Here is a 63678-nt window from a genome sequence, read left to right on the forward strand (position 1 = left end):
AGACGCAGGGAGTGATGGAGGAGCCGATTCCCACAAGGTCTTGGGGAGAGCCTGTACTGATCCAGGGTCTCGTGCATCCCAGTGTGGATTCCCTGGGCTGCACGAACCAGGCCGGCTCGCGTCCCCCGCGCCCCGAGCCATGACTAAAGGGCACGATCCCCCCGGGGCTCCGCGCCTGTGCCCGTGCCCGGTGCGGGGAGCGCCGCTCCGCGCCGCGGCGGTGTGGCTGCCGCTCGCCGCAGCCCTGCCCCCGGCCCGGCGGGAGGCGGGGGGATTTCCAAGCGCCGCCGGCCGCGCCGCTTCCTTTCCTTGTTTTGCTTTCGATCTGGACCGTTCTCCGCCGGGGCGGGGGCTGGTAACTTTTAGTTTTGCTCCCGCGATTATTCAGCGCCTGTTTCCATTTCCATTCCGCGTCCCCTGGCAACGGCGGTAACCTTGAGGAATTGCATAAGGGCCGCGGGAACCGGACGGCAAGGTAGATTTGTATTTTTTTTTCCTATTTTTACATTTTTTTTTTTTTCATTTCTAATTTCTGTCTTCCTCCCCCCACCCCCGGGCTGCTGTGCGGGCCGGGCAGATGCGCATCGGTATAATAACAAAAGGTCGGGCTGGAGCTGCCGGGGCCCAGCGGGGCTCCGCCGCTTCGGGAAGGGGCGGTGGGATGGGGGGGGCACCGGCCGCCCCACCGGTGCGGAACCCCGGGCACAGACAAAGGCAGTGGATCAGCAGGCCCGGGGCGCGGCGCGGGCCGGAGGAGGGGGGCTGGGGGGCAGCACTTGTTGCGGGACTCGGAGGCCGCCGGTAGCCCCCGTGCGGGGGGAGCGGCCGCGGGGGGGGGGGGGGGGGCACAGCCCCCGCGGGTACCGGGAGCGCGCGGGGCGGGGGGGGCGGGGCCTCGGGGGCGGCCTCGCGCCCGCTCCCCCCTCACCCCCCCCGCCGTGCGGCTGGGTCGTTGCACAAGGGAGGGGCGGGGCCTGAGCGCCTCTCCCGCCGCAGGCCACGCCCCTCCACCACGCCTTCCTACCGAGGCCACGCCCCCTCAGTCGCGCCTTCGCCCCTCCACAAAACGCCCCAAATAAGACCACGCCCCCTATCGCCGCTGCCCACGCCCTATCCACCGCAGACCGCGCCCCTCCGTAGAGCCTCTCTGGGGCCCTGCCCCCTCCGAAGCGCCTCTCGCTGCGGGCCACGGTCCCAGCTTCTGACCTCGCTGAGGCCACGCTCCGTCCACCGCAGGCCACGCCCCGTCCGCAACACCGCATTAGAACACGCCCCTTCTCGCAACGGGCCACGCCCCTCCCGCGGACCACGCCCCCTCCCGGACCCGATACCACGCCCCTCAACCACGCCCTTCCGACCACGCCCCCTCGACATGAGCCACGAGCCCTCCGCAGCACCACCCCTAGGCTACGCCCCCCCGCCGCGGGTCGGAGCCCCCAGCGGCCCCGGCGGCGCGGGGGGGTGGTGCCGCGGGCGGGTTCCTGGGCGCAGCGGAAGCAGGAAGCGGCGCGGGCGCGGCCCGGGCAGGCCCCGGCGGGCGGGGCTTCTCCCGTGCGCAGGCGTTCCCGTCCGGATCGTTAAGTAAACAGCGCGCTGGGAAGCGCCTTTTTCCCCCTACTCGTGTGTGGTCTTCCTATGAGAAGTAGTTACTATTGCAGAAAAGTGGAGTAATGGCTGTAAACTGCAGAGGGGCAGATTGAGACTGGACATGAGGAGGAATTTCTTCACTATGAGAGTGGTGAGGCACAGGTTGCCCAGGGAAGCTGTGGCTGCCCCATCCCTGGAGGTGTTCAGGCCAGGTTGGATGGGGCCTCGGGCAGCCTGATCTAGTGGGAGGTGTCCCTGCCCATGTCAGGGGGTTGGAACTGGATGATCTTTAAGTTCCCTTCCGAACCAAATCATTCTATGATTCTCTGATTTTTGATTTAAGCTAAAGTAGCTTCTAAGCAATTGTGTTCTTTGAAAGTGAGACGGAATGTCCCTCTGACAGCGTGTTTTCTTTTGGTGCTTTTTGTTGACACTGTTCATTCTTTGGAGGTGGTAATGCCTTGTGTGCAGTGTGATGTGTGTCTGTTTCTGTAATCACCTCTGTTTGGATACAAGGTCAGGCAGAGAGCTGGAGCCAGCTCCAAATCAGCAAGAGACTTGACTGTTGTGAAGTTTTTAATAACGTTAAAATTAGTCTTTGGAAAGTAACGGAATGCATAACGTTTCTGGGAAAGTTTATACGTATGCATGCAAGTGGGAAATAAATTTTTTTTCCCAGTTCTTGTCTCGCTGCATATGATGGATGGAGATCACTCCGTCTTGTTGTCCAGGTCTGATAAAGGATGCGTACTTTCTCAAACGATTCTTGGAGAGTTTATTTGCTGGCATTTTTAGTGTCAGTCTCAACAAGTCCGGCATTAGCAAATGCATCATTTGAACATTTAACAGCCTTGAATTGTGCTCTCTGTTCTGGGTTTTTTGTTTTTTTTTTTTCAGGAATAGGCTTTTTGCATGCAAGTGCAGATGGTGAATGCTGTGATGTCGCAGCTCTTTCAGCCCAGGTTCCTAGCGATATTTAAGTTTTTAATTCTTACTTTGATTAGTGTGAGTACCTAAAAGCAGAGTGAGGCTTGCTCATTTAGACACAGAGCTTGGATAAAGGAATTTCAGAGTGTAGAACTTTGCTCCTGGCTAGTGTATGGTTAAATTTTATAGCCTAGCTTACAGTGCTAAGATGTTGCAGACAGCGGTGTCTTGAACTTAAGAGCAGTTTTAAACTACAGCCTCAGTTTCTGGAGATGAAATACATCATGTATGATTTTGTACTTAAATAAGTTTTAACAGGTTCACATGTAATATACCTTTGCAGAATGCCTGTGTTAGTACCATAAAAAGAGAGCTGAGTGAAGCAACAGCATTTAAATTCACCCTTATATGTGAAAATGGTGATATAATTACACAAATAGCAGAATTGACTTCTCAGGCAGATGGTTTCCATCTGAATTGCAATCTTTCTGTTCCACCAGCCCCTTTCGGGACATCAGTTTCCGCTGGCCTCTTGTGTGCGGCCATTCCTTTTCACTAGTAAATGGTGGTGGAAGGTCTGAGAGCGCTGACTCCTTTGGCACAGTATTGCTGTTGCTTTCTTGTGGTTTTGTGCCATGCTATATAGTTCTTCAGCTAGGTCCAGGCATGGCAAGGTGACAGACTACTGACGGCAGTCATATTCCTCTAAGGCTGGGGATCCCAGCTGGTTGGCAGAGGTATTTAGAGGGGTCAGCCATTCTCTTTGACATACATATCTTTGTGGTGACATCTGGTTACTTGCTGCCTACAAAACTGGCAGATTTCAGATGTCAAGTCGGTCTCTTGAGCTGTTCCGCACAGGCTGCGTTACGTGGGAAGGAGTAGCAATGAGGTATGAGAAGTAACATCCAGGCTGTTAGGAAGGGGAGTTAAAGACTGCAGTCTCCATTGCATGTAGTTTTTTGATATGTGGGACCAGGTGCAATCGGAGAGTCCTAACACACAAATGAGAAAATGTTGCAGGAAAAAAAAAAGGAGCTAAGATTAAAGGAGAAATTGAAATCTTCTTTGAATAAAAAGAGTTTACTAGAAGAATGGTCTCTATGTAAATAAATTTGCAGCTAGGCTGAAACATTTTAAATAACATATATACGCTATGTATATTAATAAGTTTAAAAAACAATGGGGAGGAAAAATAGGCAGGTGAAGGACATAAAGTTTGCCATGACGTGTCCTCTTTTTGAAGAGGAGCATCACTGATATGGTATTAAAACTTTTATTAAAACAACTCCATGATATGCTATTTGGAGTATGAGAAGCTTTGTGGAAGCTCAGATATTGTAGAAACAGACTGCAGATGACATAGAGAGGACGAAGTAGCTTGCACATGCATGAAGTGGGATACTCTTTTTGTTAAAGAGGAAATAATTGTTTCGGGAAGTAACACAGAATCTCTTGAAATTATGTTCTAGGCCTGTATATGAAGAGAGGAGATGGGGGCAATGTGACTGTCTGCCCAACCAAGATGTTGACAGTGACTGTCATATATTAAGGGAGAGTAAAGAAGCTACAAAAGTGGGAAATATGATGGTAATGGGAAGCTTCAGTGGCCGCTGTGTAGATTATGTCATGCTCCAGTATGGAATTTGCCCAGGTACTAACTTTTTAGATGCTGAAACCCCCTACTTGCTAATTGTACCCTGTAAGGGTACTCTGTGGGTAGCAACTGCGGGCAAGATCCTGGCCGGCAAGAATTGTGTTTAAAAAAGCCAGCCAGCTATGACATAACAGTGATTGTAATGTACTTATACTCAGTGTTGCTTTGGGAGCTGTAGAGCCAAGGGTTGTTGCGGCAGTATTTCATTTTCCTGCGTACATCTTCACAAAGCAAGATCAAAAATGAATAAAATGGTGAGAGGCAGCCAAAAGTGTAAAATACTTGCAGGTGGCATGTAATTCTTCAAGACAGTATAATAAAGGCTTAAAGCAATTGCATGGCATCTGTCAGAAATGCCAAAAAAGCTGAGCCGGGTAACACACAAAGTAAAGGAGCTCAGAAGAAGTAAGAAGGCATATTTCAGAAGTTAAAACTTTGTCTCCAAACGGGAAAGGTAAAAAAAGAACATGAAATAGCATTAAACACAATAAGGTAAGCCAGAAAGAGTAATGGAACAAACTGCTAAAGGCATGAAAGAAATTAAATCCTCTTTGAAGTATCTCAAAAGCAGGAAGCCTGTTTGATAAGTGATCGGTGTGTAGAAGGAGTGCCCAAGAAAGATAAAGTCATAGCAGAAGAGTGAAACAAATTCTTTGAGCCTTGCTTCACTGGGGAAGAGTTTAAGGAGATTCACTTGCAGGAGGTTTTTGGTTTTTTTTAAGAAGGGAGTGTGTTGGAGGGTTTCTGCCAAATTGGAGCGTCTGTTAGAGAGGGTATCAGAGTGAACCATTGAGAGGAACAAAGCAGATGGCAGGAGGTGATACTTGTTGAAGAGTTGAAGGAACTTAAAATATGAAATTGGTGGTACATTGTCTGTTGTGTGTAACTTGTTGCATAGGCCTGCCTTGTGCTCTAGGAATAGAAAGTGATAAGTGCACTGTCAGTTTTTTAAGGTTTCTGGGGAGACTGAGAACACCGGTCAGTTTTATTTGCTTCTTTGTTTGCCAGGGATCTGTGAGTGGGATTAGTGAACAGGGGCATAAATGTGATACACTGACAAAGACCAGCCCTGACTTTTCTTGAGGAGGAGTTGTACGTCTCAAGTCTTCTGGAGTTCTCTGAGGGCATTGCTGAGCTGTAGTTGACGTCCAGTTGACACAGTCCTTAGTAAAGCAGGGCCGGTTTCATAGCGTGATCAGGCTGCTCCAGGTGGTGTGGCCAGGTCATTTTGCTTAATGAAAGGAGGTTGCTGCTTGTCATTGTTCTGCTCCTCCTCCCATGCCAGTTTGCCAAAGGTCTTCCATTCAGTGGCTAGGGAAAGGGATAGGTGGTGATGCGAGAATTTGCTGATTGTGTTAACTCATTCAGAACATGAAAGTCCTGAAGGCTGAACCAAAAAGACTACAGAACGATCTCGTATCGAAAATGTAGATGTAACTTTGCAGATGAAACTCGATACAGGCCTATGTGAGTATAATGCATATGGAAGGGAATGCAATGTTAACTTTCTGTACGTAAGGACAAAGTTCAAACTGACTTTTTATTTGGGAAAAGATTGCACAACGCAGATAATCCTGTGAAAAAATAAGTGCTGTGGCCAGAAGTGGCTAAGGAATGAGAGGGCAGGTTAGGAATGATTAGGAAGGAATAAAAAAAAAATAGAAAACACCATCATGCTACTATAAATCCATGTTGCTTGCCTCTCCTGAATAGCTTAACAATTTTTGTTTCCCCATTTCAAAAAGGATGTAGTGAAAGTTGACGAGCTAAGGAGAAGAGCATCAAAAAGGGATCAAAGGCATGAAAGAGCTTTTGTGAAGGAATGAGTAGCTTGAGAGGAAGTGACTGGAAAGGATGTGGGGAAATTCTTTAAAATCATTAGTGTGATGAAGAAACTGTAATTATAATAGTACAGATAAGACATCTGCGACCCAAGTAAATCAACTGAGAAGCAGCTTCAAAACATGTGTTTGTCCTGTAATATATAAATTATGGTGCTTCTGGCCACTGCGTGTATATCGAGAGCTTCCATGGTATCATGAGCAATTAGGCGGCCTGTGGGAGAGAAGCTGGCTGTACAGTTTACCAGTCAGAACAGTTCAGTATCAGATTTTGGGCACTGACTGCCCACAAAGAATTAGTGTGGATGCTTATCAAGAACTATTGCTGAAAACTGCAAATAGAAGCCTTCTCCACTGAGAAGCATAAGCTACAGTTCATTTGCAGATAACATAGAGAAGCAAGATCATGTATTGCCCATTGTTACATGAATCTTGTGGCATAAGGTGTTAAGAAACTTAGAGGAAAAATATGTTTCTATGACAGTCATGTTTAATCTGAACTTGTAACCCCTAGACTTGTTAACCTGACACAAGTTATAGTCAGGCTGTTTCCTGACTGCATTAATATTGCAGAGGAGTGGCAGCCCAGCAAAATTCCTCTGGTATTTGCAGGATTAGAACCTCAGCATCTGCTTTGTTTTTCTTATATTGAAACTCATGGTCCATTTGTAGGTAAAGAAGTAAAACTAATCACGTGTTACTTGTACTTATCTCTGTGACTTGCTGGTAGATTGCCTTTTTGAAATTTGATTCTTCAAAGGCCTACAGTGGTTGTGATATTGAGGGCATAAACTGTAAGGTAGTGTTTACAGAAGTTTTATTATAGTTCATGGTGCTATAAACTGTGATTAAAACATTTTCTGGTCTGTCCTTTGAGATCAGAGGTGCAAAACAACAAATAAGCAAGCCAAAAAGATACTGAATACAGTGAATGAGAAGGACAGATTTATTAAGTTGCGTATTCCTCAAGTATGAATAACGTTATAGAAAAAAATAATTCAGTGTAATTAAATAATTTCCCCTTGTTTTTTTCAGACACTTTGTTGGACCTGTATGAAGGTTCTTCCTTGTACTAGCTGTGTGAACTCTTGTGTTGAAATTAAAATAGATTAAAATAGCCAGTAAGAAAAACTGAGTCACCAATGAACAGTTATTAATGGTTAGTGGAAGGGAAAGCGTGTTGACAATAAAGAGTTTAATGCCTACATAGGTATGTATACATATACACACATCCATATCTACATATACGTAAAATATAAAATTAGATATTTTATTTGTAGTATGAATAATATATTGTATGGCACACATTTCTTATAGATTATAAAACAGCTTTAAAACTTGCTTTCCCAGTTAGATGGATATGTCTTCAATTTCTGGAGAGTTGATGAAAAATTACTGGGTTTTTTTGAGTGACCTAGGCAGAAAAGATAATAGTGGTAAGCAGTAGAGTAATGTTTGGTTTCTTTGAGTGTAATGTACTGTAAGCCTGGCTTGTGTATATTGGAAATGTTCTGACCCCTTTATTTGCTTGAGGGCAGATTGCAACAAATGTACAGCATTCTTTAGTACAAGGCAGACCTTTTATGTGTTTGCAGCTCAGACGTAGGCATCCAGGAGCAAATCCACATGCGTGCGCATGTTGTTTCACCAATTTTTAAATTAAAATTAATGGGTTACTAGCTTTCAGGATGAGCTTGGAAGTAATAATTTCCATACTCTTGAGCCTTAAAGAGTAGAGCAGGTTACGGTTTGATAGTCAGTCAGCTAACCTTTACAGGCTTGGTTTGCAGCTCCCAGCATAGCTGGTGTTAGGAATGTAGTAAAGGTATAAAAAAGCAAAAGTATTTAGATTTGTCCTTTATTTTGGACTGCGCGTGACAGTGGATGTTGTCTAACCATTTTGCCTTTGCTATAAAATTATGTTTAGTACTTTTAAAGACTTGCATGCTTAATGTTGATCTAGCACAAAAGAAGGAAGGATTGCTTGTGGGTTTTGTTAAGTCTGAAGTTTTTGATATGTATGGAGAGCTAAGTGTTACTTGAAGGGCTTGATGACTGCACAGAAGACACATCTGTACTGTGACATTCCTGTTGATAGTGGACATTTCTTGATAGTGCAGCATTACAGGCAAACCCCTTACAGCTTTATCTAAGCAAGATAATGCCTTATATTTTTAATAAATTGAAGTAGCAGGACGTTTAGGTCTTAAGATGTATTTCATATAACATACATTTGTTGCCTTATGTCAGCTTTTGTGCATTTAATGCACTGGGTGCTCTTTTAAGGTGTTTTGTTGAATCATGTAAATGTACTTTATATGCAACTGAGAGATGAATCAGTGGAAAATACCAAACTACTGAATTTAATTGGAGGTGGTGTATAAATTTGTAAAATCAAAATTAAACACCCTCCACCTGCAAATGCATTCCAAAATTGTGATGGCATCTTAACAAGTTTATCTTAAATAAAAATAATTCCATGGTAGGAAAAAATACGAGATATAGGAGACTAATGCTTTTAAATTACTGAAAGCTTTCCTGCAGGATCTGAAATCCCAACAGTGCCACATAAAAAAGATGAAAGCAAAACTTGAGGATAAAATTGAAACCAAATTTAAACAAAAGTGAAACCAACTCCATTGCTTTTTTATTTCCCGGTTGGCAAAAATGAAAGAATAAACACAGAGCAAAGACACATGAGAGCTGAACTTGAAAAATTAATTAAGTTTTATTATTTATTTCATCTGTCAGTAAATTTGAGTTCTTCATGACAGCACTCCTTTAGCAGACTACACACTAGGGAGTAGAAATTGTTCTCCGTGGTTTATTTGGGTGCCACTGTTCCCAACGAGTGATCTGGGCAACGGCCCGGCCTTCTGTATGGGAAGCAGCGTCTTTGTCATTCACAGTAGTAACATTTTGAAATGCTGTGGCAAATGAATACAGAGAGTGATGGCATCCAGCGTGATGAAAGGGAGTCATTCAGCTGGTAGGCGCATGTGAATTTAATTCATGTGGAGATCCGAGTTAAGAGGATCAGATATAAAATGTGTGGTGGCCCTTTTTTTTTTTCCTCACCACCTTTGGGATTGTCCACTTAGATCTGGGTCAGATCAGCAGTAACCAAAAGATGTTATCTGATATCAGCTTTGCTGATGACGTGGAATGACCGTGAACGGTGTCACTCATTTCCACAGATCAGTCAACAACTAGAAGGTCTTTTTCGGCCTTGAGAATTAGCTGATGAATTGATCAAAACATGACCAAACATTGGGTGGCTATGGAATCTTGAGTAAATATCCTTCTTGTGTGTAGAGATGCATGCTCCTGCGCTATATCTACAAAACTGTTGAGTGTTCAGGAGCAGCTTGGACAATCGCTGCTCTGCTGAAGCTGTACTAGGGCGAAATGAAAGACTTTATTTCCAGGGGTTTAATTCTCACACATTTGCACACATCGCATTTGAGCATATAAAACCTGAATTCTTTGGATGCCAAAACTGTTCTGGAGATTTGAGATTGATGAGGGAAGCTGATGAAGACTAGCTTTGAGTTTAATAATAACTATCTGTCTTAGGTGTGGGAAATGAAGATGAGTTCAGTGGTCTCACTCTAGCTCAGTAGTGTTTTAGGAAACTTCTAAGATAGAAATAGTTGCAGATCAGAAATTGGGGCTGCCTCATTGCTGTTGCTTTGCAGTCAACACAAAAACTTTAAGAGCACGTTTTGTAACTGATACAATTAACTATTCATATCTCAACATGAAATCAGTTAAGAATTTCCTGTGTGTCCTGTAATAGTGGAAAGAGTAGCATTTTTATGAAAAGGAGAATTACATCATACTGTTTCCACAAGTGTCGTTATTAAGGATTTAAAACTTAGCACTCTTTGAGTGCAAGCCTTTCAAGTATATGTACAAAAGAAGGTTATTCTCTCTTACATTCTCCAGTGTCAAGCAATATCTCTGTAATATCTCTGTATAAAAAATAAACTCAATTTATTTTTTATGCGCAACACATCTGCTTCTTTCATGGTGCTATTTTTGTAACCGTAAATAAGTGCATGTGACAGACATGTTTCCAGCTCGCAGTGGGGATGATTCACAGGATCCCAACCCCCAAGTCTGTGCCTGCTGCAGTCTATCTGTAAAGAAAGCATCTTAAGTAAGCAGGGGAGTGCTTTTTACAAATGTGAAATAGTGTATACTTTTCTTGAATACCTTCTTCTGGAAGTAAAGTATAAAGTGCTTTCTTGAAAAGGCTAGTTTTGGTGCTCAATGTGAGGTTAAGCAGAGGTAGTTTGTCTTTTGCTCTTGTTCTGGGTGCTGCACTAGTGATAAGAAGTTTGGGTAGCAAAAGTGTAGGTGTTGGTTAGCTATTAACTTCAGTGGTAGAAACTGCCCTTGCCCAGACAATGAAATGAAAGCTTTAAGCAAATATTAAATCGCGCTTTGGTGTAGTGTGCAAATAGTTTTTGCAGCGTGTTGCAGAACAGTATGTTATACAAACAAAGGTAGCTGTGAGAAACAAGCCCAGTCGGAGCAAGGTGGATTACGTCAGGTGCAGGTCATGGCCGGTGAATGTGAAAGCTTTTCCTTGAACACATTTCTCAGTGTTAGCTATCTGGAATAATTTTTCTGCCTCTTTGAGTGCTTCTAAAATGTCATTATCTTCTCTGCAGTCTTGCCTGTGCCTCACAAGCCATCAGCGTGGGAACACTGCGATTAAGAACTCTTGTTTTATGATGTCTGTTTTTCTTAATATATAGCACCCTATAAAGCACTGACTCTGTACTTAAGCAAAAGAATGCTAGACAGGACACAGAAATGAAGTCTGCCCAGGCTTTAAAAGCTGTTGTTACAATTTAAGTTCCTGATTTTGCAGATACTTGTGTGTGGGATTTTTCCACTACTTTCAGAGGGACATATGTAAGAAACATGTTATGCTTTTTAGAAGTTTTAGGGACGTCTCTCGCAGAGCACAAAAGAGTGCGTTGCTCTGACAGAGCTTTGGAAGGACTTAAAGAAATTCTGTTGAGTTGCGTTAATATAGAAGAGATGATGCTTGATAATTGTTTGAGCCTCAGTAGCCTTCTGGTTTTCACCAGGCTGGAAGAGTCTTTATGAATCAGGTGTCGAATGCTGAGCTTTCCTGACAGCTTTCAAGAACTCACAGGGATTGGGTTCTGTGGATTCTCACTGACACAGCTTAGCAGCAGCAGCTATTACGTGTGAATTTTCAGCAGCAGAGTCATGTGTGAGCACTTAATTCTGGAATAAAAATTATTTATTGGGAGACAACTGCTTCCCAATACAAGGAATTAATTATTCCCTGACAACCATGCCAACGGTTTTCTTGTAAACAAGCCCTTCCCAAACTTGTCTGAGTGAAGTACAGCTCTGTTACCCAACAGTTGCCAACATCTCTCTTCTAGGCAGCTTTTGGGAGAAAAATAGTTAGACATTCCAGATACTGAAGACTTGAAACAAAGCTCAAGAAGGGATTAAATCAGGTAAAATGTATGGCTGCATTTGAGGCTTGTGGGGGAGATGGCAGGGGAAGAGTTTTCTGTAACCACACACTGTCGACTGTTGAATTATCTTGATGCTACCCAAATCTTGCATCTCCATCTTCACTACAGGCAAGACCTGGGAAATGAAAGAAACCTGCAGGAAACAAAGTATTCCTTTAAAGCTGAAAGTAAAGCAATCATTTTGTATTGTCACCAGGCTTGCAGGCATTCATGTCCATGGGTTATGCTTTAAGGGAGCGCAAGGCAAGGGGTACTTAGTGATAAGCAGATGATTGTCCTGGTAGGGATGCTGTGGAGGTAAACTTTAGCAGCCTATTTGTTAGAAACTTGGGCCAAGTTCCCAGCTGATGTAAGTCACCATGATGCCAGAGAAGGGAAGGAGCTCAGCCACAGACATAGTGTTGTTCAAGTGTCATGATGATCTCCAGCATAAGAGCTAGTGCAAGGGAAACTTTGTTGTAGGCATTGAGAGTTGAAGCATTATTTCATGATGGCTAAGTCCAAAAGCAAAAAGGCAGCCTTCTGTCTGTTGTGTTAAAATAGGATGACTTTTTCTTCAGTGCAGTACTGCAAATCCAAGGGCCAATTCATATGATGCCCGAGATCACTGCAAAATAACAACTTGTGTCTTTGCTGCTGAGGGAGAATAAACTTTGCATGGAAACCAAAGGAAAGAGTCTGTTTTGATGTGTAATGTCTGAATTCCAGCCAGGGCTTGTTAACACCCTTTGGGTGGAACAGAAATGCTATAGGGCTGATGAAACATGTTCTATATAGAGTATGAGTTCCCATTGTGTGTTTTGCTGGGCATGTTTCTCATGCAGCCTGTAATGCTGATTTCAATACACATTTGAGGTATTTGCTGTTTTTGTTTTGTTTGGATTTTTTTATTCCCAGGGAGTGTTGGTTTGTTTGGGATGGTTTTTGCCCTCCATCTCTTGAGGACACAAGGGTTTTTCTTCCTTGCACCTTTCTGGTTTTCTTCATGGCTACAGCACCATGAGAGGAGGACATGCTGAATGCTTCCTTCCTCTGCCCCTGCTGCCAGAGGTGGGCACAACCTGGCCCCTACGAAGCAGAGGCTTTGGAAGTTGGGTAGCTGTTGCTAGCTTGATCCTGTGGTGCAGCACCCTGGGTTCCCTGGTGTTTCACCACCTCACAGAGCTTTCCCTTTACCAGCCATGGTCCTGTTGTAGCCCTGCCGTGTTTGGTTTGGGAGCTTAGGGAAGCAGGTGAAGTGTTGCTTGTTGGTTGCTCTTACAGGTTTTTTATAATGGCCAGGCTGTGCTTTGCACCAGTCTGCCAAGGTCCTGCACTCTCCCACTGTGCCTGCTCTTCTAATTCTTGGCTTTCATAACTGTTTTGATGGAGTCTTCTCCTTCCTGCAGGCACCTGAGCAAATAAGATACCACCTTTCCTGCCTGTGGTGAATTATTTTTCTTGGTGATGAACAGGAAGTATGTAGCATGCTCCTGGTGTCTTTGCTGCTGCCACCAAAATGTTAGAAAAGAGCAGGAAAAATATTGCTATAGCTACAATGTGGATCAGGAGTATTACCAACACAGGAGCTGGGTCTGTGAAGCAGCTGGCCATGGATTATGCTTTAAGGGAGTGCAAGGCAAGGGGTACTTAGTGGTAAGCAAATCTGAGTAAAGCGCAGTTCAGTTGTCTATGCTTCAGTGTCAGTCTTGCATTTCTGAGGCTGAGCAGGTGAAGCTAGCACGTTTTCTTAGCCAGGAAAAGTCTCTATCACTCTGACTGGCTTGACTTTCAAGTGGGGCTTTGCTCAGTCTGTGTGGTTAACCGTGTACTTTGAAATAGGCATCCACAGTGGAATAGTTGAAAAAGGTGGTCCTATTTGCACAATCCTATATGAAGGCAGTATCTGAGCTGAGACCAAAGGAGAGGATTTTTTTCTCGAAGTACTGTTCTTAAAGTAAGATCATGTTTCCTTGTATCCTGGAACAGTCTTGGCATAGGCACAAATTCAGAACCCAGTTCTCTGAATCCTAAAATTAGCGTATGGTCTCATTTCACCCTATCTGTTTGGTCATACAGAGTGATTGATGCTTCTCTGAACTAGCAAACAAAGGGAATACTTCAAAAGTTTATCAGCAAAACACAAGTACAAGATAACTTTTTCAAAAAGAAAGTAGTTCTGTATTTGCAGAGAAAAGAGAATTAGAAACGATTCATTATTCTGCACAAATCCTCAGGGGAACAGATGTTTTTTCACAGCTCTGGAGAAAGGCTATGACCTACTTAAAAAATGCGCCTCAAACTATCTCATCCCACCTTACCTTCTACAACCATTGATAACGTTTCCATACACTGGCAAATCTTTTAACTGGGCACTTTGTGGTGGAGAAAGAAGAATTACTTTTTCAGATTGTTTTTTTTTTTTCCTTCCATAGAAATATATTTTTAACAAAATATCTGTAGGCAAAGAGCAGCTTGTGCTTTTGAGATAACCTTTGTGCCTTTTCAGTTACACAGATTCTGCCAGAGAGAGGGAAACAGAAGGGAAGAGAACATCTTATACTGTTCACGTTTAATGCCTGCCATGCTGTCGCTTTCACTTTCTGTCTACAGCTGCTGTAATTCTAGTGAAGAGCTCTTCATTCTCGAAGGTTGCGCTTTATGGCAGGAGCGTTATGTACCGTTTGGGGGGAAAAAACAAAGTCAAAATTACTAGAAAGTTTTATCAGAGAGTAGGAAGGACTAGAAGCTCTTTATTGAACATCATGGAGTGAAAATTATTTGTGTGTATAAGTAGATTGTAACCCAACCATCACTTGTATGTTTTCTAATGTCTCTTTAAAGATTAATTGCTCTTGAAAATAACTAATATTTTTCTAATGTCTCTTTAAAAGTAATTAAGTGTTGTGAGTTTCCTTCTGAAGAGTCTTGCATAAAGAATCTTAGAAAAATGCATCTTGTGAAGTATTAAGATGAAATTCAGTATCATTTATTGTGTCTTAAGGTGAAGCTACCTGCTCAATGCCCTTTCTGTGACTACTTGTGAATACGTTGCTATAACTAGTGCTTCCCTTTCTTATGCTGTTGTGACTCTCTTTTAGCCATGTCTCTCTTAGGAAGCTGGCTTGCACACTTCACCCTAGGCTGTTGGTGTGATTTCTCAGTAGAAAGCTCATTTTCAACTGCATCATGCAGTAGCAGGATTGGTGTTATTGATTGGCTTCCTCCTGGTCTCTGTGTTTCTAACAGGGTTATGCTGGCCCAGCTTCAGCAGATCCTGTTCTGTCTGCCCTCCACAGCACTCTTGAGTCACGTCTGCAGGATTAAGACAGTTTATAGCTTGTCAGGGGTAACCTCCACCATGTTTTTGCGGTGTCTAGTTGCGAAAGGAAGGCTGAACTGACTGCAGAACTGGCACAAATAGTACAGTAAATCAAGGTCTCATCTGGTTCATTGAAGAAGGTCAAAATAATCTCTCCATAAACTGTGGAGTCAGTGCATCTGTGGGCTGTACTTCTTGCATGGATCATGGCTCCTTGCTGGCTCCTGGTGGCCTCCTCCTCCAGGCAAATGCTTTTGAGTTGGGGTTAGTGTCTTGCATGCTCGGCACTTGTTTAGAAATAATTTTATGATATGTTAGTGTCCACTGGTGTATTCAAGCTCCCATCACCAAAAAGGCAACTGCCCCTGTCCATGGCCCCCTTTAAGAGGGAAGCGGGTTATTAAAATGGAGTGAGAAAAGGAAAATTCACAGAGCTACCAGCTTTAATACATGTGTAGGGGGTACAGTTTGAAGTTGTGGTTCTTGAAGACTGGCTGTATTGTTAACATGGCAAACATTCATAAAATGAACTCCTGCCAGGTAGCCCTGCTTTGATGTCAAAAGCGATCTCCCTTGTTCTTAAGGGGTAGAAAAATGCTTTCTTAGGTCCCATTTGCATTAGCAGTTGATTGTATTTCTTGGCAATTATTCTTCCCTTCGCCTACCATGGGACAGTGATAAACCAGAAGGAAAAAACCAAATTATTTTCAATGTAACGCCAGGAAGTTTTACTCCAACATGGGTCTCTGAGAGTGTTAAGCATTTTCCCGTGGTCCCTGAAGAGATGCTGGCGGTCAGTGGAGTCTAAGTTTGAACCTGTGGTTTAAAAGTAAAGGGGCTTCATTAGCAGTTTTGGATTAAGGGGTTCCTCTCTGTCCTCCCCAGCTGCTCCTTCCTGCTCAGATGTCAGAGTGCCCTCCTTTCTCGGTTGCACTTTCACATGGGTCTTTGAGCTAGATGAGACACATGGGTTCAAACAGATAAAAAAAGCCTTACAGAAAGAGATGTTGCTTTTAAGCCTGCAGAACTCTGTGGTCTTACTCACAAAGCTGCCTATGCGAAGAATAGCATTAGTGTGATTAAAAATTGGGGTGGGAGGAGAGTGGAGTGAGAGATGCTCCTTTACTGCTGGTGGAGCTGGAGCTGTTTCTTCCCCCCCTGCTCTGCTCCTCTCCCCTGGCAGCCCAGCCATCTCTGGCTATGATCTCTCTGAGGCTGAAGATGATCCCAAGTGAACCCAAATCAGGCACTAAGACATTTTTCTCCTGGTTAACTTGAGTCTGAAGGTTCAGGCTGGCAAAGGTAGCTGAGCTCCTCAAGGGGTTTGCTTAGGCCAGCAGTTGGGTACGCGTGGCTCAGGAGGTGATGGTGAAGCCAATGGGAACTGAATGCTTTGGTATCTCTGAAAATGCTGATAGGAAGCCACTTGTCCCAATACAAAAAATGCAGTCACCTGCAGGTAGCTTCTGCTCTGTAGGTGCAGATCTGCAAGGAGAGTGCAGTTTTAATGTTGACCAGGAATGGGAAATAGGTGCAAAGGTGCACCCGGTTTTACAGCCTGCTTCAGACTGTAAATGTTGATGTTTAATTCTCCTTACAGTGATTGACTGTTTCTGCTTTTTCCTTTCTGCTGGGTAAACACTGGAGGGAGGCTGGAGCGAGTGTACTTGGCATGCCTAGTGTTTTGAATGGCTTACCTTAGTTTCTGGCTTTGTAGGTTTGCTTTATAATGAATGTATTCTGATGGAAGGTGAAGCTGGCTTGATGTTAGGTGATAGCCCCTGAAACCTTACATACCTTTGCTGCCTATTTTTTAGAATTTCAAAGATACTTGCTCAGCTCTTAATGCTAGAAGGTGATCATCTCACTACTCACTGATGGATGGAATTCAGGTTCTCCCACCCGGAGCCATCAAAATTAGAGTCTCAAGTGCACCCATTAACCCTGCTTAGGGGCAAGCAAAGGCAACTTCTAAGGCACTGCAGAAGCTGATGTTTCTTTCTGTACAAAAACCCCATGTGTTTGACAACTCTAGAGTAGAGATGTAGCACCTTAATTTCCCACGGGCAATTACTTAGTATAGTTGACTTGTTTTTTCATCACAAGGATGTTGTTAATGTGTAACTGCCAAAACCTCCACTACATTTTGGCACCTTTCTGGTCAGTGCTGTCCTGAGGTAGAAGGGTTTGGAGGCATCTTGTGAAGATGTCAGGCTTTATTTTCTGCCATGTCTGCTCTTAGAGGCACGTGACGTGTATTTTGATGAGCAGAAGCATGCTGTGCTTGTCCCTTTGTGAAAGATGTTCCCCCAGAAGATGCCATACCATTCTCTCCATCTGGACATTGTTGCAGGTTATTTTTAGCTGAATTTGGTTTTACTTTCAGATAAACAGAACTTGGGAGCTGCTCCTCCCTTCTTACAAGGCAAACCTTGTTTCTGATTACCTTGGGTTAATTTACCTTGGTGGGAGTGGTGGATATGAAGGTGTGTGTTGACAGCTACAGGTACTAATCCCAGAGGAGTCCCAGGGTGCTGAAAAAGAGATGAGCTTCAAACAGGAGATGAGCACCACAGCATCTACAGAGGAGCAGCTGGGGAAGCCCCTGAAGACAGATGTGGGAGGGAAGAGATGAGTGGCTCAATCATGCCGTTTTGGGCAAGACTGGCTTCCTTGTAGTAGCAGTGTTGGCAGCTTTCTTACCTCCTGAAATGCATTGCTTTTGCACAAAGGCAGCTTCTGTTTCTTCCACCTTGCCTGTCCCAAAAGGAATTTGTTGTTTCTGTCTTCAAGATGACTTTTCTGTCTTCTGTCTAATTTGTGCATTCAGATGGGCTTGGAATTTGTCCTAGAAGCTCATTACCAGGAAGACAAGTTCCACTGCTAAATGGGAGCACTCATATATTGAATGTTGAAGATGATGCACAGCATTTCCAGGAATTGTTTCAAAGTGCATGCGTACTTAAAGATGTCTTACAATGAAATGCATCTAAGATGATTGTTGGATCTATCTGTTTCTTCCTTGACTATAGAATAGAAATTTGCTTGCATTTTTAGTACATTGCCATTTGCATTTTTCAGCTTTGACCTAGTGTGTAGTAGGGGGAGATGATACAGATATCCTGTACACATGCTGCAACCTGGATGGGAATTGTTGGTGCCAAACAGGGGGGGCTCCAGTGGTGCGGCCAACTGCCACCATCCTGGGAGCCAAGGAAGCTGTGCCTGCATTACTCTTGCCCAGAAAACAGCTCCCTTCTGGCACAGAGGGATTTGCACAAGGGCTTGGCTGCTGTTGGATTCTGAGGTTGGCTGTTTTTTCGTGTCTGACATGAACCTGAAAGTGAGCTGAGCAGTTGCAACCGTTTTCTGAGCTATTTTAGAAATCTGTAGTCACTGGAAAAGGCTGCTGCTGAAGCACAAGTGACCAGCTCCGCACAGTAGTAAATGAAATGCCAATATGTTTGCTAAGAGATTAGCGTGAGTGATTAGTGTGAGCATGGCTGCTGGTAAATTCTCTGAACACATCAAAGAGCCTTATTGTTGCACTCGAGTTTTAATTCCTTATTAGTTTCAGGAAATACATGTCCTCAGAGCAATAAGAGGAAACTTCGAACGTTTTTCTTCCTCTTGTGCTGGGTGTGGGCTTAGTACTGCTTAATTGTTAGTGTGGCTGATGCCTGTACTCCCATATGAAGCAACAACAAACCCATTTACATCTGTATCATTGCTGTGTGCTTTCAAATACGTGGCCTACTCATTTTTCTTTCTTTCTTATTTTTTCCCTTAAGATCAAAAGTGACAAGAATAGCAGAGCAAAGAAGTTAAGAATGATGCAGAGATCACAGATGTGAAGAACAAAGGAGAGAGGAAGGAGCTGAGCCCAGTACAGAGGGGGAGAAGAGAAGAAGCAGTCTAAATGCAAGTACTTGAGCTTGGAAATGATGGGATGCAGGCTGCTTAATAGGAGTTTAGTGCGATACTTTAATCTGCATCTAGTGCCAGGTGGCATTTTCAGAGTGGTGCCTGAAATAGGTTAATGTTTTTACAATCTTGTGCCTCGAGTTTAAAACTTTGGACTCTTAGGTCGATAATTTACAGCTCTAAACAGGAAAGTGGCATCAGGGTCACGTGTGTGTGTGTGTGTGTGAGAGAGAGAGAGAGAGAGAAAAGAAGAAGTCAGTTTGAGTCTTAACAGAACAACACAGTGTGGCGTGGTGCAGCTGAGTGGCCTGTAAAGCCCTTGCTTCCTAGCTAAGCAGTATTGAAATATAAAATAACAGCTAAAATATCATTGACTGAGTTGATAAGAGAAAGCTGGAGGGAGGGGATCAAACCACTCAGCCAGAACCAAAGTGATAAATGGCTGTGATGTAAAATGTATTTTTTCATAATTTTAGTTAAGTTTATGGGACAGAAACAGCCATTTGAAAGCACTCTCCTTAGCAGGTGAATCATTTCAGCTAGTAGAGGGATGCCACCTGCATGTGAATTTTTTTGGTTACATTTATTTTGTGTAAATGCAGGTATGTGGGCCAAAAAGAGGTCTCTTCAGGAGCATTAATTGTTTTCCTTTGCAGCGTCTGGTATCCTGCCTGTATCAGCAGATGGGCATTTACCAGTATGATGTATCTTATTCAAGTGAAGATTTTCCTAATCTGGGTGTACCAGAAGAGTGTTCCATGCACTAGATAAGGCTTTATCATCTGAGTTGTTCTTAGGGCAGGCTCTTGCACAAATCCAAAGTCACTGTTATATCTGTGATTGTTAGATGCCTGCAAAGCTTTAGTAAGTCTGTACTGTGCAGAGATGGGGGAAGCTTCCTAGTACTTAACAAGTAAACTTGTGCCTTGTTCACTGCAGCTCCTTCCCAGGTGGGTGACAATGCCTGTCGAAAGAATGCGGATGCGCCCCTGGCTGGAAGAGCAAATCAACTCTAACACGATACCGGGGCTGAAATGGCTAAATAAGGTAAAAGGAGCGCGTGTGTGTATATGTATATGTGTGTCTGTGGGCTGAAGAGGGACTCTATAGCAGTGCCAGGTTAGAATAGGTAAATCAGCTAATTCCTGGTTTTCAAGGGGTGACATGGGGAGGAAGAGCAAAGCTGAGTGCTTCCTGCTTAACCTGTTCCTCCAGCATCAGCCTCGCCTGCCATATCAGGCACCCTGCTTTGGCCTGGTGCATTTGTGGCTCCTTTGAAAGTATTTTCCAACTTTTTGTTGTTGGAGTGAGTATTTCTTGAGACTCTGCTAGGCATTCTTTTTAAGCTGGGAACAGATCGCTCAACAGTTAGTGTCAGAGGGATGTGAACAAAATGCTCTCCAGAAGTGGAAGGGTGTCTTCTGTTAGACTCTGGGTTGAAACAATTAACTCCTCTTTCAGGCTCAAATACTTCTCTGAAACTTCTCAACTTGAGATAAAGCTGAGTAACTCCTACTCTGCCAGACCCAGGCCTAATATTTCTAGTCTTGACCTCTTTACTGAGAGCTGTAGACACTTTGAAAGCACAGATTTGGGCTCCAGAATGTCAGCACATAATCTGAATTTTTTCAAATTGGCTCAATAAAACCTAGGAGTGTATTTGAGACTTTGAACAGTAATAAGCCCTGAAAATATTGCATGTATTCAGCCGTATGTGGAAGAGTAATTCTGAAAAGCATGGAGCAGTTTTGGCTGCAAAGGCTGCTTTATTGTGAAAATAGGTGAAAACGCACAAAATCAGAAACATAGTAGCTGCCACTCTGGCTATGACTGAAAAGGTTATCAAGCACTGGCAGAGGCTGCCCAGTGAGGTGGTTGAGTCACCATCCCTGGAGGTATTTAAAAGGCTTGGGGACTTAGATTTAGTAGTAGATGGGTATGCTTGGAGTTGGTGATCTGTAAGGTCTTTTCCAACTTAGTGATTCTATGATAGTAGGACAGTAATCCAGTTAGTCTGGTATCCTCCCTGTAGTTGTGGTGCTCAGGTGTTCATTTTTAATGCTGAAGAACGGCAATTAGGGTGACTGTTTTTTATTTAATCTTTCAGAGCTAGAAATGCTCGTGACTATAAAATTATTTGGAGTCCTTTACATTTCAGCTATGAATTTTGTTTCTCAGGAACTTCCTGCATCAGTGACTCTCACATGCTGTGGCTGGGTAAACAAATATTGCTTTATCCTTTCCCTAGTTAGCTGCCCTGTAAATCTGAGTAGGTCCTTGTTCTTGCATAATAGGGTCACAGCTGAAGGGGAGGAAAAGGCTGGTTTTTACTGTTGTCTTTGTAATTTGAATCTCATGTTCAGGTCCCTATGGATTCCTCTCCTTGAGTATCTCTGCTTTGGTGTCAGGTCTCTCCTGCTTACAGTCCATCTCTGTCGTCCTTGCTGGGCGTTCCTGCCTGATCCTGAAATAATTTCTGTCTGATTAGTACGGCACAGTATTTCAGGTCTGAGCACATTGCTCTTAAATATAATGTTGTCTAATGCTGTAGGTTACGTTCCTTCAACCTTTTTCAGTACACCCCAGGAATGTACTTGCTTCCTTTGTTCTGTGCTGTGAAAACGCTGCCACTGTGCTAAGGGCTTCATTCTTGCAAGTTCAGCCTATCAGCCCATAAAGGTGCTTCGCAAGGCATTTCATGGTGTTTAATGTTTGCAACCCTCTGATTGTGTTACAGCGGTTTTTGCCTTGTGCTTCTGGTGTAAGCTGTTTGCATGCAAGAGCTGGTAGGAGATTCTGTCCTTAGTTAGCTTATTCTATGTTGATGAAGACTTGTCTCACAAATAAAGTATTTTGAAATGGAATTTTTTTTTCCTAAAACAAAGCCCTGGCTTCTACCAGGAGGATACCAGGCTAAGTGTCCTGCCTGGAGGTTTATTAAACTCTTGATTTCCCACTTGTACTCTCTATTTTGGCATCATTTTGGATTGCCTTTATTGTGTTCACAAACTAATTGCACTTCTGAGCATTTCTGTTTAAAAATGTTTAAACATTCCTTCCAACGATGAATCATTAAACCAAAAATATTTCTATTTTTACTGTAAATCCTGACCATAAACAAAGCCATGCATGGAATCAATGATACACTGTCATGTGTATCACAGCCCATTCTGTACCCAGAGAACTGACTCTGGAGGCTGCAGGATTTGGGGATTTGTATATTTTAATCGGAGTTTGGCAAGGAACAGTTCATGGAACAGAAAAGAAGGTGGGTTAGATTAGCAAGAGAATGGCACTTGTGTGGGCACAGCCTTTAAGGAAGTAAGATTTAAATGCTAAGGAAACAAATACCATTCACAATTTGTCATTGGCTGGAATTTTTTCAGACTGAGAAAGGATTTAATCCTCTTTCGGTTAAGAAATGATGAATCAGGTACAGCAACTTACCTAATTACTTCCCCTGCTATCCTTTGATCGCATCATACCTTCTGCTTTTGTTTTTCCTTCCAGAGCAGACCCCTCTCTATATGCCTTTAAAATAGATACTTGTGTACTTCCTTGGTGAGAATGTTGTCCTGCTGAATGGCACAAGGGAGGAAGGGATTTCTTTACCTTCTTGGAGAGGCAAAACTGGGAGGCGAGAAGGAAATTACGTAGTTCACTATAGGGCACAAGTGGTGTGAGGAGAGGAATAATGAGAGGTCAGTGTCCATGGTGGATCTGGAAAAGGAAATTAGAGTGCAAACATTCAGAGTAACTGTAACAGCAATTTACAGGCAGCCTGCTGCTTTGATGGATGCTTGGAGTATTACCAGTATTTCAAATTTGTCCTATCGCTTTCTAGCTGTTATGTGATCTCATGCTTATTCACCTGCTTGGAGTGGGGTTGCAAGCATACGATACTGTTTTCCTTTCCTCTTCTTGCCTGTTTCTAAAAATGATATACCTTTTCCCTTTTGATGTCCCCACTGGAATTTGGTGGCAATTACTGTTACACTGCAGAAGTTTTGTGGGTTGTGCTTTTGGTTTTAGGAGAGGCTAATTTTTTAATAGAAACACAAGACTCCTGCACAAAAGTCCAGTCATGGAGTGCTGTGCCAGGCAGCACGTGGTTTTCCAAGTCTAAGAGAAAGCACTGACAAGCCTTTTCCTGTTAAGGTCATTGTTGGGAAGCAGGATATAGGGTAAGTATTTGGTAATGTGTGAAATCAAAAATTAGTGTTTACATAGAAAGCATGTAGGTTAACTAGAGAAGAACACACAACCACCTGGTATTGCTGGAATCAATAGTCTTACAGAGTTTCAGGGAAGATTAGGTATTTGATAATCAATGAGAAAATCTATAGTTTCTATATAGCTGTGTAAAATTTTATAGGTTTTATAAAGTTGTAATCACACAGAATCACACACAGAGTAGTTGGGGTTGGAAGGGACCCCTGCTAGGGAACCCTGCTCGGGACCCCTGCTAAGGCAGGTTCACCTACAGCAGGTTCACCTACAACAGGCTGCACAGAAATGCATACAGGCAGGTTTTGAGCATCTCCAGAGAAGGAGACTCCACAACTTCTCTGAGCAGCCTGTTCCAGTGCCCTGCGCCCTCACAGTAGATAAGTTTTTCTTTAATAATATACATGGATTCTATGATTTTGTTATTTGTATTGTAATTTGCTATAGATCCATGTGCCTCAAGATGTCTAGGATTGGGAAGAACCTTCTGTAATGAACAGAAACACTGTAATGAACACTTAAACTGCTGTTGAGAAGTGTCCTTACACACTCCTTTGAAGCTATGAGTATGGTTGATGATGTCAGGATGCTATGTCTGGAGTCTTGTTTGGTCTGCTAGTTCCTGTAGAAATTTTTGAATTATCATTTGGAATACAAAATCCATGGTATAACCTCCATAGCATTTTATGGGATCATTCAATCCTCTCCCCATCATGAGCCATGAGAAAGTTCAAGTTCTTATTGATAAAAATTGTTTGTTATGGAAATATGAATTTTTTTTCCAAGCTCGTTGGAGTCTATCGGAGAGTAAAGGCAAGGAAGCTTATTCCAGCTCTGATTAATACAGTGGTGCTAGGGACCACAGGATAGTGAGGTTGGGGCTCTGTTTAGACCAATTCTACTGGGGGAAGGAGGAGAGCATCTCTGTAGGTTGATTTAATTATACAGAGGGGGAAAAGTAAGGAGTCAAAAAGCACATGAGAGAAGTGATAGAAATAGATTAAAGGGAACAATGAGTACGAGAGCTTGGAGGGGAATGAGGAATGTGTTAAATCTGCACTTTAACCAAATTAAAAGGTGAAGCCAAGCGAGAAGGGAATAATGCAGTTCTGAACAAGTGAATGTAACTGAAAGGATTGGAGACAGGAGTTAAAGGACGATACAAAATGCTGGCTTAAAAAAAGAAAGGATCACATGGAAAGGAAGGGAAATTAACCTAACCTTGACATTAGTGAAATATTAACCAGACAGGGAAGAAAAGTGGTTGTTGGAGGAAGGAGAGAGGGCAAAGGATTCATCTCACCCCACAACAGACATCTACAATGTAGTTGTTTTAATGTGACCTGCCTGACTGTACTTGTTTGTAGTCAGTGGAGGGAAATAAGAGTCTCTTAGTGTGCAATTCGATTGTGGTAGCTCAGATGGCCACCTCAGGAGGTGGTGCTTTTCTTTTCACAGACTGAGAAGTGGATCTAAACCTGTTGTGGCAAAGTTTATAGCGCAAGTTGTCTTCATGTGAAGCCAGATAAGATGTATTCCCCCCAACAGAGGAGAAAAACAAGTGTTGTGGAACAAATTCCTTTTGTATGGCTTTGCAGAAATGAGCGTAGAGATCTCTGAAGCAGCCCTGTGGGTCAGCGCTTAGGAATTTCTTCCCATGTTGTATGACACAAAAGCACATTTGACCCAACATCCATCTGGCCTGGTATCCCATGTGCTAAGTGCTTGTGGAAAGAGCATAGGAAGCATGCTGTTCAAGCTCTGAAAGCCATTGGGCTCTCAGAGCTGGACCTGCATCCCAAAACTGTCATCTTTAATAGTTACCAGTGTACTACCTTGCATAAGGTTTTTTGATCCCTGTTTTGCCACATAAGGTGAGCCCTGGTTCAACTATATGTGGTTTATTAAAAAAATAATTTTAAAAGCACCTTCTTTTGGATTGCTTTGAATATGCTTCTCTTTAGTCTGAAGTTTCTAATCTAAAATACATTCTACTGTCTTCAATGCCACACCCTTCACATGGGTGTCCTGTATTTTTTTATTCCCATTGGAGAGATGTCTACAGTTGATATGTTCACATGGCCATTTGCTTGGCCTATAAATTGAGAGAGCCCTTTCCTTCACTGTGATAATGTTTTATTACCTGAATTCTAAACCCCATGAATTTGCTCTGTTCCTATGGTTGTTTAGTTTCATATTTCATTTTTCTAATAATAAAAGTGTCTGTGGTGCCAAAACTAGCCTTCAGTTGAATGTTTAGAAATGTGTAGCACTGCGTGTTTTACCCATGTGTCAGCTTGGAAAGCTGCCAGGCTTGTTGTCCGTGAAGGGGCATCTGAGTGTTTTATATACTGAGGGCTGTATTCTGCTTTCACTGATGCCAACGGATATTTTCCTATTGAGTTCAATGGCAGTAGCACTGGGTTAGAAGGAAGCAAAATACTTGCAGATGCTGGAACTTTTTTTTTAAATAAGTGACTTGAAGTCATAAGAAGATCCCCGAAGTCAGTCAGTATTGGCATTTCCTGTTTGTTTTCCCTTCCAGGAGAAGAAGATTTTTCAGATTCCCTGGATGCATGCCGCAAGACATGGGTGGGATGTTGAAAAAGATGCTCCCTTATTTAGAAACTGGGCAATTCATACAGGTATTGGAACACTTTTTTCTGCAGGACAGACTTCCACATTGTTTTCACTTTTGAAGTTACATTTTCCTTTTTGTCTTTGCTTTGTCTTTTGACTAACACAGAGAGTCAATTTAAGTTTCTAGATTTGTGGGAGTGCCTTCTTTGAGGTCTGTGGTACTCTCCAGCCTCATTGAAGCACCATAGCTAATTTACATTGAGGGACACAGTAAAACTTACTTGATTTAAATGTTAACAAGATTGTGTTCAAAATTTTTGGGATTAAAGCACGCTCAGCACTCTGTAGTCTTGGACTCTTAGGCTTTTTATGCCTTTCTATGGATTTAAGCCAGACATAGTAAAGATAAATGCTGTGCAAGCTTTTCCGTCTTGTTGTGAAGTCAGATCTGATCGGCAGTGCCCTGGGTCATTCTTGAGCAGAAAATGTTCATCATGTATTCTAGAAATTTGCATGGGAACAAAATCACAACAGTCTCTTGCAACCTCAGCTATTGTTTGAATGCTTGTCATGTGACTCAAAGGCTGATATGCTAAAGTTAACCTACACTGTTATTAATTTGCTTTATGTCTTTCAATTACATGTCATGTGCGTGACTTCCTTTTCTTGTTTAGGAAAATACCAGTCAGGAGTAGACAAACCTGATCCAAAGACATGGAAGGCAAATTTCCGTTGTGCTATGAACTCTCTGCCTGACATAGAAGAGGTGAAGGACAAAAGTATAAAGAAAGGAAACAATGCTTTCAGGGTGTATCGGATGCTGCCATTATCTGAAAGACCTTCCAAGAAAGGTAAAGGTGTCAACACAAAAATGGTGTTGGGGGCATTGTTATTATTTTCGGCCCTATAAAATGAGCTGATTCTACTTCTCTTGCTATGAAGCTGGGTGTTTCTATCCAGATGTTCCCCAGAATATAGGAACATCCATCTCTGTGAAAAACTTGCTACATTCAGTTAAGAGTACAAGCTTGCATGGGTGGAGCATCATCAGGATGTGATATTTGCAAGCTGGTGATCTGTGTAAATTGGGTTAGATCTGTTAAAGCCGATGAAGTTGTTTTCAGATCCTAGTCCCAGATGCTTATTTAAGTTCTGGGAGTGCAAGTAGCTACTGCCAAATGGCCAGTTTGATACAGGACAGTGATACAGCATAAACAGCTGAAGACTTGCAGGGTGATGAACACCCCTAACTTGAATCAGGAAAAAATGTTTCCCAGAGGAGACATTAATGAGAGCGTTGAGTTAAAGCACAGGTTCAGGAAGTTGACAATACCAAGGAGGAAAGCATTTATACATTTTTCTGTGACACGACTTCAAAAATCACCCATCCCCTTGAGGTGTCTTCATGACTGAAGGCAGCGTAAGTTCTTATCTCTTTATTCCTTACCTCTCACAAGAGAACTGTTTCTCCTTCCATCAAAGATGTTTAGAGGGATGTTACAAATTAATGCATTTGATTGAGTAGGACTCATTCAGTATATGGTGGCAAATACCTTGCTATCTTTTTTCAAGCAAGAGTAGAAATAAACTGGTGCACTGTTGATCTGAGGGGAAGCACTTTCTGCTCAGAACATTAAACTGTGAAACCACTTCAGTGGTTAACGTAGGTACACTAGGCCATTAAAAAACAGACCCCACAGCATGATAGTGGTGAAGTGGGAAGTTGTGCTTAAATTCTCAAATTCAGGGATTTGGTGTCCCACATGGGAGGAGAGGACCTAGCTACCAGGTCAATCTCATAAGTATTTGGTTTCTTATGGAGTAGAAACATGACTTCCTTGTGGCTTTGTTACTGGTTTGTGGAGTAGAATGATGGCTTCCTTAGTCCTCTGGTATCTTCTGGTGTCTAGGATTTTTGGACAAAAAAATAATTTGCTGTCCAAATGTACAGTGTTCCTCTAAAATTCAATTCAGTTTAGCTGTAACTCTATTTGCTCTTTTCTTACATTGAGAAGTAAAAGGCACATCTTCTGTTTAAGGTTAGCAGGATTGGAAATAGCAAACTGACATTTTTGAGACAGAGTCAAACTATGAAAGAGGGCTCAATCTTCAAAAAGTAGAACATTTGCTTTGAAACTGTTACCGATCTCTCACCTGGGGTGTGTTTTGTACCTTCTGGTGTATTTTCCTGAACCATAACCTGTCCCACTGTGGTAGATCCCTCTCGTAGCTGTAAGGACTAGAAAGGTTCATAGTGAAAGCTGAGATTCTGGAGATGGGGGCTATAGCAGGAGAGGATTCTGCAGCAAGTCCAGTTGCTATAAAACTCTGACATATTTTGAGCTCTGTATGTATTCTTACATGCCCTTTCTATGTGGCACGTGGCTAAATTTATGAGTGAGAATTTGGTTGCAAACGTTTCTGATTCTCAGTGCCGTCTTGTAGTAGAGATGGGAGAAATTCCTGGGACACATCTGTGCAAACAGTGGGGTAGATCTGAGCTTGCACCAGCAAGTCTGAGCTTCCACATCATGGTCTCGTCAGGTCAGAGCAGGGACAGTAACACTGCCGTCTGCCAAGGCACACAAGATTTTGTGAGGGTCATATGCTGTGTGATTTCTGGATTTTGAAGTCTTGCATGATTGCATAAAACACGTTTGCATTCATTTTAATATATATTTCCCCCCTCGACAGGTTGCAGTTATTTACAAAAATATTTGTGGGCGTTTATTGTGACCTCTTTTCACATGTTAAATCAACTAACAGTCTCCCTATTCCTGTAGCTGCAGTGTGTCACAAATGTGATGAGACATGTATTTTGATTTTTTTTTTTCCTTTAAGGATAATTTTCTCCCCCTTTTTTTTTCAACAGGCCTGTTGCTAGTTTTTCACTCTTCCATATTTTTCACCTTCATTTTTTGACTGCAGTTGCTTTCCTCAGTCCCATTGTGGTTCTTTTTTTGTACCACTTTAAAAAACAAAGCCAAAGCATCAAAGGTGAATTTTTGACTGCCCAGGCCCTAAGGCGTTTTAAAATTAAGCAAAATGTGTTCTTCCTTTCCTTGGAGGTGCTGCCATTTTAAGACACATTTGGGGCTTATTTCTTAGTGAGTACAGAATGTATGGAGGATAACTTAGCACACGCAGTACTTTAAGAAGTCTTCCTTCTGTTGTTGCAGGAAAAAAAACGAAGTCTGAGAAGGATGACAAATTCAAACAAATTAAGGTAAGGAGTGGCTGCTTAATAGTGCAAGAGCTTGTGAAAACAATCTGTTGCAAATTTTTTTAATAGCCCCAGTAGTGTGTTGTGGTGGATATTTGCAAATCACTCGTGCTTGTGGTTTGGTTAAGTAGCTACAGTTACATTGGATGTTTGGGGTTTTTTGAAAAACGTGAAGGCTGTTAGAGCTGTGACTGACGTCATCAGTTGACACAGCCCTTGTGTTGCAATGCCTGGAGGTTGGAAAACTGGCAGCCTCAGCAATATGTTTGCCATTTGTTTGTCTGTGTAAGTAGAAATACAGTAATTGTGGAAGGAATGCTTCTGAACAATGCAGCTACCTTTTGGAGCAATTAATTTCTGTGTGTAAGGCACTGGAAATTCATTTTCATTTAGGCGAGCGGGAGAAGTTTTGTCAGAGCTGCACATTCTACTCATGATCTGTAAGTCAGAAGATCTTAGTTGTAAAGCTCATTAGTTGCTGCCTGAGATTTCTGCTTATTCAGAGCGTGGGCTCTGCTTTCCCTACAAAGCATGGTGTTTCCTAGCTTTCACAGTTCTGCTGAGCGCCAGTTTAAGGTGATAAGGATTACATACCAGCAGAGTTTGGTCTGTCTATGATTTTTTTCAAAAAGCAGATTGCAATGGTTTCAGGCTTCCAGCCTTTACTAAAGTCGATGTCCTTGGGTCACTAATAGCAGCCGTGTCTGCAGCACAAGGGCAGCTTGAGCCCCTGCTGCCCACTTGTGAAAGGCTGTGCCATCCACATCTGGATGCAGATTCTGCACCTGCTGGCCTGGACATGCTCTTGGCCGGGTGAATCCAGAGGCCTAGGAAAACTCTGTTGAAGTTGGGTTTGGAAGACACACGCTCTCCTGACAGTTGTGACGTGTAATACTGTGATTTTTTAAATTGACTTAAAAGAACCACCTTTTAACTATCATACCTGGATCATGCAGCCGTGTGTGCTTGTTATAACACAACTTTGATGGTAGCCTGTGTTCTGAGGGAGCCAGTGAACATCTTTGGTCAGAGCAGAGCAGCACGTGGTGCCTGCCAAAGCTGACAGCAGCACTTTGCCATTCCCCTCCTTCATAATCTTTCTTGTATTCAAAATATTAAATGTCTGAAAAGCTGCAGAGACACTTGAAGAGTCTCGTCCTCTCCTTTAAGATTAATCTCACAAGTAGTCATTGCTGAGGGAGTCCCAGTGATGTCTGAGCGATTAGTACATACAGCTTTAGGCCTCGGAGTCGGTGCCCTGTGCCGCACAGAAGCGTTAGACCAGACAATGCAGGAGCAGTGAGCTGAACTGGTTGTGCCTCCAGCATGTACATCTACCTGTGATACCTACTATAAGCATATGGCTCAGCAGCCACCAGCTATGGTAGCGCCGCTTAGCTTACAGGCTTATAGCTGGGGCCAGGTAGTATTCCTGTCTGTTCCACTGTATTTTGACAAATGTGTGCACGAGCTGGCCTCCAGGTATGCCTTGCTTTTAAAACAGATGCTTTCTGTGTTCAGCTACTGTTCAACTGACTATTGAATGTTGAAAGCAATAATAGTGGAGAAGACTGAAGGCAATAATAGTGAAGAGTGGTGGATGAATTAATGCAAATACACATTTCAAACTATTGAAAGCTCCTTATAATTGCTTTGCTTGGTCATGTGAATTCCTGAGATCGGAGTTGCGTGTTTTGCATTGAATACCTCGCAGTTACCCTGAAAACCTCTCTGTAGTGGATGTGGGTGGGAGTCTGCTCCACAATCTGCTTAGTAACTGCAATGGGATGATATCACCAGAGGGAAAAGCTAAGGAACCTAGTGCAGATCATAGAATCATGGAGTAGTAGAATGGTTTGGGTTGGAAGAGACCTTGAAGATTGTCCAGTTCCAACCCCCAGTGCCATGGGCAGGAACACCTCCCACCAGACCAGGTTGCTCAACCACCCAACCTGGCCTTGAACACTTCCAGGGATGGAGCATCCACAAATTTCAGGAATAACCTGTTCCAGTGCCTTACAACCCTTATTGTGAAGAATTTCTTCCTAACGCCTAGTCTAAATCAGCAAAGAGACTTCAGCATAGTAAGGGTCTTGCATCGAGCTCCCACCTTTGGCCACTGCCAGACCCTGTGGTCACCCACAGCAATTGCTGATGGGGATGATGAGCCCTGCCAGGTCCAGCTCATTGTGAACAGGGTGCTCAGAGCACTTCCTGTCTTTTCACTGTAGATGTGAGAGCTGCACAGTAGGCAAGGGAGGTGTGAGCAGGTCTCCCACCTCACAGATAGATCTCTGACCGATGAGCTTTCGGACAAACAGAGTCTCTCCATTAATACATGAATTCATAGCGGTGAGAGGAGGATGTGAGTGTCTGTATAGCCCAAATAAAAATAGACTCTTTCCTTTGAATCAAAAGTGAAGGGCTGAACTGTCTGCTTGAGGGTTAATTTCTACCTTATCCTTTATGTATCATTTTAACTACTCAGACAGTTCCCCATTGAGACATTTCTTAAAATCTAAATGACGCCTCTCCCCATGTATTTAGCTTGGCCTTCCAACAGACATCTGGATGCTGAAAATTTAGGTGATTTAACATCATCTGTGCCAGTGTCCAAGTTGCTTCATCAAACAGATAGCATTATCCAAAGTCTAGGATGTTTATTTGTTTCTACAGCTTGAAAGTAGCTACTACTAAATAAATGCCCCTGTAAGCAAGCCTCAGTAAAGCTCAGCAAGGTGCTGCATATGCGGAGGTTCCATGAGGCCTGCTGTGTTTGCTGGAAAATTGAACAGTATCAGAGGCTTCAGTGTGCAGCCCTAACCCGTCTTTGCAGTCAGTGATTCTCAGTGGATCAATAGCGGCTAATTTTATCTTTTCCAGCTCTCCAGTTCTTTGACCTGTGGGTTGACACAACGAGTGCAGCTCATCAAAGACCTAGTTGCCATTAATCCTGACTTGGCACTCTTCTGCTGTGCAGAGGCACCTTGGAGCAGGGTGCATGTTTGCGTTACGGCCTTGCTTCATGGCTGGGAAGGTGTGGACTTGTGTCAAAGTGTCAGCTCTTTTTGAGTTACACCATGTGGCACCCAGGAAAGGCCTGCCACGCTATCTCCAGGGTTTTGTTCCCTTGATAAGTTCATACGGTTAGCACTGTGAAGGATTGGCATCACAAGTCTTAAGGCTCACCTTTGCCCTGCCCTTGCTGAAATCTGAAGTGCTTTAAAGCAGTGAAAATGGGCATGGCATCAGATCCATGCAGCTCTGCACCTCTCTGCAGGTGTCTCTGGGTCAGGAGTGAGGCAGAACTTCCCTTGCACAGCAGACAACACCAGCCCAAAGTAAGAGCATAAGACTTTAGACTTTGTAACTGATAATCAATACCAGAGAAGAGGGTGGACCTGTCAATAATACTTAAAATATGTGAATAGCTTTTAAAAGAAATCCTGAGTTTATGGAATTAAACTTCTCAGTGTCTATTCCGATGGGAGTTTTTTAGATTCCCGCTCAAGTGTGCCAGACCTACAGAGATGAATCTTGTGGAAAGCTCAGCCTATGTAGAACAGGTGGTGTTTTCCCAACACTGTTGCCCTGTGGTAATGTTTATGATATGATGTAAAAAGCTGTGTTCAGTGTAAACACTGGTTTGCTTTCAGGCTTGCTGTAGAGAAAAATTAAGGCTAGAATTTAGTAATTGCTGTATAGAAGCTAAGGCTTGCTTTCAGAAAGCAGTAAGAGATAGAGCATGTTTGGAAGGGAAGGGGGATGAATATTAAGTAGAGTACTGTTTTAAAGTAATATTTCTTCCTTGTTTGTTCCAAGTGTTATTCTCTTGTAGTAAGTAGCACACTGATTTCTTGTTCTCTGAAGTTTCACTCTAAATCTGAAAATTAAAAATAGCTTTTATTTCAAAGCAGAAGATTTGGAAATGGAGGAAACTCTGGCTTCTTCTCAGAGAGCCAACATGTTCATTCTAAGATCGGGTCTAGCAGAGAGCAGGGGGTATGTGGCAGGCAGAAGTGATATGATTTATTAACATCTGAGGACAAAGAGGTGAACTGAGTCCAAGCTCTTAAAATAAATCAAACCTGACCCAACTCTGCTGTTTTCATTCTAGCAAGAACCAGTTGAATCGTCTTTTGGGATTAATGGGCTAAATGATGTCACTTCTGACTATTTCCTGTCCTCCAGTATAAAAAACGAAGTTGACAGTACGGTGAACTTTGTAGGTAAGTACTCCTATGCTTTTCTTATGTTAAGCATATAGGTGACTTCAAAAACCCTTTGGCTCTGCCAAACTCAGCTTTCCATCAGCATTTTGCACCATGGTTATAGTTGGTCGACACATTTTTTGCTAGCCCAAGCCACATGTTGTCATGGTTGCCAGCTAGCCCCACTGCCAGGCAGAGATGGTGAGTGACAGTGTGGTGGTTCTTCTAAGACCAAAGCATTTGTGAACATTCTCAGGTGGCTTTTCCTGACAGGAGCTTAATCCACACAGTAATCCTCAGCTATGAGGAGGCTGTAGCCACTGTCACGTGGGAGTTTAATAGCAGGTGGATGGTGGTTTCCCATTGCTGAAGGCAGAGGTTTGTATAGGGTACCATTTTATTCAGGAGTTTTAACTTGCAGGTGAAATGGAGGAACTCGCTTCTTTTTACTGGCACCTCAGTAGCAGAGTTATTTCTTAACATCACTGAGTTCACAACAAGGATTGATGAAGGCTGCATTTAGAAACTGGTACATTAGGAATTAGCTGTCATCTCAGCGTGTGAATAATTGGTTCTCAGTAGAATAATTTGGCTTATTTTTGACAGCTCTTTTTTGTATGAAGTTGTTACTGCAGCTAGGGCTTCTAGAATTGTGACCCATATACCACTTCCACTTTTATATATGTCAAAAAACTGTTTGAAAAAGATGTTAGTCTTCTGTTTGGAGAGATAGTAGGAATTACATGCCATGGCTATTGTTGATGCCCATATCTTAGGTCACAAGTCTTTGCATAATCATTCCCTTCAAGTAGTTCTGTGGCTGAGGAGTTTGTGAGTAGTTTTCCTTCTTTTATGGCAGTTCCTTTAATCAGCTAGTGCTTTGTCAGAGTGTTAGAACATGATTGTTGCTCCTACTATTACAGAGGGTTTTATAACTTAGGAATAGCACTGTAGTTCTGTTAGAGCGTCCTGTTTACTGACTGACTCAAACAAATCTGAAGCACGCCAAGGCCAATATGCAATCCCAGGCATGAAGCTTCATACACTTTTGCTTTGCGTTACAGCCTTAAAGTCAAAGATCAATTAACAGCAGTCATTGGAACTACCTAGTGTTCCCCAAAATCCACTAATATCAGAGAGTAATTTTGCTGCAGACATCTCAGTTTTCTACAGTGCAGTGTATCCTGAACTCCTGTTTGATATTATGATGAAATTAATGCATGTTGCACCTTAAAAAGTCTCAGGTCAAAGGTCTGTCGTGGAGCCAAGCAAGAGATTCAGAAGAACAGGACTGAATTTGCACCTTTAAGGGCTTTTATTTTAATCTGGACTCAAAGAATCCATTTTCAGCAGTAGGACAGCAAGGCTTGGGTGGGTGACTGTCATCTAGTGTTGTTTAATTAATGGTTTGTGAAGTGTGCTGCTTATCCAGACTGGAGAGAGAATTCCTTATTTAGGACTTCAAGCAGGATTTTAAAGTAAACAGGGTAAAAGGGTGAAATAGATCTGTCCTGCCAAGAGGAGGGAAGACAGCTGGAGGGAAGAAAGACAAACAGCACCTGCAGTGTTTTTGACATACGTGCAGCTCATTAGAAAGTGGTGGCATATTGCCTAAGTGAGCAGTAATTTTTTTTGCCGTGCAAGTTATCTCTTAGGATGGGTAAGAATTCATCGGGTATTGAGGAGAACGATAAAACAGTGCAGATGGCCTGCTCGTACCCTAACATGGCTGCGCAATATTGACTTCTCCCAGATAAAAATTAACTCTATGTGTGTGTGCTCTTGCCCGTGACGCTTCAGTCAGTAAAAAACAGGATGTTACAGAAAAGTTGGAAATAATGCAGGAGTAATGTGGAAATTAAATATGTGGAACAAAATTGTAGTAATGGTAATGATTCAACTTCTGAAAAATAGACTATCCACTATTTATATAATTTTCTTTATGCTGGAATTGTGTCAAAATACACATCCAGATTTGGGAGACTTTCCAGTGGTTACCTGGCACTTCACAAAGAATGATATACAGCTTTTAGCTGGATCCATGCTGGATTACTGCAGTTGTCATGTGTTCATACTGCTGAGATCGATAGGGGAGTTGTATAAGACAGAGGGAATTGTCTCAAGCAGCTCCAGAGAAGTGAAATTCTGGCTTTCACTGTAATTTTGCTTTGCTCAATAACTGCTCGGTACCTCAATTTATTCCCATTTCAAAAGGATGTTGTGTGGCTCAATTAATATGTGCAGAGCATTTCGGGACACTTGCAAAGGATCGATGGCGCCTTCGCTTTGGAAAAATAAATAATATTCTTTTGGTATTATATATCATGTGCCTGGGGGAATAGGAAAACCCTGTGTTAATAACTAACTAGACTGTAGCTTTCTGCCACAGATTGTGGGGATTACAGACTATAGGTACGACTGTGGTTTTCTACATACCTTCATTGGTATTTCAAGGATCAGTGAAAGTAAGCACCCAATTGGAGGGGAAATTTTCTACAGATTCATGTCATGTATAAATTAGTGTCGCACGATGATTTACATGATCACATGGCCAGTTTTTTGCCTGCCAGTTCTGGTCTTCTGGTGCATAATTTACAAGAGAGCATCCAAAGGCCATGAAGTGTTGGCAGGTTGCTAGGTGAGGATGCTTTCCCAGATTAGGAGAGATTGCTGTGGTACATACGTCCTGATGAAAATACGTTTCTGGATGGAGGAGGAGTGTGGCTGTTGTCTTCCTCGGGAAACCCTCAGGACAGCTGGTATGTCAGGGAGGGCTCAAAGACATTATGTGTGAGAGCCAGGGAAGAGTTAGGCATTTTCAGTCCTCACAGGTGGGAAAAAAATATCTTTGAACCTGGTGGAAACTAAATAATTCACATGGGTTTCCTTAGAAGACCCATTGAAAGCAAGCGGTGGCCGTGGAAGAAAGTGCTGAAAGGGTTTGAAAGATTCCCTCAGATACCAAGCAGGCTCCAAGGACAGGCTCTTGGAGAACCAGCAGGGTTCAAGTGTTACGAGTAATCAATTTTTTTATTTCTAACCCCAAGTTGTAGGGCAGCCACACTTTGATGGCAACAGCGAGGAGCAGGTGATAGTTGCCAACCCTCCTGATGTTTGCCAGGTAGTAGAGGTGACAACAGAGAGCGACGAACAGCCCCTCAGCATGAGCCAGCTGTACCCCCTACAGATCTCCCCTGTCTCATCCTATGCAGGTAAGCATGCTGGTATTTCTTTGCACACTTTTTTGGGCAATGTTTGGAAGACACTGGGGGAAAATGGGCTCTTCCAGGGTAGCTGGCAAAGATCCAGAAATGTCTATTCAGCTGCCTTCTGCATTTTTAATGACACTGAAAAACTCAGTCCTCTGTTCATTTCACCTTGGGAAACAACTTGGCAGATCTGAGGCTGGAAATGTAAGCTGCAGATTTTAGCTTGTGACTAATGGAAAAAGAACGTTTTTAGATGTAATGCAGAGACGTCTTTTAATCTTTTATTAGAGGGGCATTTTCAGTGGTACAAATGATATGCTGCAAATATAGTGTGTCCCCCTTGTCCCCTGACTTACTAAAGATTAAAGGTCATCTCTGCTGTGTATTTCTTTTGGTGCCTAGCACAGTGGTCACAGGGTGCTATGGGCTGCACTATGGTATATAATGCAGATGTGGAGCTGAGGGCCCTGGGGGTGTGGAGCTGTCTTGTTTTGGATAGCCTGCAGCCTACAACAGCCGTGTAGCAGCTGATAACAAGTGGTTCAGGGAGCAGCATAGCTGTGGATGTCTGCCTCCCATCTGGATTCTCTGATAACTAAAAAGGGGTGAGATAACAAGCTTCCCTCCACCTCCCTGAGTCGGGGTGCTAATGGTTTCTCTTTCTTGTCTGGCCTCTTATTTTCATAAAACTGGTAGGAAGTTAAGAGTCTTTGTCACTCATCTATCCCTTATCCAAGTCTGACAGTATGTTCAGAGTTTTTAGAGGAGAACAGAGATAAATGCTCACATGGGCACACTGTATAGAGTTCCTGCATACATATAAGTGTTATTTCTATAGGAAGCAGGGCAAAGCCACATTTGAAAGTAGAAAAAGTTTCAGATCCAACCTGTCCTTTTGTTCTTAAAAATGTTGGTAAACTTGAAAGCCTTAAGGGTGCTGTGGTTAGAAAAACAAATGCCCTCTTTTTAGGCAAACTGGTATGACTTTTCCCCATGCAGTGTATTATTTTACACATGGCTTTGCCTTGTTAGGCTGAAATTACTTCCAGGCACATCTCTATAAAATATGTATTTAGTAATTTTTATCTTTGGGTCTGGGTGAATATGATGTTCTTTTGAATAGCCTCCAATGTTAGTCTGATATATGTGGATAAACGATTATGCTTCCCAGTGTGTTTAGTCTGTAATGGCCAAAGCATTTAGAAGGGCTTTGCAAAGCATAAGGCAGGGGAATGAGTGGGCTTAACTTATTATCAGCTGGGAGATGGGGCCTTTAAAACATTTATCCTCTTTCCAAATGCTTCTTGCAAAACTTTTCCACTCTGTGAGAACACAACAGTGATGCTTTCTTTTAACGTCAGCTACAGGGTCTAAGTTCTTGGAAATGCAAACAGAAGTCACTGTCTTGGTCCAGAAGTTATGGTGGTTATTTGGGCTGGGACAATAGAGAAGGGTGGTCTGGTGTCAGAACAACCACGCTGACACGAGCGAGTCATGAGCTACCTCCCCAACATCAATGCAACAAGCCTGCATAATGAAAAGAGGCATGGCTGAAGTACTTCTTATACTAGGACCTGATAGCCCATAACCCAGATAACACAGAGATGATTCCACACCACTGACATACTTCTGAGTGCGTCTCAAGGCAGCTCTTGAGGATCCTGGTTACTCTAGCCTAGAGGCCAGCAAGAAGTGGAGTACTGCAAGGGTCTGTCCTGGGAGAAGTCCTACATAATATATCAACTAGCAGAAGAGGTGTTGGAGTTTACTCTAGAGGAGTTTACAGATGACACCAAATAAGGGACGGCGGTCAATACCCTTGAGGGCAGGGCAACCATCTAAAGAGACTTGGAAAGACTGCAGGAATGGGTCAGCAGAAACGTTAGGAAATTCAGCAAGGACAGATGCCAAGTCCTGTGCCTAGGAAGGAAGAGCTCTTTGCAGTGATAGAGGCTGGGGCTGATGGAATGGGGAACAACTCTGCAGAAAGGTGGGTGGGCATTGGGCTGAACATGAGACAGCAGAGCACCCTGGCCACAGAGAAGGCCACCAGCCTTCAGGAATATGGCCAGCAGATCTAGGGAAGTGGTTATCCTCTAGTTACACTTCATCTGGAATATCTGGTCCGGTTTTGAGCCACCCACTCCAAGAAAGATAGAAACACGTGGGAGCAAGTGCAGGAAGGGGCTGCCAGGATCATCGGGGCTGGAGCACTTTCTCTGTGAGGAGATGATGAAGGATTGGGGCCTGTTCAGCCTGGAAAAGAGATGGTTTTGAGGACCTTATAGCAGCTTAACCTTACCTGCAGGGATGTTACTGAGAAGCGGAGGCAGGCTTTTCATAGCAGTATGTGGTGGGAGGGTGAGAAACAGCAGGCATAAATTGAAACAGGAGAACTTGGTCCAACTGGATGTAAGAAAAGAATGTCACCTTTTTCGCCACAAGGAGAATCAGGCAGTGGAGCAGAATGCCTAAAAGGTTGTGCTGCCTCCATCCATGAAGGTTTTCAAGACCTGACTGGGTAAGGCCCCAAGCAACCTGATACAGTCCTGTAGCTGGCCCTGCTTTGAGCAAGATGTTGCGCTGTAGACCTCCTGAAGTCCCTTCCAGCCCGGATTGTTCTCTGAAATCCTTTTTGTAAAGCATGCATTGGCCCTTGAGTCGGGAGTGAGGATAGGGGACTGTGGTTTGTTAGAGCCCTGAAACTTGCAGGAGGCTCTTGTGACTATTTCTGGCATTGTCTTGCTCCATACAAACTCGTACAGGCGAACCATTGGAGCCCGGACACTGCTCATGGGTTTGCTGGGTAGAGTTACCTGCTCTGTCAGGTGTTACTGCTGAATGGCAGAGAAAATAATGACCGTAAAAGCTATGCGGGAACAGTTAGTTTAGGTCTTCTGAAACAACAACAAGAAGTAGCCTGAGGTGTCAGTTGTCCTACATAAATCTTTTTTATTTCAAAAACACCTCTAATTCCTTTCTGAGGTTACTCAGGCAAATGATATGAGTGGCCTGTATGAGTTTTCTCATATTTCTACTGGCGTCTGTGAAATCCATTTGTTTTAGTACTGAGGCTGTTGTCAACCTCTTCTTATGTTTGACACTGATTCAAATAACCTTCTTGATTGAAATAACCTCTCTAACTTTCCATACCCGAATGGCTAGCTTCCCTGGCTTTGCTAACTATAGTGCCATCTCTTGCTCAGCATTTTGTTATGTATAAACACCAAGCATGGATTCCTTTTCAGCTGCATCACTCTTTTTTTGTTGCCACATGTTTCTTCACGTCAAGGAATATCTGTTTCTTGTCTCTGTGTGCATTCCTCCTATTGATTCTATCTCTGGAGTAATTTCTCCTTTGCAGAGATTAATTTCTGCCTCTTCTCCCCCTACAATGCTTAATTAACACATTGGCACATCTCTCTTTACCTGGTCTAGTGAATGAGAAGCCTTGCAGAGTGTTAACTTCACAGCCTTTGCAGTTAGACTTAACATTTCAGACTGCTCCTGTGCTTACTGTGTGCTATGGCAGCAACTCTGGTGTAGGGAAGGTGCTGGCTTTGCAAGTAGTAGTCTGGAATAGTTGAGCTACCTGCTTTCTTGCTTTAGAAGGGCTTTTGGGTGCAGTTTAGCTCCTGCTGTCTCACAGAGCAAATCAGACCATGGGTTTATACCCCTCTGCCTAAATCTAATGCGTAGCCTTGAGAGAAAGGCAGGGTGCTGCCAGTGTCTCTGGATACGTGCAGTGGCACGATCCATGAGACACAGTCCATGCACCCTTAGCTCTCATGTTATGTCCAGTGCAGAGCACAAGGTTGCTCTCTGAGAAGGCAGAATCATGGTTTATGGTCGCAGGGGTGCAGGGGCTGCGCAAAGAATCTGCACGGGCTAAAAGGAGGAGAGAGTGGACATTGGGACTTGAGAGCCCCCTTGCCTGCTACAGTAACTCATCATATTGTTCTTTCAACTTTGTAATTTCTGAGCTCCTGTTGGCTCAGGAGTTGATGAGCTCTATCCACTCAGCCCTTGTGGGAGAGTTGGAGAAAGGCTTCTTCCTAATGCTGTTGATAGCCTGATAGATGCCTAGTGTTATCCTCCCGGGAAACAGGAAGGCACAGGTTGGTCATGAAAATGATAGTTTGTGCCCCATTGTGGATGTCGCTGAGGCACATAGCACTCTGAACCAGCCCATGGGCCAGGAGCCTGACCTTCACATGCTGGGAAACCTGGATTCAGACATGTAGGCTTGAAAACATGGTCAAAATTCCTGAGTTTCAGGCTTTTCTGCAAGCAAGGGTTCCAGCTGCAGGGAGGATGGCTGTCGTGCTGGAGCTGCACCCCTGTGTTTACACTCTGTTTGAAGTGATGAGAGTGAGGGAGGCTGTGTGTAGTGGGGAGAGATGATGTGGCTGGAGACAGTAGCATTTCTACATGTTTGAGTAGTGGATGAGGGATGGATGGCAAAAGCGAAACCAGAGAAAAGTAAAACAACAGTAATAAAGCACCAGAAGTGACAACAAGTCCTTGAGGCAGCAGGCTGAGATAACAGTTCATGAAACAAAAACACACTTATCTCCGCTGGGGTGGAGTTGTTGCTGGTTTTGCAGGGAGATAAAAATAAGGATTTGGACAGAACTTAGCTCTTTGCCAAGAGAGAGTGAAGCAGAGGGGGCTTTCCTTGCTTGCTGGAGGCTCTTCCTTCTGCCCAGAAAGCATAAATCTACTTCTTCCCTCTACGTTGCTTTGTTTTCCAGTGTATAGCCGTGCTAACCGTGATAGCCATGTAGCCCTTGGATCGCTATTGCTGAGGCAGATGATCCTTGCTTCGCCATTGTTTTCCAGTTGTTTGACTTGACCCTGTTTGCTTCCACTTGTTGGAAGTTGATCAAGCCTCTTGAGCTGGATTTTGCTACAGTGGATGGAGTAGTATGTTTCATTTTTGTTTCTGTTTTGTTTGACAGAAAGTGAAACGACTGACAGCGTTCCAAGTGATGAAGAAAATGCAGAGGTAAACGTTTTCTGGATTTTTTAGCACTTTAGAGCAAGGTCTCAAGAACAATGCCCTGAGATATTCTTTCCCCTTCTATGTTTGCAACTCTGTTTACCAGTGGAGTATTCATTTTTATAATAGCTGGGGGAGAAAAGCAAACCAGGAAGGTTCAAGGGAGTCAAACATTTGGATGATTGTGTGGCGGAGTCAGTATCTCTACAGGTTCTTTGTTCCTCATCCAGTCCTCAAGGAGATGAATTTGCATGAGAAAATACTCTAAAGAGCTGTCAACAATCCCAGCTAGTTTGTTAATATGGAGCAAACCAGTGGACTTAAATGAATATAAGTGTGTATTTGTGTGTGTGCACCGTGCATTGACATTGGTGGGTAGCGAGTATTGTGTCTTGGTTGAAAGCATGTCTGCTTTGTTTTCCTTAAATGGAACCTGAACTCATACTGTTGGATGAAATGCTTACATGTATGATAGAAATGCAACTTGAATGTTTGATATATGTGAGGCAAGAAGCTTTCCTAAGTAGTCAGTTGAGTATTGCTGGGTGAAAGGAGCCCATAGAGAAAATACCCCACTGCATGAACATTTCCTGAGCTGCACCTATGCAAACCAGCACTCGTCTTTTCTTTTGGGGCTGCTGTTAGGTGACAAGACCTACGTGTCTCCATGAGTACTTAGAGGCTGGGGGAAGCTCACTGAAGGTACTCAGATGCTGTGTACTCCAGCTATGTTTTTGCAGAAGACCTGTTGCAAACCTCTCTCCTGCTGTGCATCCTGTAAGCCCTCTGAATCCTCCTTGGAGAAGTGCAGGTTCTACAGCTGTGTAATGGCACGGCCGACCCTCTTGGGCTTGTCTCTTGTGCCTTGGTTAGGGTGGAGCTCGTATGTAGACCATCAATAATGACTCCTCAAACCTCCTTTGGCAGAGCATGCCATTGCAGCGTGTGTGATAGGGGAAGGACTGGATGCTCATCTTTCCTTGTTGAACCTCCTCCCTGTGACAGGGGACACACCATCAATTAACAGTGGTTTTCCTGGCAGCCTCGCCTATATTCACAGTTTAGGTGGTGCTGTTTGAGAGGTCTTGGGTGTATGTGCCTGCCTGTTGGCAGGAGGGTACTCTCTCTGGTAACAGAGGAGATGCTTCCATTTGGAACTCTGAGTTTTTGGTCATCCACATCTATTTTTGTCTCAGGCACACTGGGAATAAGGCCTTTATTTTCCATTAGAAGATTGGGCAAAGCCTCTTGAGTGCCACCAAGATTTAGGCATATAACTTCAGAAATGGAGAAGTGGCTAACAGCAAAGACATTAAAAGCCGTCAGATAGAGGCTCAAGCTTTTAGAGATGGGGTAATTCCTGTGCAGTTTGTGGATGTTTCTCTCTATGTCTTGTTACTCGGAGCACTTAAAATCACAGTTCGCTCATGTAGTTTTTCCTTCTTTTTCTCCTCCTTTTTTTTGTAGGGACGACTTCATTGGCAGAAGAGAAACATCGAAGGCAAACAGTATCTCAGCAATCTGGGAATGAGGAACACTTCTCACATGCTTCCCAGCATGGCAACTTTTGTAGCCAACAAGCCTGACCTCCAAGTCACCATCAAAGAAGAAAGCTGCCCACTGCCTTACAACAGCTCCTGGCCCCCTTTCCCAGACATCCCTCTGCCACAAGTAATGTCCACAGCCTCCACGAGCAGCAGCCGGCCAGACCGCGAGACACGGGCCAGCGTCATCAAGAAAACGTCAGACATCACCCAGTCGAGAGTCAAGAGCTGCTAAGCCTTTGACAGTGTGGGTTTTTAGCTTTGTTTTGCTTGGTTTTCTATTTTACATTTCTCTAGAAGAGGTTCATCCCTTGACGCACATGAGACAAATCTAAGGTAAAGCCTTGGCAATACAAAACATTGCTGTGTCCAACTCCACTGCCGGAGTGTTTTTAACTCAGGACTCCAGCCATCAGTATGTACACCTGAACCCAGGCGGATTTCCAAGGTTGCTACATAGGAAAATAACCCAAGAACTTTGGCCCACTTACAGGTTCCAGTATTTCATAAGAGGACCAACCGACCACAAGGGAAGTGGTGCTGCTGCGCTTCTTGCTGTCAAGGCTGTGATGGAACTGAAAGCCTCGGAATGGAAGAGAAAATGTGAACTAGCTGGAATATTTTTAAATAAAGAAAAATCTATTGTGAATATTGTACATAGTGCAGTACTAGCAACATTGCAGTCTGCTTCTGCACCTTATTAAGAAAGCACTTACAAAAGGCCTTTTATTACCTTGCTCTACTTAATGGCACATTGAAGGTCCCTCCCCACCTGTATTCTTTCCCAAGGCTATTCTTGCTAAAGTGTCTTTAAAGAATAGAGGAAAGGAAGTTAAAACTTCCGATGTGGATTTCATACATTTTAAGACTGCTTTTCTCATGTTTGTTTCTAATCTGCTATGCTTGAATGCCGCGTGGTACAATAGCAAAAAAAAAAGAAACCTATTACAGAGATATTATGCAAATTCCCAGATTTAAAAAAAAGAAGAAAAATACTCTTAATTCTAACCAGAGCAAGCTTTTTTATTTTTTATACAGGGGAATATTTTATTCAAAATAAAATTCTAAAGTGAATATAATTTTTTTTAATCTTTTCTACAGCAAATTTATAATTTTCAGATTCAGTCCTTGGTTATCAGCAGTTATTACATCCTTGTGGCACATTTTTTTTTTTTTTTTAATTTTGTAAAGGTGAAATAGCTTTTATGAGCTCATGTAGCAATCAGATTATCCTGTGGATTGATAATAAATATGGTATATAGTTAAATTTTTAATAATCCTCTTGTTTGTCTCTCTTTTTTAATCTTTCAGAAACCCCAGATGGCATGGCTTTGGTAGGTGAATGTGGCCTCTTGGAGTGAGCAGTTAGCATGAGCTGCCTTTATAATTTCAGGAGTACCCACCTAACAGGGTGGGAAGTATTGTGCTTTTGAGACAGCTCAAGGCAGAAAGAGGAACTAGAGCTTAAAGATGGCATACTCATATTTGGCCTCGTGCAAGGATTGGGCGTTGAGTCACCTCTTCTGCTGATATTCCATAGTCTGGCTTTGAGCAAGTTACCTCATGGAAGGGATCTTGTGAAAGTCCATCCCCCACCCAACATAGGTTTTGCTGTGCTTGCCCTGTTCTTGGTAGATCTCTGTTTAGCTTACTTGCAGTTTCCTTATCTGTAAAAATCCCTTTTTGCAGTGTTTCAAGCAATAACTCCTTATTAGTGGAACAAATCAGAAGTCAAACAAACATTCCCCAAGGCTACCGCATGATGGCCAGTTCTCATTCCTCTGGGTCTTTGAGAGAAGCTGCAGAGCATCTAATTAAGAGTCCACAGTGGCTTACAAGGTTGCGTGGTGATGGTGGATGACAAGCCACAGCATTGACGGTGAAGTGCTGTACGCTTTGGGCTGTCACTGCCATGGGCAGAAGATGAGAGCACTTTCCCACTTAAGTTTTTCAAGCTGTTGAAAGTTGAATGGATTGATTCAGGTACGTAAAATATTTGGACACAGACTGTCCTTCGAGTGTGATTATCATTTTGACACCAGCCTGACAGATGGCTGAGCTGAGTGCCTTGTATATTGGGTTGATGAGCAGGAATGTGCACAAATATGTCTGTATCACAGGGAAATGTGCTAACTGGCTATTCCAAAGGGAGAACAGTTAGTAGGATTTTGCTGTGTTCTTAACTTCATCCCACATTTCCAAATTTTGCCACAAGTCCATGTGAAACTTGAAGTTTTGTCTTGCCAGCCCACTGCTTGGTGACCTGGGAAGACAAGGTTAGAGGTTTGGTTACGGTTGAGAGGAAGAGGGAGCCCAGAGAAGTATTTGAAGTGAAGCTGAATACTCGTAATGGTTAAAAATCATAATACGTAAACTTTCTCCTTTCATTTGGTTGTACGTTTATCCTTCCAGTGGCCCTCTGGGTCCAGAGGCCACAAGGTTTCATCTTCCTCAAGGAGCTTGTGGCTATGTGTGCTTGTGTGTGTGTGAGGGTGTTACAGTGAGTCTCCAGCATCTCAAGTCCTTTGCCAGCAGGGTTAAGAGGCTCATAACACATTTCTTTTTCTTGGTTTTGGGGCTTACCTGGGATTGTTTTTGTATTTTCTTAACACAGTTGCTTTAGGTTTTTGGAAGTTTAACTAAACTTCCCAGCTGAAGTTCGGAAGTCACTCTGTAGCATCTCCTAGCCTCTTTTAACATGACAGGCTCTTTTTTTTGTTTGGGAGGGACCTCACAGAGTCACAGAAGAGCCAGGACTGGAAGGGTCCCTAGGGCACTCTAACCTTCCGCTGAAATCAGAACCTTAGATGAGGTTATCCAGGGCCCTGTCAAACAAAGTCTTGAATATTTCCAGCAAGGAGATTCTAAGCTTCATGAATTCTTTTCCAGCCTGCCTTCTTGTGGCACGTGCCCTGGCCTGCAGCTGGCCCTGAGGGTAGGGATATGGTTGAGGCTGGAAGATGCAGGTGGAGACTGGCTGGAAAGGGACTATCTGGGGAGACTAGGGCTGGGAAAAGAGTCATCTCCTGGTGTGTTTTTATTGTGGGGAAGGAAGAATTTGGTTAGGTAGAAGGGAAAGCCCAGAGCTGCAGTTGTGCTGGGGCTGGGAGGGGGCTGCTAAACTCAATGGAGGGTTGATGCTGGAGTCCTCTTGGGAAGGTTTGTTTTTAGAAAGGAAGGGCTGCAGCGCTGGGGAGAAGACTATACCTAGGCCGAGGGTCAGAGGTGAGAGAAAGAGAAAGCCCAGTTGTGTGGGGCTGGAAAGCGTCATGCAATGTAAACTGAGTGCTGGCACTCATCCTTTCCTTGGAGAAGTAATTAGTCTGTGGATGGAGCGAGACTCTTGCCTCTGGCTCAGCCTGGGTTTAGCAGTAAGAGTTAAGGCTGAGAGCAAGCCCAGAGGCAGGGTTGTATGAGGGCTGGAAAGCGTCTTCCAAAGTAAACAGAACTGACTTGAGGCTTTTGCTGTCTGGAAAGCAGCGCTGCTGTTTGCTCTGCAACAGCCTGCTTTCTCCTCACGGTTCAGATAGATGGTGTTAAATGTTGGCACATCTCCACAGGCCTCCAGGAAGGTGGCTGTGTCCTGTATGTTCTGTACTGTGAGAGGCAATGAGTTTTCCTCGTTTGTAGCAGTGGTTTCAGCTCCCTGTCCCTCTGCATGGCATTGAGGAGGCATCTCTGAGGCCTTGTACCTCCCTGCAAAGACCCTTTTTGTGTCTGACCTTCTTGCACAAGTGGTCCTTGACCTCAGTCCTGCATGTTCATCTGAGAGAGGGAACGCATTTGCCCTTTATGGCAAAACATTTTAGCTTTCTCAGTTCCTGAGGCTTACTCAGGTGCCTACGCAGAGCCTGGCCTCTAACAGGGTTGATAAAGAAGAGTGAGGACTGAGCTGCTTTTTCTGTGTGTCCCATGCGACTTTGGGTGAGAGCTTGCCTTCAGCAAGTCGTGCTGGTCACTGAGGAAAGCAGCCAATTGCTCAAGTGCTTCATGAGTTCTAGGAATATATATGTTTGTCTGCAAAGCAAACTTGTCACTTGCCAGGAGAAGGATATGCTATTCTCAGCTTCAGTCATCTGAAAATGAGGAGTAGTCCATGGGGAAAGGCAGGCACCTCCAATGGAACCCATGCATTAACTTTTATGTAGCTAAAGCAAGTTACAAAGTCACATATCACCTCTGGTCATTCTGCCTGAGAGCGGGCACCAGCGTGCTGATGGCCAGGTAACTTGTCTCACTCCCCAGCAGGTCCTGCGGGGAGGGCAGCTGAGCTGCAAAACCGCTAACCCCCACCCTGTTCCAGTAGCTGAGCAATGGGCGAGACACACACCTATGTCTGCATACTTTGTAAATTCTCCTCTTCCCAGGGTTTATATGTTTGAAGCTCTTCCAAGAGGTATCCAAGCACAGGAGTTACGGTATCCATAACACCGTTCCATCAAAGAGAATATCCACTGTGCAAAGGCAGTGACATCTCTCCAGCTTGCTCAGACCAAACACAGCTGGCCAGCTGTGAGGTGTAAATACAAATGAGGATTTCTTCAGGCTGGGGCATCAGACGTTTATTCTGAAATGCAATGTATGACTATGCTTGTTATCTACGCTTTCAAAACTATGTAAAGTCACAAAAAAATCCAACTAGCCTTTAGTAGTGAAACTGCCAATTCAGTTCTGAAACACTGGAAAGCAAATTCCTGCCTATTAGCACTACAAGTAATACCAAATTAGTCTTGTCATGTGATGTTGTGATGTTGGCAGCAGGTGAGCCTGTGGAAGTCTCCCGGAGTGGAAGCCAGGAGGTTGGTAAGGGCCAGGCTCTCCCTGTGCAGCAGGGGTTGCCCGTGCTCTGACAGCTCGAGCAGTCCCCTTTGGGCAGCTCAGCTAGCAAAGAGGTGTGATACCAAGGTCTCTGACGAAGTCTAATTCCCTTGAAAAGGCTGTCCCCGTGGCTCAGGTAGAACAAAAGTCTGGGGAGCAGCAGAATGGGAGAAGATCAATTTGCCTAGGATCTAGGCTGTGTTCAGAGGTATTCCCTGGGATATGAGAGAGAGCTGCAATTCTGTTGGTTAGGGCATGCATAACCTCCCTCTCTCCTACCTATTGCCTGGTCTCCTTATGAACTTTATAGTGAAGGATTAACCTATATAGCATCCTCTACCTCCAGGAGGACTTAGTGAGACCTGTTTCTTCTAGCCAGGCACCCGTTTTCTCAGACTTGTAGGAGCTTCTAATCTGTAGGATGTGTCCTCTTATTTCAGAGCTGATTGACAGTAACTGCAGAGTCATAGAGCGGTTTGGGTCAGGAGGGACTTCTGGAGGTCACCTGGCCCAACCGCTGCTCCAAAAGTTCAAAGATTGGTTGCTCAGAGCCTTATTCAGTCAAATTTCAAGAATCCCCATGGATGGAAACTCTGCTGCCGCTCTGGCCCCCTGCTCAGTGGTTTCACTATGCCAAGAGCATCGGGGAACACAGACTGATACAGTTCAGCATGGTGACACATGTCTTAGATCCTTGGGAAATCAGGGGTTTCGTCTGTGGAGTTGAAGGCTCCCCAGGGTATAAGCTGGGGACCTGGCTGCAGGAGATACTGCAGCTGGGAAGAGATGTGCTTTGAAGTCTGAGCAAAAGGAAGAGTGGTGGTATTTAGCAAAAAGGAAATTATAGAATATGGGCCCCTCCTGTATTTGCAGATTTTACCACAAAGGGAATCACCCTCCTTTCACTATGGGTGCCTTTGCCCTGCGCTGTTGTTGACATCCATCACCTTGGCTTGTGTTTCTTGCATTTTTCAAAATCAACTGGAGTCTGCCTACCCTCACTCAGAGAAGGCACTAAAGTATATATCTTTCTGTAGCACCTGAGAAAAAAAATGTCAAGTACAGGGTCTTGGGGTTTAAAAGATGCAAGTCTGACACGTCCTATGAGGGTAATTTTACATGCTAGTCTTGTCCCATTCCAAACATGAGTTTACTGAGTAGATGGTGCCTCGAGTTAGATGGTATTTCCAGGGGAATATATACCCATGTGTAGGAGATGAATTTACAGACAAAGCAGTTGAGGGAAGCTGGGTTAGATCTGTTTGGAGGGGATCTGTTCTCATGCCCAGCCATGTCCGCTTTTTTTGCAAGAAAGTTAAGAAATGAAGGTAAACTATTTTGGGGTGGTGGGTTGGAAGGGGCTAAGGGAGGTGCTGGAGGACTCCTGTGAAGGCAGGTTCATCCTTTCTGTAACTCAGCTGAAATAATGGAAAAAAATAAGGAGGAACGTGCAAAAAAATAAATAATGGCCCAAAACGTAAATTTATTTAGGTGTGTTTATTAGTCACATAATGTTATAAGCCAGGTGCCTACTGATGTCTGGAACTGCCACTCCTGACATCCTCGGGGACTCCAGCAAGATACTTACATACAAAGGTAATTCAAATCCCATTCAAAATCATGACAGGTGAGTCTGCTCAAAATTCCCCAGGACTGAGCCCTTATTTTTTTCTCCCCATTGTGTAGAGATGCCCTTGGTTCCTGGTTGAGTGTAAACACCTGGCCATCCCGTTCTTTCCTTTCCTTGTATGCATGTGCTCCCTTGGTGGGATCAGCATCAGGGCAGGCAGTGAGGCTTAGTTTATATCCTGACATACTGTGCCTTTGTTGGAAGTAACTGGGAGGCAGTAGTTGTATATAACCTGCACACCTTTGCCACAGGACCACAAAATAGTCACTCTGTGCTTGGATAAATAGGAGAAAGAAGCGTCTGTATGAAGCATGAAAACTGCCCTTTGGGTTTCCTCGGGGTTGCTTGGAGTCACCGAATTCGCTGCAGGGCTTCAACCTAGGCCAGCAGAAACCAGCTTCACCTTTAAATCATTTCCCTCTTGCTCAAGATGTGTCTCTTTCTCTTTTCTTTATCTCCCAGCCTGTTTGTAGCTGGTGCTTCCCCCAGAGATGAAGAGCCGGTGCTGCAATACACCCCTTGCTCCAGCTTCTCCTTCCCTCTTGCTGGGTTGGCTTGGCCAGGGGAGCCGGGGGGTGGCCAGGGGAGCCGGGGGGTGGCCAGGGGAGCCGGGAGGTGGCCGCGGCATAGGGCTGTGCTGCGGTACCTGTGGAAGAGCATGGATGTGGGCCAGGACCCCTGCCTGCATCCTCAGATGCCCAGGGGTGCTCCCTGCCCCTGTGCCTCTTGCAGCACCATCCTGACCCTTAACACGGGCAGCCGGCTGGAGTAGCCTCGCCTTAGTTGTTTCAGCTGCCTGCCTGTTGTTTACTTTTGCTGGTTGGATTTCATGAGGAGAGGCCAGTGCTTGGGACTTGCTGCCACACCTGCAGGTGTTTCATGAGGAGAGGCTGCGCTGCCCACCAATGCCATGACAGAGGAATCTGCCCACTGACCTTTCAAATGAGTGCTTGGATGAGGGTTTCTTCCTCTTGGGTAAGAGCTGCAGGTGCAGGATTTTTCTGTCAACAATAATGAAAACAGTGGTGAAGAGGAAGGAAACCACGGAGGCCAACAGCCACTGCTGCTACAGACAGTGCTTTGTCTGAGACCCTGGGCTTTCTGATGGGGTGAAGGTTGTTGCAGTAAGGCTTGGGATGCATGAAATTCAGCTACTGGATGTTACAGCTCCTTGAGGGAGCTTTTGTCTCTTGTGTGGCAGCTCTAAATAAATCGGCAAAGGCAGAGAAAGCTCTACCCAAGCTCAGTGTGTTATTTTCTGATGAGTAACTGATGATAGGTAGCTCCTTTGGCCAGTTCTGCTCTCCATTACATGCCTGTAGACTGAATAATTCAACAGCAGCTAAAAGGTGTCCTGTTGAGCTGCCTTCAGCTGCAGCTTCAAGCCCTGTCCCGCCTCCTCAATGAAGTTGTGTTCAGAGCTAATTTTGAATTGGCTTCAGGACGTGTAACATCAGTGGAAGTGGCGCCTTGTTTAATACAGGCTGATATTGGGATGGTGGAGGAGATTTAGAGTTACTAGTTTTATTTTCATTTTGTAAGGACTACCGCTTCCAGACTCTAGTGCAGCAGCTCCTCTCTAGAGGATACCCGATAGTCTGCCTTCATTGCCCTCTGCTCATTTCAGGTGCACTTTCTCAGCTGAAAGGCATAACTTCATCCTGCCCTTTAAACTTAGTACCTCCGCATATGTTTTTCCAGACTGTTTCTTAGGAGAAGGTGAACTTTTAAGACATTCAGACCCAGATGGCAGGCTGGGGATTTGCTGGGGTGCTGTGTTATTAACCTCCTCACCGTTTCTGCCCTGAAACATGGGGGAGCAGCAGGAAACCAGGCGGGTGCTGAGGACATTCGCTGTAGCACTTGCTTTTTGCATGTACCCATTTAAAGATGTTATCTCTCATAACATTGCCAAGTTTCAGGTTTTGGTAGTATTTTTACTTTCAGGCAAATTTGGGTGGGTTTTGTTGGTTTTTTTTTTTTTCTTTTTTTCATAAGAACTAAAAAAAAATTTGCCACCTGACCCACCGTAACATTTTAAAGCCATTTTTTGTTCCTGTTGCATGTGACAAGGCACAGATCTGTTGGGTGCAGCAGCCCAGACACATTTCTGAATGCAGATCTCTTACAGGCAAGAAAATATGGACACGTAGATAAGGGTGCAGATTTGTTTCTGGTGCAAGACCCCAAGAACTAATGGATGTTAAAAGCTGTTTAATGCCTGTGGTGGTGGGTTCAGTCTCAGTGCCTGGGGCAGGCTGTGCCGACCTCTTTGCCCAACGCAGGCAGGAGTGACACCCAAGCTCACAGGAGGTAGTGTTCATGTTCAGCTGCCCATGCTCACACGGCTGCTGCAAGTGCTGGCCCCAGCTCCTCCCGTGTTCGTTTTTGATTTCAATTTCAGTTCCCCTCCTTGCTTGCTTTCTTTGGCCAGGTTTTAACCGTTTTACGTGTGCACAGTGTGAATGCAGCAGCTGGAGCCTGCTTCATACCTCTTTTGGTCTGGTCCTCCTCTATCCCCCCTCCTTGGTCACCCTCTCCTGCCTGCTCCCCCATCAGTTTGCATGGCCCCATCAACTCCCCTCCACTCCACTCCAGCTTCCAATTTTCTCCAGTTAGTAAAAAAAGAGGAGTTGTATGGCTTGGTGCTTTTCCCTTCTCATAAATAGCCTTCAGCAGCACTCTGGGCTTCCATAGGGAAAACATGGGTGCCATCCTGTACCTGGGGCAGGGACCAGCATTACTCAGGGTGCTACCCAAGCCTTTTCCCTCCAGCAGGCAGCCACACGATGGAAAACGATGAACTAATTCACATGAATCATATAAAATGCAGCACAGAGCAGCCGCGAGTCAGCAGTGTGAGGCTTTCCCGTGCCCCAAAGCACTGCCTCACTCCTCCCAGCTTACTGTGAGGGGCACAGCTTGGGTGACTCTGGAGGTGATACACTTGCACCCACACAGCCCCTTTGCCTTCACACGATGCTGCACCTGCCCACAGGGTGTTGTGATACCCCACTCTGCACAGCGACATCACTGCTGGCGCAAGGGAGGAGCTCTCTGCAGACAATACTAATCAAGACGCCTTTCCCTAAAAGCTGTTTCCCTGAAGGTTTACGCAGCTCTGGCACATGCAGCGTGACTCAGCCTTGTATTTGCACTTTTTACAGCTTCCTTTTGCATTTGGAATACTCTTCTGGAGAACATGAGATCATTCTCATTTTGCTGGAAAGCCTTACAGTGCCACAGCATGACGCATTTTGGGAGATTGTTGGTATGTCTCCAACGGCTGCTGTTTGGAGACATGAGTTCCCTGGTACTGCAGAGAGACTTTATGAATATTTTTTGCTTTGTTGGTCGAAGAAAATTTACAGGGAAAATGTAAACATTGAGAATAAGCAAGGCTGATACACGACGTCTTTGTGAGCATTTCAAAACGCCGATTTAAAATGAACCAAATGCCAATGCAAACTTCCTGCAAGAACTCCAAAAGACCGGTTTAGGTTCAGTTACCCAGAAATGCACAACCTGGCCCCAGGCCTGGCCCCCTCTGCTATCCTAGCAGGCTGCTGGGCACCTGCACACCCCACAGCAGGCAGAGCTTATCTTCCTCTGGGATCCCAACTTGTTCCTGCCACAGCTGGAGAGCAGCAGCACGGTGCTCCCTGCAGAGTAACGTGTAAAAGTGAGCCGGGTCATTCATGACACTGTAATAGCAAGTCTTCCTTTGTGTGGCCACTTCTGCTGAAGTTATCCTCACCAGAACCTGTTCATTTTATGGTTTTACAGTTTCAGGTTCCAGATGGGATGGAAGAGAAATTATGCCAGGGCAGCTTGACAGATAGCAAAGAATTACATATACCGCAAGTCCACAGTAATTCATAGAAATCTGGTTAACTGGGTAGTATATGTTATCATTTTGCTTAAATCTCTTAAGTTTCCATCTGAATCAGGTCTTTACATGCAGACAGATGATTCTATATCAAGTTCACTGCAGCCTTAGCTGTTGGAACAAGTTACCGCAGCCCAATGATCCACTCTGTCTGCATTAAACGCTAGTCTGAGGTAACGTAGCGTTGATGGAAGAGGAAAAAATGGGAAGTAGCTAAAGGAGCATGTGTCCCAGCAGGTCAGGGTGATGGCATTTTCATTTAGATGCTTTAATTAACCAAACACAACCTCCTTGTGTAAGCAGCTTCTTGCTGCTCCAGGGGACAGAGGGTGCTCAGGCACAGGACAGACATATCTGTGCTCACCTCCTTAAGATTGTTACCCCTTGTGCTCTCTGTGCACCTAAACAGTGTGAACCACTGCTAAGCTCAGTGCTAAGCTAAAACAACGTCCCAGCTGGGTCACCTCAGGTAAAGCCAACAGGATGTGCAGTGACTTCCCTTCTGTTGGCAGCAGTGCAAAGAGCTCCAGTGCCCTGCCGGGACCCGGTACCCATGGCCAGCTGCATGCTGTCTGTCAGGGGTGGTGGTTGGCATGCTCTAAACAAGAGCCTTTTTTTTTTTTACACCACTGCTGAATGACACACGGAGCCAGGCCACTCGATTACCTTAGAAAGGAAAACCTGAGCTCAACAGGGGTGCAGCTGCCTGATTTATTTTTGTCATCCTTTGGATGTTTCTTTATGTGCTGACTTCAAGGAAGTTCTTACGAAGATAGATTTCAGTTTCAAAGAGTGGCATGAGGAAAAGCAAGCTGGCCACTCGGAGTCGGTTGCCTCCAGAGGAAAGGGTAATGCTGTCAGGGGCAGTGTTGGGCTCTGAAGCCAAGAAGTGGACCTGGACACTGCTGGAGATCAAGGACAGAGAAAAGTGGGGTTGAGGGTTTCTAGAGAAGTGCTGCCATGGGGTGCTGCCCAGCACTTCCTCTGCTTTTCTGGATGGTTTTAGTTGATCTGGAGATGAATGTGGCTTGCCCTTTAGAGCTACGCCAGCTCTCACGGTATACTCCTAAAGTCCGTGCTAATTAACTCCCCAAGCTCCTGTTAGGACAGAGCTAGTTGGCAACACTGTCCTCCAGGACAACTACCCACACCAGCTTGGATGCTGCTGCCTGGGATACCTCTGCATCAGGATTGCAGGGCCTGTATGGTCATACCCTGATGGCCAGAATGTTCAGGCTGGTGACAACTGCTGTAGCTCGAGCCAGTTACATTTTGCCCAAACACCTCTCCCTGTGGCAAACCAGTTGTGTTTGGCCAAAGCCTGGGTCGTCTCTTCGAACATTATGTCCTGGTTGGAAAAGAACAAGGACCCTCTTTCTTGAAAGGGTAAATCACGCTCTTGGGTAAAAATCTGTGCCCAATTTCTGCCCAGAATTTTATCCTCATGATAATATTCATCTACATTGACTGAGGCTACTTCTGGATTATTGGCAGAAACCAAGAAACCAAGCTGGTGAAAACCTTAGTGTTAGGAGCATGCTCTGGCCTTCAGCTTGGTCTGAAGGTCATTTACATTGTCCCTTATTCTAGCAGCAGCACCTTTCACAAAGTTGGGCGTCATTCATTCAGACAGTCCTGTCCTTCATCTGATAATCTGCACATCTCCTTATGTGTTAAAAAAACCACAGAAGCTGTTTTTGCCACAGTGCTGCCCTGGAAACTCAGGCTTGATACTTTCTCCACTGGGAACCCCACACTGTACATCATCACTGCTTTCCGGGATCCAGAGGAGAGCCTGACCACCTTGCCTTCAAGCTGCCTACCTTCATGTTTACAAACAAAATAATATGTAAACTACTTTTAGAATTATAAACTACTTTTGGAATGAAAGATCATTCCTCTCTTACCCCATTTCTATTTAAAATCCTGCTAAACTGCCTCCTGCAAATACAGGTGCATCTACTATCAGATGGGCAGCACTGACACCATTCTCAGGGCAGCTCTGGGCAGCAGTTGTGGAGCCAGGGCCCATGTCTTTCATAGGAACTGCCCTTTTGCTCTGCTTTTGGTTCTCTGATAGGTTTTTCTGCACTTCTTGGAGCAAAACTCATTTTCTCTGCTGCTTCCCCTGACTGAGCAAATATGAGCTTAGTGCTGTGGCATTGTTCTTTGAGTTTGGGCTGTTTCCAGCTGATTAATTATTACAGCCACACGATAGTTTTTACAACAGGAGGACAGGGATGTGCGTCACATCACTGGCCTGACCAGGCCAGTATCCTGTCTCCAGAAATTACTTGGAACAGGTATTTTGGAGAAGATGATTGAAGCCAGGGATTTTTCCGTGGTAAATCCTCCTGGTAATTTAGAGAGCTTATGAGATGGAGGTTGCATCTGAATAACGGTATTTAGTAGTCCTGATGGGCACGCCTTGCACAAATTTCTCTAACTTCTTTTTTGACCTTGTTCATGGCTTTAGCCACTCCAATGGCCCCTAGAGATGAGTTTCTCCATCCAGCTGCAGGTGTGGAAAAGTACTTAAACACTTTCAGAGCAATTGCCTGATAATTTAACTATAAAACAAGCATTCTGATTTCATCAGATATACAGACTAAGAAAATGCCATGTGTGCTCAGACTTCCCAGAACCATGCATACGGCTTGGGCACATGTTCAATCTCAGTTACCTGGAAGAACGTGTTAGCAACTGAGAGTCTTCAGTGATACTTACAGGGCAAACGTAACTGGTCCCATCTCTGCTGGAGCCCAGCTGAGCCCTTCAAAAATTAATCTTACTGGGTCACCAGGGCACAAAATGGAGACAGACAGTTGCACGACAGCAGCTCTTGGATGAAAGGCAGTGGGGTGGGTGTGCAGGGACCCTGCAGTGCCATGGCAGTGATGACTTCCCAGGGCACCAACCTGAACCAGGGCTGACCTTGGCTTAAGTGTCTGCAGTGTGGACTGGAGCAGTGCAACCATACCGAGGGACTGAAAATCCCAGCTCTCTAATCAATGCTAATCATTGATAGCTAATCATTGACTGAATATGTACAAAAGTTGGGTTGGAAGAACCCGCAGAGGCCAGGAGGCCACCTGGCATGAGCAGTGCTTTTAAGCATCAGTGTCTAAGCAAGAACAAGAGCATTGCTGGTCCTTGCGGCTACAGCAACTGCATTGGGGCTGCCTGCCATCCCATTGCCTGCCTGACCGCGGGGGTGCAGCACCCCTGAAGAGGCAGCGCATACAAATGTCTTGTACATCTGTACTTCCAACCGTGCAAAGAAAAAAGCCCGTCATGTGCAATGAACAAATCTATTTTTGAGAGTTTTTCAAAAGTTCTTCCTTCATGCTGCTGTCTGGTTTTCACTGAAGAGTGTAACTTTCTTTCACAGAGGAAGCAGGTGCTTAGAAAAGATTTGGTTTTGCAGTGAGGCGAAACTGCAGGATGCCTTGCCTTAGCTCAGCCCCACTTCACCTGGTTCAGAAAGCCATGCTTTCAGAAGAGCTGCTTGCGCCGAGCATCCCTCCAAGGCCTCCAGGATGTTGGGCTGCAGCTGAGCAGTGCTCACATGCTGACATCTGTGCGCACGTATGCCTGCAAGCACACACAGACAGGCTGTCCCCGCGCTGGGAAGGGCAGCAAGCTGTCTTTTTGTACCTGATAAAAAGCAGAGATAAAAGGCAAGTTTCTAAAGTGACAAAATGGAGCTCCAAACAAGCATCACCATCAGTTGGGGCCATATACAATACCCTTGCACCTTTGGGAGTCCTACCAACTTTAGCTACAAAGACGGGAAGGGAAGGGAAGGGAAGGGAAGGGAAGGGAAGGGAAGGGAAGGGAAGGGAAGGGAAGGGAAGGGAAGGGAAGGGAAGGGAAGGGAAGGGAAGGGAAGGGAAGGGAAGGGAAGGGAAGGGAAGGGAAGGGAAGGGAAGGGAAGGGAAGGGAAGGGAAGGGAAGGGAAGGGAAGGGAAGGGAAGGGAAGGGAAGGGGAGGGAAGGGAGAAAGGGAAGGGAAAAGGAGAAAGGGAAAGGGAAAGAGAAAGGGAAAGGGGGAAGAGGGAAAGGTGATACTGTTTCTCTATCTTTCTCTCTGCCTGCAGAATTCTTCTACCCTTTCTTTCCAGTCTCAGTGAAAGCAACGACTGGGCTGAGAAACTAGCTTGAGAGGCAGCTGACTGGGCTGACATAGCTGCTTCTCCAGAAACTAGCTGAAACCAAGACTTTCTCTTCTAATTTACAGCCTTTTCTAATAAAACATAGAATCATAAAATCATAGAATCATAGAATGGTCTAGGCTGGAAGGCACCTTAAAGTTCATCCAGATACAATTCCCCTTGCCATGGGCAGGGACACCTCCCACTGGATCAGGCTGCCCAAGGCCCCATCCAACCTGGCCTTGAACACCTCCAGGGATGGGGCAGCCACAACTGGCCTGTGCAACCTGTGCCAGTGCCTCAATATCCTCACAGTAAAAAAAACTTCCTAATCTAGTTTAAATCTCCCCTCTTTCAGCTTAAAACCATTACTCCTCATTCAATCGCTGCATTCCCTGATATAGAGCCCTCTCCCCAGGTTTCCTGTGGGTCCCTTTTAAGTACTGGAAGGCTGCTATAAGGTCTCCCCAGAGCCTTCTCTTCTCCAGGCTGAACAAGCCCAGGTCTCTCAGCCTGTCCTCATATGAGAGGTGCTCCAGCCCTCTGATCATCTTTGTGGCCGTCAATTACAAGTAATCAATTTTAACCAGAGTTTCTTTTTATCTCATTACTGCACCAGTGCTTTGACCATTTCATAGCAGCTGTGGATTAAATGCTTTTTCAATTTGCAGGACTTTTACAGATCTGTGGAGAACTCCTACTAGCCACCTCCACTTTCCTTCTCTGACAGCGGTTTGCACGGTTGCGAAGCCAGAGTGGCTTTCCCACACATGGCTGTGGTGTCCATGCCCAGATGGATGCTCCATGTGTCCTTGGGGACTGGCAGCAAGAGGGATCATGCCAGACAGACAGATTCCCGGCAGCCAGGGCAGAGTTGAGAAGTAAGGGTTGGTTCCCTCTTGACACCCCACCTGTTCCCTGCATAAAGCTGAGTGAGGGAACAAGCAATCTCTGTGTTGTGTTGGGGATGGAGTCTCCATAGCCTGAGCCAGTCCCTTATTTCTGCTTTGCCACACCATGAATCCAGAGTTCTTGAGCTCATGCAGAGATGTGAATTGATTTATATTTTTCTAGCAGCAGTGAGGCAATTTCCAAACACAACAGAACATGATACATCTATGCATCAAATGTCATCCCCACTTTACCAGGGCAGTGCTAAGACAGGAGTCTGCCAACGGTGGTCTTTGATGCATGTTAAACATGCAGTCACCTGTTTTTAAGCCTGGCTTTCCTAGCTAAGGGAGAAGCTTGCATTTTCTTTGTGCTTCAGGAGTGGGTCACTGCACCCCATGAGGGTTTATCACCTCCCTTCAGACCAGTGCAACGAGTAGCGACATGAGTTCTTGAGCATCTTGCTTGTTCATGCTGGTACTGCACAGTGTGCGCAGACAGAAGACGCTCTTGCCCACCAAAATAAGCACCTGTTTTGGCCTGCAAAACCTGTGTATTACCATGAAGACTTTTTAAAATTGCCACTGAATATAGTTTGTGGGAGCTGTTTCCAATCCCCTGCGGATGTCTGGTGCTGCTCAGTGCAGAAGCTGCCTGGGCATGGTTAAAGGGAGAAAAGAAAAAAAACGGGAACTTCTTTTTGGAATTGTATCATCCCAAAACCGAGAGAAGAAGTCAAATTTAAATAAATAGGACTGGTTTTAGTAAAGAGTGGCGAACTTGCTAACGTAGCGGCGAGAAGTTCCTTTGCTGTGGTTGGTGGAGGAATGGCTGAATTCAGTACAACAGTTTCAGCTCCTTATTTCCAGTCACTAATCTGTATTAAATATCAGCTGGTGTTACCTAACACATTCCCTTGGTATCATTCAGTGTGCACGGAAATGTTAGACTAACTCTGAAGTGAAATTTAGCCAAAGAAAACTGCTTAAGCCTCAGTTTCTGAGTGATTAGTAAAGTGTTACATGAGAGAAGGTGCAGCTTTCTACATCCACTGTGGTTAGTCTAACAGGTCACACACTTCTCACAGCCTAAAAAGAAATAGCACTTTAACTGTTTTTCTGTGTCTTCATTAGAGGTCAGAAAAAACAAAAAAAACAGCACCAAGAGAGAAAGAAGGAAAGAGAAAAAGAATAAATGCCAAAAGTATGGTTGTGAAATCACATTTTGCAATTGAAATTTCCCACAGAAACACCTGACACAATAGCCATGTGGGCCTGATTTTCACATGAATAGTTCCTATGATTTCACTTACGAAGGCTGATGGCAGCGCAGTGGGAACTGGAACCCAACAAGGCTTTCAGAAGTGGGTGGGTTGTAGAAACTGAGTGGCAAGTCAGGAAGTTTTGGGCATTGACTGTAGTGCAAATCTGGCTTGAAATCCTTATTAAACTTTTATGAAAAGAACCTGCTAGCAGGTACCTGTGGCCTTGCAGGTATCACCTGGCACTTGCCAACTCTGCTGTGGTGGGAAAAGGGCTCTGAGGTTTCCTCTGGTTTCATCACTGCATCTCCCAGCTATGGTCAAGGGCAACTTTGATCAAAAGCAGAAATACTGTTTGCAGATTGCTCAAGGGGAAAAATGAGATAAACCCAAGTGTTGTTCTGTAATGTATATGACTAATCCATAAGAGCACGCACTAAGGTACAGTTTCTTTAGCAAAATAAACGCAAACTATTACATGCTCCCCTACAGCTTCCGTAAGGTAAAACTTCAATGTGATGCAGAGGTCAGAAAGCAGCACATCCTCCTTAAGAAATGCAGGACAAAGCATTTCTTGAAATATCAGTGAAAAGTATTGTATTGGGCATTTGATAAGCTTCCCATCCTTAGGATGATGTTTTGATCTGTTGCTCTGGGAACAAGAGAACATTTCATATTCCCTGGACAAAACTAGGCTAAGATGGAATTTCAGCTGGGAACAGATTAATAAGTCTGAATAAAAGATATTACAGGAACATAGCAATTATCAATCAAAACCAAGCATGCTAAAATTCTGGAAAGATCTGACTTGCAAGTAAATTTAAATTGAAGTTTAAACACAGGAAAACAGGGAGGCACCAGGTCAGGGAGCCAAGTACGGCAGGGTTGATGGTACAACAAAGTCCTGCCCCACTTTTTGTTCTTCATCTGCATAGAAAATTTCTATAAGGAGGCTGATGATCTTCCCAGCCAAATCCTTCAAAAAATTATTACCTTGCAGTCAAAAGTAACACAGAATAAAGAGTATGAGAAAGACTTTGAAATTTTATGGATTTAATATCAGCCTTGTTAAATGCAAGGTAATGGTGACATGTTAAGGATGATATTTCAGAGAAATAAAGAATAAATCTATTTTCCTGTTCTAGAACCAGAAGTCATTTGCAAAAAGATGCAAGTTAAAACTGAGTAAAAAAATGTAAATGTTGGGGTTGGTTTAAATAGATATATATGAACACACATATTTTTAGAAACTCAAATTACAGAAATATATATAAATTCAAATTTTCTTCATGTTTAAATGAAAATGTGAAACACAGCGTTAAATTATTTTCATCTGGGTTAGATATTATCCTGGAGTTCTTCCATCTTAGCTGGTACCGAATTGAGAATATGTCTATCCAAATCTTCTAATTTATGATTAGTTCTATATTAAGCAAGGCCAACTACAGCATCTTTGTACAGGAACTAAAACCACTTAAATCTTCTCTCCATTTATGTGGTCTAATGTAAAAAAAGAAACTGAAAAACAGAGCAAAGCTTTAAAATTAGCTACACACTACTGAAAGGGGCACTGAGCCATAATACATAATTACCAAGCTGCCTATTAAAAAATTGCATCTATTAAACCAAAGCATTTCATGTGCCTTCCACCAAACTTTGTTCCAGTCCACAAAATCACTTCCGCATGTCCTCAGACTGATGGAAATTCCTTTATGTTGAGCATTAAATACGTACCCTTGTGCTTGGAAGGATGCTGGCTTATCAGAACACGCACCACTACAGCAAGGGGGATGGCACTGGTAGTACTGGTTTTAATGAGCGAGCACCAAGGACTCAGAGGCTGCTGATTCAGACAAGGACATTACACGCTGTTCTTTCCCGGAGAGGGTTGTAAGTTTAATTCCCTATCAGATGTTGTATTTTATCATTCAGTGTAAAAGGTTCCTGTACGACTTGTTCTAAAATCCCCAGGTTACACATTATGTACTGAAATAAGGATTGGAATACATCCAAATCATACTAAACCAACCCACAAGATATATTTGCAGTATATTGAGTATGTGGCAAATGAGGGAAAAAACAGAGGATTTGCTACTTAATACAGCTCTGGAGATTTCATAAGTAGAAGGACTAATTGACCTCTCTGAAGACCAGGACCCTAACTGGAAATATACTTGCTCATATGCAGGTTCTCTATTCAACTGGACAATTGGTCCATTTGCAATGCAAACTGGGTTTGCATGGCCAATAATACTGGGATAGGGCTGTCATAGGAAAACTGCAGTCTTGGACACAGCCACCTTAGAGTGAAGCTACTCAGAGGTGCCCAGTGCACTGGGAGGCCAGGCACTGCTGCGTGTGGAGGCTTTACTTCCACATACGGTATGTTACATTATATGTAATTGTCTTGCAGAGCCAGATGCAATCTTGCAGAGCATGGTTGCCTTTTAAATCAGTTATATGATCACTATTACAATTAATTCTTTAAATCTGACCTGATATTCAGAGCACAGCAGCACTTGGGAATGAGTCGCAAAACCCTTTCTATAGCGAAAGTGGCAGTGGTGGGGAGACAACGTGCAGAAGGGGAAAATCCGATGTTGAAGGCTGCTGATATTCATGAGTAAAACTGGTTGCCTGTGGGTAACAGTTTTCACAAGAAACATGAGAAAAAACCCCAAACAACAAGGTTGTACTGTCACACTCCAGCCCCTCATGGATTTTTTTCTTCCCATGGAAATAAATTGTAATGCCTTGAATTTGGAGCCATGCTTCAGTTTGCAGAGTGTAAGGCTGATATCCCCTGCAGACTGCAGGTTTCTGAGCACTGCTAGATTGACCAGATAGCCACCGATATTTGTGCCTCGGTAGCTGTCAGCATGGTGCCATGGTGCAGCAAAGCACACAGCAGAAATTTATATAAAGTGCTTCATCCAGCTACAGAAGGGACAGGCTGAGGCTGGACAAGAATAACTCACAGTTTCTCTTTCATCCCTTTCTGGCAAGGAACAGCTTCTTCTCCCATGCCGCCTTACCTTCTTTCACCCCATCTGCTTAAAGAGAAGCTAAAATCAAATAGAAAATCACCAATAAAACTCTAAACATAAACAAAAAAATTGGGAAGATACTGATGCAATATAGATGAAATACGTCAGTTCAGCCGTCATTGCTAGATTGCTCAGGAAAGCCTGCTGGCTGAAATACAACTCTGTGTGCTGTTCGATGTTCTCATGGCATCAGGCCATGAAGATGTGTCAAAGACTAAAACAGAAGAAAAGAGCTCTTCTGTCTCTAGGAGCTGATACCACCTTGGAAAAGAAGATTGCTTCCGGTGGAAATGTGCTCCAGAAGCCACGGAGGGCACTAAGTTAGGCCTCTCACTCCCACCCCAAGTTCCCTAGGCAAAGGCCAGGGTGGAGAGCACAGGCACCGGCCAAGCTGCTGCTGGCTGCTCCACAGCTGCTCATGGGTCTCTTTTCTTGATTGAAGTTTCTAGCTTTCCACTGTCATTTCTCCATAACCTGGTGTTTCTCTGCAAAAATGTAGCCATGTCAGAAGTAGTAGTAAGCCCATGGTAACATGTCCCTCACATCTTCCTGAGTTTTTCTAGTGGGCTCCAAACCCATTGTAAGCCTGGATAAGACCCCCTCCCTTAGATTTCCAAGCATGTCACCACTTCAACTTTTTGCAAATTCATAAAGCTTCACATTAAAAATCAGCTATAAATTTTACCCTTATGGATCTCATGGGAAGATTGACCACAAATCTCTTGTGTTGGATATTTTCTGACATTCAGATTCAGCTTATCACGGGTTAGTTTCCAAGAGTATCCCACTTATTTTGTACCTAAGGAGCTGGGAGCACTATCCATCTCCCCACCAACTCTAGTTCTGCCTGCTGACTGAAGAATAACCTCTCCCACACACACAATTTCTTTAGACACAAGTCTGTAAACGAACCTACTTTTAGGTTGGAGTTTCACATCATTTTCAAGTCAGACTAAAAAATCTTCTAGTAGCAATAAAAAAACCCTCCTTCCACTTCAGCCAAAGTTTAAGAGATCTCATCCAAGTTTTTCTTGTAAAGAACAATGTTCTGACTCCATCTCTTGAGCAGTTTGATGGGTTTTCACCTCGCCTCCTGACCCGCAACGGATTTCCCCGTGTATACATAGTACCCCGTGTCCCTGGAGCAGGTAAGCAGCGTTGCTCTCTGTCCGTCTGTCAGGCTTCGCTTCAGCTCACTTCTTAGAAAGTACAAACCACACTGAAA

General features: G+C 44.1%; 1 protein-coding gene across 4 annotated transcripts; it reads left to right on the forward strand.

Annotated features, from left to right (window-relative positions):
• Nucleotides 1–231: 231 nt before the first annotated feature.
• On the forward strand, nucleotides 232–43932 carry IRF2 (interferon regulatory factor 2). 4 transcript variants are annotated; one of them, XM_054064640.1, is made up of 11 exons: nucleotides 232–475; nucleotides 18636–18765; nucleotides 19708–19815; nucleotides 25541–25640; nucleotides 26250–26426; nucleotides 28755–28801; nucleotides 32916–33027; nucleotides 36057–36221; nucleotides 41180–41226; nucleotides 42688–43011; nucleotides 43258–43932. In XM_054064640.1, exons 3-10 carry the CDS (start codon nucleotides 19729–19731, stop codon nucleotides 42997–42999), a joined length of 1047 nt encoding a protein of 348 aa, XP_053920615.1. In that variant the 5' UTR covers nucleotides 232–475; nucleotides 18636–18765; nucleotides 19708–19728; the 3' UTR covers nucleotides 43000–43011; nucleotides 43258–43932. The 4 variants fall into 4 exon arrangements, with proteins under 4 accessions (XP_053920615.1, XP_053920614.1, XP_053920613.1 ...); XM_054064639.1 differs by lacking the exon at nucleotides 232–475 and adding an exon at nucleotides 1453–1581 and having other exon boundaries at nucleotides 42688–43931; XM_054064638.1 differs by lacking the exon at nucleotides 232–475 and adding an exon at nucleotides 1588–1738 and having other exon boundaries at nucleotides 42688–43931.
• Nucleotides 43933–63678: the final 19746 nt, after the last annotated feature.

The sequence above is a fragment of the Cuculus canorus genome, chromosome 4 (assembly GCF_017976375.1).
Source record: "Cuculus canorus isolate bCucCan1 chromosome 4, bCucCan1.pri, whole genome shotgun sequence".
Taxonomy (NCBI): Eukaryota; Metazoa; Chordata; class Aves; order Cuculiformes; family Cuculidae; genus Cuculus; species Cuculus canorus.

What these genes read in the sequence shown, in the direction of transcription:
- IRF2 (XM_054064640.1), top strand. Translation starts at nt 19,729, where the DNA reads ATGCCTGTCGAAAGAATGCGGATGCGCCCCTGGCTGGAAGAGCAAATC. An exon ending in TGAAAGACCTTCCAAGAAAG is followed by an intron (nt 26,427 to 28,754) that starts GTAAAGGTGTCA and finishes CTGTTGTTGCAG; the next exon opens with GAAAAAAAACGAAGTCTGAG. An exon ending in CAGTACGGTGAACTTTGTAG is followed by an intron (nt 33,028 to 36,056) that starts GTAAGTACTCCT and finishes TCTAACCCCAAG; the next exon opens with TTGTAGGGCAGCCACACTTT.